General features: G+C 41.2%; 1 protein-coding gene across 4 annotated transcripts; it reads right to left on the bottom strand.

The window, feature by feature from the left end:
- Positions 1 to 17903: 17903 nt before the first annotated feature.
- On the bottom strand, positions 17904 to 37293 carry LHX8 (LIM homeobox 8). 4 transcript variants are annotated; one of them, XM_075936257.2, is made up of 11 exons: positions 37210 to 37289; positions 36607 to 36756; positions 36253 to 36516; positions 34651 to 34725; positions 34410 to 34571; positions 29223 to 29344; positions 27179 to 27399; positions 26597 to 26700; positions 20860 to 20955; positions 19741 to 19924; positions 17904 to 18288 (listed from the first exon to the last, which is right to left on the bottom strand). In XM_075936257.2, the coding sequence occupies exons 3-11, from the start codon at positions 36331 to 36333 to the stop codon at positions 18212 to 18214; spliced, it is 1122 nt and encodes a 373-aa protein (XP_075792372.1). In that variant the 5' UTR covers positions 36334 to 36516; positions 36607 to 36756; positions 37210 to 37289; the 3' UTR covers positions 17904 to 18211. The 4 variants fall into 4 exon arrangements, with proteins under 4 accessions (XP_075792372.1, XP_075792373.1, XP_089636590.1 ...); XM_075936260.2 differs by lacking the exon at positions 17904 to 18288 and adding an exon at positions 23041 to 23099 and having other exon boundaries at positions 19788 to 19924; positions 37210 to 37293; XM_075936258.2 differs by lacking the exon at positions 34651 to 34725 and having other exon boundaries at positions 37210 to 37287.
- Between the last annotated feature and the right edge of the window lie 34796 nt (positions 37294 to 72089).

The following is a 72089-nucleotide window of genomic DNA, read 5'->3' as shown; positions in this document are numbered from 1 at the left end:
TCTACGCCTCTGCAGATGGCTTGGGGAGGGAAAGGAAGAGATTGCATTATACAGCGCAGTATAAAACAGTTTCTGGTTGCCATCATTTTCTACACATCTGCCCAAGTCAATTTCCTGTCTTGGATCAATTTTCATTTCAAGAACTCCCAAATTCTCATTTCTGCTGGTTTGGCTGGGCTTTGCAGGTGATCTCTTTCAATTTTGATGCCTGAATGAGTCCCAGTTTTTACCATTTGGAAATTAATCGAAGTATTCTCAGGGGAATGGCTGATGTATAATTTGCTCCAAATGATAACCTCAAAATTCTGACTCCTCCCTTCAGTCATTTGTTGTTTTTATTTATTTGTTTGTATATACTTTATATGGCTCCAATTCCTTAAGACAGTTTTTGAGTAAGCACTTCAGTAGAATTTTAACTATGAAGCCCACAGATGTTCTGTGTTGTGAAATCCTTTATGGTACTCATTAATACTATATTATAATGGTTAAAATGTTTTATTTAATGGTTCTTCTGGTATTGAGTTTACAGATGTAGAAGTCCGTTTTGAAAACTTTAAACAAAACTTTAAAACATCTCTACTTGGATGTTTCATTTACTCTTTCTTAAAGTAATGACAAGCTATAATGATAAGTGTATAACTTCACACGTTTAAACAGAGATTAATTTCATGGACTGTATTTTTGAGCATTTCAGTTTTGAAAGGTGATTTCCCAATAGATTTACAGTAGGGTTTCAGAGTTCAAGACAGATAAATTATTTTATATTTTGTAATACTTCTAATCCTGAAAGATCCAAATTAACTTTATAAAGTATCATTGACAAGAAAATGTTAGCACAGTATACTATACAATTGTATATAGTGTATCAAAATAAAATGTATGTCCCTGAAGTCATACCATGGGCATTTTCTTTAAAAAATCAGTATTTCCACTAACAATGATCTAAAAGAAAAGAAACAGATGACGTACTAATCAAGTGCATGGTCAGTAGAAAATCTGGAAAACTCACCAGTGTTTTACCAATGTAAAACCTGATGTTTTATGGAAACAAAGTCAAAGACTGGAAAGGAATTATTTTTATTCTGCACTAGATATGAGCACACAATTTATACTGAATAAAAAACTGCCCTTGGCTTCTCCTGAGTCTTCAAGAGAGAGGCCTTTGAGATTGTCCTGCAAACATTCAGCTCCTAGGGAGGAGATGAGGACACTCAAGGCCTCACAGAATTAATCTCTGTTTTAGGATCTGGTGATTCCAGTAAATGTTCATAAAAGCCCAGTCTTCATTAGAGAGGGATTGTAAATAGTTCCTGAGAAGTGCTAATGGGATATAATCATATGTTGTAAGCCAGTAATTTGTGAAAGTTTTGATACAAAATGTTACTGTAAAATGGATTTAAGTGCCAGAGATTGCAGGAATGATAGCTACCTTTACCTTGTCATCTTCTTTCACCAGTAACAGAGAGGGAGCTGGAGGAGAAAGAAACTATGTGCTTCCAAAGAAGACACCTCACAGCCTCTGGTGAGTGTACCTCAAACATATTTTTGGAGTCACTCAACTTTTGCATTAAATTTATAACACAGACATGCAGTGTGTATGTTCCACTGTATATGGAAGAATGTTTTCAAGACAATGGAAGCCTAGCCTAAAATATTGAACTTAGTTTCCCCCCTTCCTTTCCTTTATAATTGTTTAAATAACAAAAAAAATTGTTTTTGAACTCTGAAAAACTTGAGTTAACTTGGTGACTCAAAATTAGCAAGTGTAAAAATAGTTTTGGAAGGTTCTATCCATCCTGAAAGGTTTAACTAAAACGTGTGGCAGAGAAAGCAGTAGTATTTATTTATAACTAGTTATACTTACGCACCCTATCTTTAAAATTCCTGGTACCATATTTCTGGCATTTCTACTTATTGCTTCTGAATGTACAGATTGCATGGCTGCTAGCAGCTCTTACGCACAGCAAAGGAAATCTTGCATGCTGTTTGAATTACACTTCTAATGATATTTTTAAGTTAATAGTTTTCTTGGCTGACCTACTAACTTGTATTAAATCTCAAAGCAGTTTCTTGTGCAGTTTTAATATAACAACTTTCTTAAAAGCAATGGCTTAATTTAAACCAGGAAAAAAATCATCACTTTTTTTACATACTGGTGTATTGTTACTTGTTCTAAGCTGATTGTATTTTGGTAACAGGGTTTGTCTGGAGGAGGGTAAGAGGCTCTTTCCCATGGGGACAACTTGGGAAATAATATTGGTGTGGCTTGTGATGGCAGCTGTTTATCATTGTTTGAGGGTTGAAGCTAGTTCCTGTTGAGATGTTGTGGGAGGGCATTAAAAAAAACCCTTAGGCCACAATGTTCAGAACAGTTATAGCTGACACATGATAATATATATACCAAACAGGGAGAAAATGTTGGAGTGCGGTGGGGAGAAGTCAGTGGGGGAGTTCTACAAGTGAGCAATAAGCAGATCTTATGCAGAAGAAGAATTTAAGTCAGCCTAGAAAGGCCACCCGATAGGGCGCATGGTGGAGTCAGTCTTCTGGGTTCTTTCCCCCTGCTCTTTTGCTGTGCATTTGTTTTGGGGGAAGGTCACTTAACCTCTCTGTTTTCTCAGTTTCTCTCCCTGTTACATACAATGTCAACACTTCTGGCAACTTTCTTGCAATATTTGAAGATTTTTTTAAGGCCCCAAGTGTTGGAATCAAGTGAGTGCATGAGAATCTCAGCTTTCATTTAAAAAAAACAAACATAGTCTAGCTCCTAAAGCCAGGCTCTGTAGTTCAGAGTTTAGTGTGTTGGCCTTATAAACCAGGGGGCTGTGAGTTTGAATCTCACTGGGGCCTCAGAGAGAGTTTCTGGATGTTCCTATTGTCTCCCATGTGTGAGGTGTTTGCCTTGTTCGTGTAGTGCTTATCACATTTACCTAATGTGCAAAAAGTCTCTGCTTTGAAACCAAGCAGAAACAGTGCTGCATTCTTGGTTAGGCATTGAAATACATTGCTTAGGGAGGTTGTGGAATCTCCATCAATCACGATTTTTAAAGCAAGATAGAAAAACAACTGTCAAGGATGATCTACATGGTGCTTGGTCCTCTGGTGAATACAGGGGACTAGACTTCATGGCCTTTCAAGGACACTTCTAGTTCTAGTATTTTATGAGTCATGGCTTCAGAAAAAAAGCTTAAACATGAAGGCAAATGCACTTTTGAGATTTAGAAACCAGATGGCAGATAAAAAATAATTTTAAAAGTGTCATACTGCTTAAGCCAGTTCTGTGATTTTCATGGCCTTTGTGAGGTCAGTAATACCAAAAATGGGTGTCATGGGGCTACCCTCCTTTGAGCTACAGGCATAAAGCCCTGTAGCAGTGCTAAGTATTATTATTAATACAGTGCCATCAGCATGCCAGGTGCTTTGCAGTGCCAGAGAAACACTGAGAGCACCACATCACTGGCCCTCGTGAAGCTTCAGTCTAAGCATCTGATCCTGGTTAACGCAATGCGAACAGGACTCATAGCAAAAGGTACAAATCCACACAGCATGGATTGCCAAATAGGGAAGAGCGGAGTTGTTTACAATCACAACACACCTGAGCCCCATGCACAATGATAGCAAAATGTTCCTCATTCACTAATGCTGACAGATACCTGCTCCACATGTAGCTTTTGCAATGGTGTGACTGTTGGGATATGACTTTTTATCAGTGTAGCTATACTGGTTCAATACCTACTATGGACACAATTATATTGGTATAAATAGGCTTTATGCTCGTGTGTAGGTGATTCCTCTTCCTCCGTGGGTCTAAACTACAAACATATTTTATACTGGTATCATTGTGACTATAGCATAGGTTGTACCACTTGAACTGCCTGTTACGAACATCTGCACATATGAATGCTCACCTGCAGCCTCAGGGGAGCAAGCCTGAAGTGCAGATGGCAGCAAGCGGCATAAGCGCAGGCTGGAGGATCGCGGCCAGCCTCAGCTCCCATTCTCCCCTGTGCAGGCTCTGAGTTGGTTCTGGTCACCCCCATCCCGTGGGCTCTGCACCTATTTCACACCCATCAGAAGGCAGCGAGTGGTGCGAGTGCAGGCTGGAGGACTAAGCATTGCTTCTCTACAGCTGCTAGCTGTGTGGCTGCTCCCTGCAGTCTGCCAGCCCACGCTTGCACCACTCACCACCTCCTGGCGCAGAGCCTACGGTCAGGGGGAATGAGGGACGGGGTTGGCCACAGGAACCAACACAAAACCAAGGGCTGTGTCTAGACTGGCAAGTTTTTCCGCAAAATCAGCTGCTTTTGCGGAAAAACTTTCCAGCTGTCTACACTGGCCCCTTGAATTTCCACAAGAACACTGACTTCCTACTGTAAGAAATCAGTGCTTATTGCGGAAATACTATGCTGCTCCCGTTCGGGCAAAAGCCCTCTTGCGCAAATCATTTGCGCAAGAGGGCCAGTGCAGACAGCACAGTACTGTTTTGCGCAAAAAAGCCCCGATGGCTAAAATGGCGATCGGGGCTTTTTTGCGCAAAAGCGCATCTAGATTGGCACGGATGCTTTTCCGCAAAAAGTGCTTTTGCGGAAAAGCGTCCATGCCTCTCTAGATGCGCTTTTCCGCAAATGCTTTTAACGGAAAACTTTTCTGTTAAAAGCATTTGTGGAAAATCATGCCAGTGTAGACGTAGCCTATGTGTAGGAGGGGATGCAGGAGCTGGTGCAGAGCCTGGCGGGAAAGTAGGGGGTTTGGGGGCAGCAGAGCAGGGCAGCTGGTGGATGCCCAGAAGTCCCCTTCGGAATCTCCACCTACCTCCTCATCCTGCTGTAATTAAACCTGCTTTTCCTCAAGCATCAGCATTCAATGTTAAATAAAAATTATTTTTAGACAATTTATTGTTTTATGCTTTGTTTAATTATTAGTGTTGTAACTATTAACTAGTATTACTTAGCTTCACTTCTACAGGTTGAACCTCTCTAGTCTGGCACTCTCTGCTCTGGCAACATCCATGGTCCAGTATTATTTGAGTTAGCTGGATGTCCACTTATCATGGGTCTGGCCAAATCTCCTGCGGTACCATAAAGTTTGTTTATAGCCACCAATCCTGGTTCTCAGTGTTCTGTGCTGTTATTTAGCTCTAATTTACCCCTAAGAGCCCAGAAAACACTGGAAGTGTTGGCAATGCTGCTACACAATATTGACCTCCCATGGTCCAGCAAATTCTCTCATTTGGCACTGGTCAGGGCCTGCGGGTGCCGGTCTAGAGAGGTTCCACCTGTACTATTTTTCATTGCAAATATATAGTATTTCAGCTACATTATGGGTTAAATAGGCTTTTGTGAGCTAGCCTGGGAACCTAACCTAACCGTTAGTTTTTATGGGAAAATGTGTTCCAAATTCCAAACAATTAACTTGCAAACGAACTTTTGGAACACAATGCATTCGTAAGTTGTGGACTTCCTATACTGACATAGTTAATGCCAATACAGCTTTTGTGTGTACTCAGGTCCTCAGCAAAACATTCTTCCTGGGGTATAAAAGGGATTCCCCCCTGGAGTGGATCAGTGAGTAAAGTGAAAGCCTGGGCTCAGGAGTCTCTTTCCCCAGAACAGAAGTGCATTGTATTTGCCAAAACATTTTGCATATCCTCTTAATGCAAAAGAGACAGGTCTGGAGCATTTAGTGTCTCAACACCAGGACCAACAAAGAGGTTCATGGCTCTGATTCACATTCCTGAACCACTTTGATAGTTCAACAACACAGTGAGTTTCTACTTGACTATAGGGAAATAGCACTGTGGATCAGAGGGTCTATTTTTGTGTTTTATTGTTTCTATATGAGCTTTGTTCAAGTTTAGATCTCTAAGTGGACTTTCACTTTGTCAGAATTCCCTCTAGGCAGTTTCCATTGTAATAAAGTTTGTTACATTAAAAATAAAGTTAAAGAGTTGTTAAGTTTTGATGACAGTCCATTCCTGCACCCCGCCCTTAGCGACTGTGGCCGAGAACTCTGCTTGTATGCCATAATGGCCTTTGCTTGAACTGTACTCATGTTCCATGCTTGAGTTTGAGTACATTTTCATTAAAACTGGATGGTGCTTTCCTGAAGCCTGCAAAAGTTAGGACTTGCAGGTGAGGAAGACAATTTACAGTTAACCCAGATAACACTGTGCTGATGTTGGTTGGATGGATAAGTTTCTGGAAGGCAGTGCAAAAATTTTGCCTTCCCCTTTATTGTGGGTCTGTCTTTCCTGTGTAAAGCAGGTTCACAGTTTATGGATATTTCTGATCGGTGCTTACTGAAATAAACTGGAAGTGTGCCCAGTGACTGGAAGTGTCTTTCATATTAATAGTTTCTGCATTTATTAGTTTGTCAGATATGGATCTTATCAGGGTGATGCAGACTGAATTGCTGTAACATGGACCTCATGGGACTGCACCCGAAGGCTTCATGATAAAGAAAGCAGTGGCTCAAAAAGTGTTAGCAAGGTTAGCCATAGGGCACACATTGCTTAAATGCTCTAGCTCCCTGTCTATTTCCACTTGCCATTTAAATCTCAATTATTTTTTTAATTTGCAAAGTCTGCATGATTTATGGTCTAGCAGCCTGCCTTAGTTCTGTGCACCACCACCCTGATGAGAGTAAGCAGAGGTGCCTGCCTTTAAACATCTCATAGAGTATAGTGGGGTTTTCTCAGAAGGCAATCTGCCCATGAAATCCAATTTACCAACCTCAGAAGCCAGAGTTTAATCTTCAGTTTCTAACCAATGCAAAGCCTCACTGTTCACTCAAATTTCTGCCTGAAATGTGGTAGATGGTTTGTAACTATAATTTTTAAAATAATAGCTAGATATGTTTATCTAACCTTTACTCTTATTTAATGTCAGAAAATAGCTGTAAGTGTAAGGTGTATTCTCAGGGCACCCCGTTATAAGCAGTGCACTGTGGGAGCACAGCTCCAGTTGGAGGTTTCTGGGTAAATAAAATTAGAGGTTTTTCATTTTCATTTTTTTAAATTAAATCTATCATTTTCTTCTACCTGAATCCTTGATTTCCTTGTTTCATCCCATTCCTGTAGGAACAAGCTCCACTTGGGGGAAGGAAATGAAGCCAGCAGTTCAGCAGAAGGGCTCTTCCCAGTGTGTTTCATCTGCTGACTCCTCTGGGAAGAGATCCATGCCCAGGGTTGAGGCCCATAAACTGTCCTACAGTGATTAGGAGCAGGGCCAGAAAGTAGCTAATGGGACTTGTGGACTATTGCTTCGATGTTTGGGGCATGGAAAGTGGAGTACTGGCATGGGAGAGGCGCTGAATGGGAACAGGAATCTACCAAAGGAACATGCTATGAGGGAGAGAAGTCGACATTGACTGTCTTACATTAATGACATTTATCATAGAAATATAGGAATTGAAGGGACGTTAAGAGGTCATCTGGTCCTGCCCCCTGCATAGAGGCAGGACCAAGTATACATAGATATTCCTTGCGGCTATGTCGACACTCGCAGCTTCTTGCGTCAGAAGTATGCAAATGAGGCTAAGCATGGAATATTGTTGCGCCTCATTTGCATACCTAATGAGCCATCATTTTTGCAAGAGGTTCTTGTGCCAGAAGGAGCTGTCTACCCTGCCCCTTCTTGCGCAAGAAAACCCCTCTTGCACAATGCCATTATGCCAATTATTTTCAGGAATAACGGCATTGTGCAGGAGGGGTTTGCTTGCGCAAGAAGGGGCAGTGTATTCCACGCTTAGCCTCATTTGCATACTTCTGACCTAAGAAGCCGTGAGTGTAGTCATAGGCCTACAAGTGTTTATACAACCTGGTCTTAAAAACCTCCAGTGACAGGGACTTCATATGCCCCCTTGGGAACCAATTCCAGTATTTAACTATCCTTAGTTTTTCCTAATATATAATGTAAATTTTCTTTGGTGAAGATTAAGCTGATTACTTTTCATTCTACTGTCAGTAGGGCTGGAAAATATGTCAAAGGGAAGCAGCATTTCTCTTGCCAGTACAGGTTGTACTTCCCTTAACCAGGACTCTCTGGTTCCGCAACATCTATGGTCCAGCAAGACCACAGTTGTTCCTGCACTACAGAGTCCAGGTATGGGGGGTGGGGTGGGCGGCGCAGTTAGGGAGATCTGGCCCCAGCAGCAGGGCAGTAGCTGGAGACCAGCAGCAGCCCCAGCTGTGCAGCTCCAACCCTGGCAGCTGCCAGGGGGCTCCAGCCCCAGCAACAGTGGGGCCAGCAGGAACTGGAGAGCTCCAGTCCAGGGAGCGATGGCTGGGCAGGCAGTAGCAGGGATGGGGTGGATGGGGTCAGAGGTTTAGCACGTGCTGGGAGGGGAGGGACCTCCCCTGGTGCAGCAAATCCCCTTGTTCAGGACCAGCCAGGTCCCAAGGGTGCTGGACAAGGGAGGTCTAGCCTGTATTTTCCTCTAGCCCAGTGGTTCTCAACCATGGGCCATATGGCTCCCAAGGGGCCACGCCTTACCTCTAGGGGGCCACATGGAAAAAAACGGAACATTAGGTAAATTATGTACCTTTTTTCCCAACTAACAGCGGCTCTGAGGGGAACCACAGAGGTAAACGAAGCTCAGAAGGGGGCCATGAGCAAAAAAACGGTTGAGAAACACTGCTTAGCCTGTTGCCCAGAAGCTAACTGCAGCCTGCATATTTCCCCTTTCTCCAGTCTTTAAAGCGAGCTCTAGTCCCATCAGGCTCCCCACTGCTGAACATGGGCTATAGTAGCCACTGGTTTGCAACCATCTGTTCCTTCTAGCATCAGGGAAAGGCAGACTTGCATTTAACGAATGGCAATCAAGAGAGACAGTTCTAGGGAATAATAATAGCTGGAGAGAGTAGTGCTTGCTGGGAAGGATTCAGCAGCAAGGGAGCTTGTGCAAGATGCATGGTTTCTTGGGGGGGATTCTATGTTGAATGAAACCCCACTTTTAAAGTAGGCTGAGTCTGGGATTGTGGCATTTAGGAAAACAGCCAGTGGAGGCGGAATTGCAGCTTTATTTCTGCACAAACTGATTAAAACAGCAAAGAGGATTTTCAAAAGAAAGTTTCCTCTAGATTTATAAGGTAAAAAACAATTGTTTGCAAGCACTATGGTTGGTAAAGAGTTAGAGGGCCTTCATATGGATAGGTAACGGATGAGTTATTTAAGATAGATACAACTCTAAGTATTTTGGGGTCAGCATGCACTATAATTGTTAAAAGAAGTTTTATTTTAGTGAAGTGGTTTGTTGTATATTTAAATAGTGAAGAGCAGGAATTATCTAGCTTTCCTGGAATTCAAAGATAAATTTGAAGAGCCAAAATACAAGGAACAGAGCCTGGACAGATACCTAGACTCAGCAACACCAGAGTTCTAAAGCAGCTGATTGATTGCCTAGGATGAGCACCACTAATAGCCCATCCCAAGTTATACATGTATTTCCAATAAGGGATTAGGTATCATCAATTCTTATATCAAAACCAGGAAGGTAAACTAAGAGCTTGTGTTCATGGAGACTTAGTGCACAGGAAACCAGATTATAAGTCTATAGTGCACCAGCTTGCCACACACTAACGATGCACGGACCCTGCTATCAGGCACTGAAAGTTCCACGGTCTGCTTTGAAATACTGCTTTGTTGCTTATGGATCAAAAACACCAGGTGAAAATTATCACCTTCACTCAGGAAAGGTGTAGTGAGACTGTCATTTTGTTGATTACCTCTACCAAGCAAAATCCTGTACAGTTACAGTGATAAGCTTTTAACCTACATTTTTGACCTCTGCAAGCCTGAATACCAAACCACTCTGGTTGGTTTAAATTAATCAGCTAACTGTGCAAAGTTAATCATTGCCCAGAGGAAATCTGGATGCAGATGCTTTATCCAGAATACCTTCATATGGAGAAACGACAGAATGCAGAGTGGAGATGAGCAAAGAGGATGTTAATGATGTCCTATAGTTCTTGGATGTCTACGGAGATGCAAAGTATTTGAGTTAGGTTACTTCGTGGGCATGACGTGTCATAAGTCCTATTCCATGAGATGACATTTTGGCAGCCCAAAACCAAATCCCTGGGCCACAAGCCTAATAACCAAGGGTACATCTACACTGCACAGCTATTGTGGGATACCAGAGGTATCCTGAAATAGCTACCCTGCATCTGCGCAAGCCGCTCATTATTTTGAAATAACAAGCACACTATTTTCACATCCTGGTAACCCTTGTTCCACAATAAGTGCGTTATTTTGAAATTCGGCACTGTGCAGATGTGCCAAATTTCAAATTAGGATCAAAAGAAGATATGCAATTTGTGTAGCACTAATTGCGTATGTTATGTCAAGTTTACAGTGCTGTGTAGATGCACCCCAAAAGAACACAGGTAAATGTGGTGAGTTCTCAGCCCTGATGGATGGATGGCAGCTGTTGCATTTGGACAGACTACTTCCTCAGAAAGCCAAGTCAAGAAATCAACTGGTATTGCCTGGAAAATCCCCAAAGCAAATATTTTAAGAACTACGTGAACAGATGGGACATCTAGGTCCTATTTGGAAGAAAGAATTAATGTACTACTTAAAAGGAAAGGGGATAATGCAAGTCTATGAAGTAAAAGCAGATGATGGAAACATGTTAGTTTTTAATTTCAGTTTTACTTTTGTGTGACTTCTTCCCCTTCAATGTAATGCCATCTGCTAAACCACCATAGGAGAAATACACAGATCAGAACAAAGTAAGGCAGCAAGATCAAAATGAAGACAGGATGTCAGCCTCTAAGTGTAGTTGATTTTCACTCCCACTCTCAGAATCATTGGAGTCTGTGTCTAGACTGCATCCCTTTTCCGTAAAAGGGATGCAAATCAGACACATCGCAATTGCAAATGAAGCGGGGATTTAAATCTCTCCTGCTTCAGTAGCATAAAAATGGCTGCCGCTTTTTTCCGGCTCAGAGCTTTGCCGGAAAAAAGCGCCAGTCTAGATGGGGATCTTTCGGAAAATAAAGCCTTTTCCGAAAGATCCCTTATTCCTTATTTTAAGAGAAATAAGGGATCTTTCGGAAAAGGCTTTATTTTCCGAAAGATCCCCATCTAGACTGGCGCTTTTTTTGGGCAAAGCTCTGAGCTGGAAAAAAGTGGCAGCCATGTTTATGCAAATGAAGCGGGGGGGGATTTAAATCCCCGCTTCATTTGCAATTGCAATGTGTCTAATTTGCATCCCTTTTACGGAAAAGGGATGCAGTCTAGACACAGCCTGATAGTATTTGAGCCCAAGTCTGCACTGGCGAGTTATTTCAAAATAACTCCCTTTATTTTGAAACAACAAGGGGAGCATCCACACTTCCAAGCCTCTTATTTCAACATAATGGGCTGGTTATTTCAAAATAACTCCTGCTTTCCAGGAGGAATAACACTCATTTTGTAATAGTTATTTTAAAACAAAGCGTGGACACTCCACTGCAGCTATTTCGAAATAACTACTCCCCAAACTAATTACTCCCCCCTGCTTCCTGGAGCTCTACGTCAGGGTAGCACGTCCACATAAAAGCCTGCCTTGGGGGCTTCCCTGTAGTGTGGCCGCACTGTTATGAAATAGTTATTTCAGGCGTATTGTTTCAAAATAATTTTCTAGTGTAGACATGCCCTGAGAAATAAAGATGTTGATCCTATCCATGGAAACTGATGTGACGCATCAGCGATTGCAAAGATGCAATTACTAAAATGAGATCATGAAACCTGAAACTAGAAGTGCACAAGCAAAGAAAAACACATTTACACTCAAGTTTGTCCTAGAAAAAACAGCACCCTAAAGACACTGACATTACTATCTAGGGATGCTAATGGATCACTGTCTTAGTCCAATTATCAGTCTGGTAAATGTGCCATAGGGTTAGTCTCACATTTTCAAATTCCATCCCAGGTCCTATTTCTGTACCTTATGTATTCTACCCACTATGGATGTAATAGTGGTAAATGAAGTGATATTGACTTATGGTGAGGCTATTGCTTTATAACGTTGTATAGTTCTATATAAATGTTATGCTTGTTTAGATTTTTTAACAACAGATCATCCTATGCTCTATGCCTTGGAGTTTTAAGGCAAATAAGAGTTGTTATATAAAACTTTGGAATTTAAACTGATCAGAACTGCCTCTCTTGCTGGCTATTGGAACACTATTGCCACAAAAAATCTTGCTTAATGTGAAATAATCTAAAGAGATGCAGAAATTATCATTGTCAGTGCCAGAACCCATGAAAGATGAGAAATAGATTCACCTGTGAACACTTGTTAGAGCTTTGTGGAACCCATGGACTACTTCTAGTAAATCAGATGGATGAACTGAATGTTCTGTTGAATTAATGGTTATGTTAGGCCAACTTTACATTTATCAGTGTGTAGTGAAGCTTTCATGAGGAATGACAGCTGTCTCTTCCTTTAAGGATTAGAGGCCTAAAAGGGCACTTTGGGAAGCAGGCTGTAGTTGTAGTTTGGTGGGTGATCCAAGATTCAGCAGCAGGTGGGGGCGGGAGGAAATGTGCAAGCTGTTTGGTATGGATTTTATTTTAAGTCTAAATAAAACTCTAGTTTTAAAACCATCCTTGGTCTGGGAGTGTAACAGTTTGCCTAAATCAAGACCAAGTGTGGAATAAAGTAACGATCATCCCCCATGAGGGTGATTAAATAATGTGATAAGCCCAAAAGGCATAGACTAATGCATAATAGGATGAGAATGAATATAGGCTCAATATTAGTATAAGCTTGTTTCTGAGGAAAAAAAAAATAAAAAAGGACTGTAAAATAATCTCCCAAGAGAAGTGGCAGAGAGTTGAAGGCTCAGTGCATTACTCATTTCACACATTTTGTCTATTTTTGTGTTATAGAGTAGGGATCATTCCTACAGACAGGAACTAATGTAACGTAGTTTCCATATCATCAGTCTAAAAATGTATTTTCCCCTATGTTTGATTGTGATGCTATGGCATGTTTGCACTGCAGTGATTTGAATCAGGCTTACTGGAAATCTAGTGACAGAAAAAACAATCTATAAGTTGTTGTCAAGAAACAGGCAGTCTTATCACAAATCTAGTCCTCCATAGTTTGGTGATATAAAATGCCATGTTATCTGAGTAATGTAATATCTGTGTTAGATATACTTTGTCTGGCACCCTGCTCCCCAGCTTTCAGAAATAAGAGAGAACTTCGCCCAGCAAAGGCACAGATTGTCAAGTAAACTATTGATGGAAGCACAGAGATACCCGCTTAATTCCTCTTGTCTAGAACTACTTTGGAACAGATTAAGATGACATGTACTATACCCTCTGTATACGCTTAGTTGCAGCCTGTTGCAGAATGTGTCACACCTGGCTCAATTTCACTATAAAAGGTAGCATTATAGTTAAAACAATGTCTACTAGGGCAACCCTTAAAGCAAGGTAGGAGGCTGAAGAGGCAAATAAAATTATCAGAGACCGAGACTCTGTTCGCAGGAAAGTAGGCGTTAAATACATATGTATTTTATTTAGAACTTCAGTCCTGAACTATATCCACTTTACCACTGCAACCCAAGGCCCCTCATCTGCAGGTAGAAATGCCAGTTGGGAAAGTATTGCCTAATGTTGGGGACACTCACTCTAGAGAGTTGGTGAAAACAAAACATCTGACCCTGTTAAGGGGCAGAGAGCTGCCATGCTATCGAAGTGCCAACTTTACTCATTGCAAGATTATGCTCTTTTTCTTCCTTTACTAAAGAGAGAAGAAAGTCTAAAGCAGCAAAAATATAAACCTGCAGTCTAGTGTGAATCAGTTTAAACAAGTTTACACATTCTCACCGAGGAACCCCTCTCACACACACTAGTATGATATATTAGCCTCACCCACTGCAAATCTTTTTCTGTCACTAGAGGTCACTATTTGAGGGGAAAGACTCAATATGCACAACTCAGTCAAGAATTTGACAAATGGAATAACCCATTTTGGTTGGTCTTTCCTGTTTATACAGACCACTTTAAGATAAGTAGGGCCATGGTTCTTTTTTTTAAGAAACTGAAAGGTTTTTTTAATTGAATTAGTGATTTGATTTGTTCTACAGCTTTGAGATTTTTGAAAGATTAAATTAACAAAATACTGTTTATGAAAAGTATATTGTGCTTTATTTCAGCTTCTTTTAGAATTTCTAGAGCAGCCAAGACAAACTATTCAAGGGTTAAATATTTAAGATGAATAAAGCCTAGAGTGACAAAAATTGCAAAGGACCATAGGTCAAAATTAGCTAATACATCACAATGGAGACAGCTGTGCAAGAAGTTAAGTTAAAAATTGGAAAAGGTTAGATTACTTAAAACCCACTTTCAACTTTCTCTCCCCTTTCCTATATCTGTAATTTGGTTTAAGATTGCAAGATCTTCAGAGCAGGGCTTAACTCTTTCCCACTTATGTGTATGGTGACTAGAAAAACATTGGATGGTCAGACCTTGATGCTGCATCATGGAACTATACAGAAACAGGAGTAAGGCCTATGTGTTAATTATTGGTGTAGAGGATTGACAAAAACAGCCTAAGTACTTGTGCAAAAGAATTAAAAGCCTGAACCTTTGAAGCAGCATAACTCCTTTTAACATTAAAAACTGGTATGTTGGTTACTATAGCCTTATGGCTCCTAGTTTTATATCATGCACAGCTTTGATAGATAAGATAGTGGTTTAAGGTGGGTCAAAGACAAGATGATAGAGAGAAATTAGGCAAAGGAAGGGTAGAAGTGTCTCTAAGATGTTTCAATTTTGAAAGTTTTCAAGAGACAAGCATGTGGGCTTTGTGTATGTATGGGTACTTTTTACACATAAGTAGAATATACACAGCCAAGCCACAGTTTTGCTAGCACTTTAAGTTCCTCAATCGCACAATTGCATATATTCAGTTGACCAAAGTTACAGATGGACTGTAGTTTAATCCATCTAATGTGTAGTAACAGTAAAATGTGGATATGCCTTAAGTGTGCAAATGCAATTTAATTTTTTAAATGCTGCTAACTTATGATCAAGTAACACTCTTTCAGACAGTCTCAAGACTAGGGGACATTTCAGATTGATAGCAAAGCTCAGGCTGGCTCTTGTCTGCAATTTGGAATGCAGAGTAGTTGCAATAGAAAACTAATACAGTGTTCACCTCATTCACTGATTATTTCTGCTGTAGTAATAGAGCTCCCTGACACTTCCGCAAGGGTTCTAGTTTACTGCATTTTGCTAACTGCACCAGCCCTGGTCTCTCATAATGGGGAGTGGAGGTGATGGTTGTGGTTAAAGGGCTGAAATGTTATGACTGGTAAAGTAGAAACAACATAGGAATAAATTTTAATTGGTCTTAAAACATCGTCCACCTCTGAAATCCTCTTGGTGTTCCTATTGCACTGAAGAAGCCCCAAAATGAGAGCGACTCCAGAAGTCATAATGCAGCCCAGGCTCTAGTTTCTGTAATATCTCAATTGAAGCAGGAAGCATAACAGGAGCTCAGAGAAAAAAGCTTAAGAAAAAGCGTTTTCTAATGTGGCCCTGTTGAGCACACATTGGTGTTTCTCCTCGCTCCACCTCAAAAGCTACACTACCAGCATGAGTTTGAATAGGGTGTTACACATGTCATTATGCAGCTAACCAAATGGCCACAGTTTACCTTTTTGTTAAGTTGTTGTGCAAAGTTGCCAGAGTGCTGCCTTCTGTTGAAGTTTCTTGGGTTACTATTTTGCCATCCTGCTGTCCTCCACTGTTGTGTGCTTGGGCTGCAGTCTCTTCCCATGGAAAAGTTTGATGAGTATTATTGTCCTTCCAATAGCAGGGGGAGATTTTTCGAGAATGAGGAGAGTAGAGCAGTAAGAACATCTGAACGCTACTGACTGCAAAGCACAGGCATCCTTTCAGAGAAGCAAGCACTTCATGGTCCAGCCCAGAGTGAGAGCTTGAACTGTGAGGAGAGCTCTCCTCCATTTCTCTCTTTTTACACCTCTCAGCAATTTCACCAGACAAAAGATGGTGAAACAAACTTAATGGCAGAATAGGCTGCAGAATTTGCATGCTCAAGGGAAGGCCTGCGGGAGGTAGTGGCTGCAAAGCCTGAAGACTTGCTAAAACTGCTAACATCCACTCCATTGTTTATCTAGCCTCACATATAGACAATTACACCAACAATAGCAGCAGTAGGCAGTACTTTTTTGTGATGGTACTGCCCGGTACATAGTACTGGCACCTCCAGATGCAGTACCGTCAGCTCCAGTCAGAGCTCAACAACTTTTCCCTTGGAGTACTGACACCTTTTTTTTTCCTTTTAACACAAAACAAAGCACTAGCAGTAGCATATATGAATTCCTCCTGCTTATAGCCCTTTGACTTAGCTGTGAGCTTCAGTGAGCTAGTGACCACTGAAGTATACACCAGGAGCTGCTTCAGCAATATTCTCCCCCTAAACCATATTATAGAGCCTATGCTGTTTCTCATTTACAGTGGAGTCCGGATTAACCGACACCCGGTAATCCAACACTCCACTTTATCCAATCCTGAAGCACCCTGTCACTCTCTAGGAGAAGCTGCTGCCGGGACACTTCCAGGCAGGAGCAGCAGCAGCAGCTTCTCCCAGAAAGCAAGGGTACAGCTGATGTTGCTCCTGCCTGGAAGCGTCCTGGCAGGAGCAGCAGTAGCTGCTCCTAGAGAGCAACGGAACAGCTGATGCTGCTTTGTGGGGACTTTGTCCCTGGCAGGAGCGGCATCAGCTGTTCCATTGCTCTCTACGGTAGAGTCTGTATCATCCGGCATATTCGGTAATCCGACCATGTGTCATTCCCGTTTAGGTTGGATGATAGGGACTCTACTGTATTTCACACATGGGTTATGAGAAGTTTATGAACCAGTCTTCATACCCTACCCAAAAAATAGGGTTGCCAGGTGTCCAGCATTGACCTGGACAGTCTGGTATTTTCACCTCTTGTCCAGTAAAAAAAATTCAGAAAATACTGGACACCTAAAATGTCCGGTATTTTCTGATTTTTTTTCCCCAGCCAGGAGGTGAAAATACCAGACTGTCCAGGTCTACACCAGACACCTGGCAACCCTACACACACACACAGCAACTGGGCCTAGTCCCCTCAACCCTCGCTTACCTGGTTTTGCAGGGTGCTGTCTGGCCTGGAGCAGGGAGACAAGATGGCTGCCGGCGGAACCCAGCCTTTGCTTAGCTCTCAAGGTCCTTTTTTTGTTTTTGCTCAACAACTTTGGTCTCCCCTTTCCCTCCCCACTCCCCCCCCCCCCCCCCCGCCCGCCCCCAATAGAATTTTTTTCCTGGTGTTTGTGGGAGGAGGAGGGTGTTCGGTATTTTTGGTTAAACCATCTGGAAACCCTACCAAAAAGGTTTGCCTAGAATTTTTCTCCTCCACACATAATATACTGGGTTGTATTGTATTCTGCAATACAAAAATGCAGTTTCATTTTGTAGAGTATATTTGAAATATTTCAAAACAATTTAAGGTTATCAAAGGATTTTTACATTATTTAATATTGCTGCATAATCCTGGGGAAGGCTGAAGTTTCCTGCATTATTTAGGTCTAATGTGCCTAGGTGTACAAAGGGCCTGGTCTTAAAAATGAAGATTAAAACTATGCTGCCCATTACAATTACTCATAGTTCAACCATAAACACAATAACGTGTTTGTTTAGCATGCTGCAACAGAGGGTTTATTCAGCTCATTTTGAAAATATTTGCAAATGAAATTTATTTTGCCAACTCACAGACATAAGCTTTAAAGTATAGGCTGTATATAAACTCAAATACAGGTAATACTTTTTATAACAATAACTTACAGATACAAACTAATGATAAACTACAATTTCACAAAGAATTGTAAACATTTTGCACAATTTCAGTCCTTTCTTTTAGGCAAAGTGCTCTTGATGACAAATAAATTAACAAATACATAACTAGAGTAGACTACTTCCAGACAATACAAAAAAGGTGTTTAATAAGTCTTGTAAACAACATATAGTTATTTATGCAGAATCCATAAAAGTGTCTTGCAGGCCAACTATACTTACATACTTGGGCAGCAAAATGGTCTTGAAAATGCTTTGGGTGTTAAATAAAAAATTAACATTAATATCTTTTCAACGATATTTTAATACACAATAAATGACTCTTAAGAGTACATCCTTAATAGCTTTTATCCCTGAAAGAAAGGAATTAGGTGTGACTTATTGGCAGTTGTGTCATGGAATGGGGTAGCAAGGGCTGCAGTCCAAGAGCTGTAGGTGAATGAGCTACAAAAATAAAAAAGATTAATTGGTCAACTGCATTGAAAGCAGACAACATTGCAAGCTAGTAAAAAACCCTATATAAGGATGGCTGGGACACAAGTGATCTGTACTAATTTCACCAGCTTTGTCAAGAGCTCTTCTCTAGCTCACTGGTTCTCAATCTTTCCAAAATACTGTACCCTTTCATGAGCCTGATGTGTCTCCCATACATACACCAGGTTTCATCTTCCTTAAAAGCTACTTATTTAGAAAAAAATCAGACAAAAATTCGAAAGTGTCACAGCGCGCCTTTAACTGAAGATGTGCTAACTCTCTCATTTCTACCATAGTTATAATTTTATTTACCTTTCAGTATGATATTTGAACCTATTTCACTTACAAGCATTGTCTGAAGCCAAACCTTTGCTGCCTGGGGCTGAACATGTAACGTAGATTTGCAGGGCCAGGACAGTTACCCTGGTGTCACCTGAGAATGCTAACCCTGCACTTGCAACCCCCTAAACCCATCCCATGGTCTCTCCATGGGCTGCAACCCCTCACCTTGAAAACACTTATCTGGTGAGTACCGATTAGTACTCCCAAGGGTGCATGTATCATTGGTGAGAGCCACTGCTCTAGTGCAGTTACAGGATCCTAGCCAGTAAATGGCATTACAGTTGTTTCCAGCTTCTTCATTCTGGGTCACAAGCTGTTAATGTCATTTCCATCCATGCCCTATTCATGCATTTTATCCTGCAGCTCAGGAAGAAAGCAGACTGACCCTATCTGTGCACAAATGCAGCCAATATCAGGAAATTTGGTTACATTACAATTGTTCCCTAACTTAACTATAAACATGGTTCAAATATGTGTTGACTTGGGTGTGGTGTTGAAACAGCTGAAATCCAAACTACACTACAAACTGGAACTAGATTTTAGGATGGCTTACAGGCATCTGTGTAGTAGTCAGATTCTTCTGCATGTGGAGAGAGCCTTAGTCTGCAATGAAGTTGCCAAGTGTGCCACTAATTTCTAGTACTCTCTCCAAGTCTTCAAATACAAACCCCAAACTAAACTGAAAATAGGATGTCTAAAAATCCTGATTTGGAAAATAAAATGTTTAAAGCAAACACTTTTAAATTTAATATCAACTACAAATGAGCAATAATTCTATTGTAAAATAAACAGCAAAAAAAATCAAGAGGGTTTAATCAAGAGGGCATCACCAGCATTATGTAGAAAGTACCCAGTGCTGATCTTTATATCCAAATCTCAGCTATGCTAATACAACAAAAGCAACTGCTATAGCACTAGGTAACAGGTGTTAAAAGATGTTAGAGTCCTGGAAGTGAGAATTGATAGACAGATTTCTTTAGTATATAGTATATTATTATTTGTTACCTGATCAATCTTCTTGCTTCAGCTAAAGAAAGCATTGGCATTTTGTAGTTAGATCTGAAGAGTTACTGTACCTACCATCCATGTAACTATGTAGAGCAGTTAACATTGTCCCATCTTGGGGTACATATGCTGAGTATGCCATTTCTTCTAACATTGGTGGAGACAGCCGAGAGGGCTGAACTGCTGTGACAGGAGCAGTGGATGAATGATTAGGACTAACATGTTTCTTATGGCGTGCTCTACAGTTTTGAAACCACACCTGAAAAGGAAGAAAATGTCAATCATGTTGGTTGATTGGATTTAATTTTGACAGTTGATTTAATAAAAATCCTTAAGTTTATAAAAAAATGGTCTGGTAGCACTTTATAGACTAACACAACATGTAGATGTTAGTTTTTTAGTTTTTTAGATCAGATGTTTAGAACATTCTAAAAAACTCCGGTCATCTGAAGTGGGCTGTGCCCACGAAAGCTCATGATACCATCTACATGTTTTGTTAGTCTATAAAGTGCTACTAGACCACTTTTTTTTCCTATACAGACTAACTCTGCTACCCCTGAAGTTCTTTAAGTTTGTAGTTCAGCTGAAGCTGAATTCAGCATCAAGACCACAGAGCACATGGAACCGTGACTAGATCACCATTACATTGCTGACAAGAACGCTAAAATATCCTTAATAGGCCAGGTTGGGTTTTTAAAGAGTAATTTAGCCTTTTTTTTAAAAAAAGTTGTAACCCTTTGGCTGCCTTCTATAACCTCTGCCTATTCTTATAGAAATAGTGTGTGAGGTTTTGGCTCAGGACCCATTTCTAGGTAGATATGATGTCCTTTAAATCTTAGTTCATGTTAGAGCTGCTGCAATACAGTGCACAGAGTAAATGCAATTAAATCTTGCTGAAAAATTAAATCAGTAAGTTCCATTTTTGTCTAGTAAATGTTGTTTCAACAATGTTTTCATTGAAGAGAATTTTAATAAGACTCATTTAGGTATCTACATAATGTAATCTCCCAAAGTACGTAATGAAAAAAATGTATATTATCTAAAAATATGGATCTAAACAATCTCTTTGAAGGTTTTGATCTGAAATTATGTTTAAAATGACCAGGTTAGATTTCTTTCCAACTGAGAAATTAGCAATTTTTCTTCTTCCAGTATTAACTCAGACTTAGTGTTTGTGAAATAGAATACAATCACCTGTATCACACGCCTGCTCAAGCCGGTTCTTTCTGCCAATTTTTGGAGTGTTTGTGCATCTGGATTGTTGTCTTGAGCAAACTGTGCTTGCATAACCTGAAAAGGTAAGAGATTGGTTTTTTTTTTAAATGTTAAGTGTTGTAAGTGCTGGCAAAGCAGTTATTTATTACAGGTTTCTCTCAAGTTTATGGTCATATCCCATATCAATATAAGGGAATAAAATACCAAAGCATGTTGTCCCAGTTTATCTTTGTAAAATCAATATCTTCAGAGATAGCCCTTTGAGTAATAAAATGGCCACTTAGAATTTGGCCACTTAGAATTGGCAGACACGTTGTTCTTTGTTCTGGTTAGCACTAGTCAGTAGGGGAAAGTAGTACAGTTATGACTGTACTAGAGGTGGATTTTGGCAAAGAATTCACTGAAGAGTAATTTAAGTATTGTTGCTAGATAGACTGCCTAAACTGTAGGCCATTTAATACATAATATGGACACAGAATGAACTTTCAATGACTGACAGGTTCAAAAAGACCAATCAGTCAATATAGGTCATGTATTCTAAAGAGGATCCCTACTTAATCCTTTTGCTGCTTCCCTGAAATCTGTATATAATTTAGAAGTGCTGTGTTTGCCCCAAGTTTACCTTTAATCCATCTCAGAATGGCAAACAGGCTGCATATAACAGACCTCCTCTTGGCTCTCTCACTAACAACATCAGACATAGTTCAGCACGGGGTTATGGTGGTAAGGTGCAATATTTTGACAACTGAAAACCTGATTACTTGTCAGGTTTAAAAATAATGAAAGGCATCTTTGGTAAAAGATGATGTCACATTAACTTGTGTCTTGATTAAGTTCTAATTTTCCATAAGTTCCTTGTATAGCTTCAACTGGAAAAAAAATGTTCACTTCCTGTCCTAAACTGGCATTATTGAACAATTTCTGTATTTTGCCTTTGGAGAATGACTTCATGTGGGTAGCTGGCAAACTACATATGCTCAAACTATACAGTTTGTGAAGTACTTGGGAGTGTCTTCATTTGAAAGGTACTGTTATAAAGGACCACGTGAGAATAGAGAGAGCATTTTCCTTATCTAACAAAAAAACTGTATGGCCCTTTGCTGGTGGTTCTGTAGCCATGTTAAGGAAAATCTAAATTCGCTTACTTTTGGACTGTGGTGACTGATGATGCATTTGCCATGTATGTGTTTGCAAACTTTTTCATACTCTGGACCAAACATGGGATGGGTTTCCTAGACCACTTCCTCACATTTCAAGTTTCATAGACTAACCTCTTCTATTGATAACACTGCAGAATTCCAGGGGCAACTACAGCAATTGCTTCCAATGAGAATCATGGTACAAAAGAAGCCCACGAGGGATTTATCTTTTTTGGAGGTGGGTTAATTGTGCTCCCCCATTTTGATATTAATTTACTATCCCCTTTCCTGGGTTTGGTTGGCTGGAAACAGTGAGAAGAGTTCACACGCTGTTACGATCCTGCTCTCCATGGATGACAATTTGTAAAATGGTGTAAATGGGTGTGGTACTGCTAGATGACATTTTGTTTCCTATGTGGAAGGGACAGTTGCAAGTTAGATACAATGTAAACTAGAGGCTACTCTTCTTAGCTGTCCAGTTCACATAAGCAGCTCGTCGACATCTTGTGGAAGCGAATCCAAAGCAGAAATGGTTTAATCAAGATTTAGGACAGCCTTAGAAACAGAATCACCTCTTCACTAATACATAGCCCTCACGAATACCATCTTGACTTTATTCTCCAGTCAAACTCTTTAGATATAGATAACAATCCACTCCATTTGAGCCACATCAGCATTTAGATTTGTCAATGAGTTCGAGTATGGACAACAAGACTGCCCAGGGACTTTATCGATAAAGTGCTTTGTTTTATACATTATCTTTTAAATTGGTTGTGGAGCTAAATGATTTTTTCCATTGGATATTACCATGTATTAGTCAATTTTCAGATTCCCTATAACAATTCATCTATCCCTCTAGGGTTTCATAAAGTGAAACTATAAACCTGAATCTATTCCATAATTTGTCTTCCCCCATTTACAGAGCTAATATTTTACATCAGTATCTAATCTTCTAGTTTGTCTTAAATAGAAGCCCATTCTATCACTCAGTTTTATATGGAAAAAAATGATAGTTTCTTACTTGTTAATTGGGTTCTCCATGTCCCAATATGCCAGCCCATATTGTGGGTATAAGTCCTCCTACCAGCAGATGGAAAGAGGAAAAAAGTAAAGCTCTTGTGAAGTCAAAGTTTGTAAAGTGCTTTGAATAACAGAGCACTACATAAGAGTCAATTACTAAGTTATAAAGGCAGTTAAGCTGGATGAACCTCTTCAGACTTCCTGAGCATCAAAAAAAAAAAAAAAAAAAAAATCTATTCTGTTCATATTAAAGCTCCATAAAAAAGTTAAAGGGGGAAATTAGTCCCACTGTCACCAACACAAGAGTGACAGGGTGAGATGCCTAGGCTGATCAAGAATACTACCTCTGAATGTTCTGCCTATTGAGTGTGAATTTGAAAAGCACCTTCTAGTTCTCAAACAGGTGTGTGGTGGGTACCAGAGAAGAACAGATGGATGGATTACAACATGTATAAGCCTCAACTTCCATAAATGCATCTCAAGAAGCTTCGCACATCAGGTCTCTTTAAAGACACAAAAAGCTACGTGATACACATCCACATAGTCACTTTACATATTTCTCCAAGAGAAACATTCTCCATTCCCTCAACCTCCACTTGTCAAATTATTCTGAGTAGGAGCCAAGGCTATCTATACCTGCCAGCATATGCTGCTTCAATGCAGTTTTAAAAATCAAAGGTAGTGATTATTAGAAGCTGTTCTTGGTGCATTCATGAAGGATCTGACTTTCTAATTTAGAGTTTTCTTTCAATTTAAATAGAAAAAAAGCCTTCATATACGTGATATAAAGAAAATACTGCATGTGTTATTTCATGGCTCCAGAGAAAAGCTTTCTGACCCACAAGGAAAAACAAAGAAGAGCCACAATTTGAGCCCTAGATCAAAATATTGTAACTAAGAAAGAGATGCCAATTTGAAAATAAGTAACTCCAGAAATCAAGGACAGTGTTAAATTTAGAAAATGTAATCTTCTAAAAGGCTCTGCCTAGCAAGGTTAAGTATAAAAGTATGCTCAAATTGAACTGGACAGCAAAAATAATTCATTCCTAAATCTAATGGGCCCAGAAACCTGAAGAACATTCTTCTCAATCATCCTGAGAAACTAGGATACCGTCCGTTTAACCCGAGAGGGGGCTTAAATGTTTCATTTGCGGCAATTCCAGAGGAGCACTGATTAGCACAATTTCTGTTCCCTTGGTGGGTTCTGGCTCCAGCTCAGCTTTGGATTTCAGAATCACAGAACTATGGATAGCAGCAAGGGAAAGGAAATTTCTCTTTGCCTAGAACAAGAGTCCTCAAGTACAAGATACTTCTTTGTGCCCTCCTCCCCTGAATTGCTGATATACACATATTGCACTTCTGTTTAAAGTATCTTCGCCTATTCCTTCCCTTTGATTTGCAGCAGAAATGGCAAACTGGGTTTCCGACAGTGAACTAAGAGACCAATCTCCACCTAGAGCCAGTAGCCACATTACTACGTTATGGCTGAAGTGCTTCGTGCACATTACTTCCACCCTGTTGGGCCACTATAGAGACAACTCTTAATGAATACTCTTTTTATATCTGCTAAGGAAGGACGATAGGCTGACCAGACATTGCTCAGATTGAGGCAGCAGAGAAGTCAAATTTAAGAGTGGCTGCATGTAAAAGCTTGCAGAGTACACTCTAGCGGGCTATTTCTTTAGAGAGTCCAACACCAATAAGAACACACTAGACCATAAAAATAAAGCATTGGTTAAGGAACTAAATAGTATCTTCAGTTTTATAGCTTGAGTCTGCAAAAGAAATATTTTGCTGACTTGAGTACCAGGCATGACTAAGACACAAATTCCTGAGATTGAAAAAAAGTCTCAATCATTTGCCTCAATTTGTCACCCAGACAAGACTGAATCCTACTCTCTTGCCAGACACACACATATGCTGCTGATTCTACCTGCAGCAATCCATCCTTCAGGTCAGGGAGGACAGAATGTTCCTCCTCCCAGAGAGCCACAATAAGGACTACTATTGTGTCTTGGTGATTCTGGTATTCACTACAGAGGACAGGGCCCTACACGGTCAGTGCCAACCAGAGTGAAAAATGGAAAACTGTGTTACACCATTAAATGGGGATGTGCACAAATATGAAATGGGACACAAAAAGAGATGCCACCTTCATAATCTGCAGGAGCTGGAATCTGTATCTATTCCTTCTGTTGCCCCTTTAATGATGGGGCTGACACTGGTCATAGATTTTATCTTGAGAAGGCTAAAAATCAGATTCTTCCTCCAAGGTCAAATGATCTGAATTATTCCATGACTGAAAAACTATTTCTTTTCATGGGGGATAGTGCCCAGTGAGCAACTTCACATCAGAGACAAGGTCCAAGGCTGCAAATCTTACTAGGTCATAGCCAAGGGAGTTGACAATGTAAGAGGAAGCCCTAGTGACATAGGAGATTCAGCCAGCCAGACCCCTTTAGCGCAGACTTGACCTCACAAGAGTTTTGATTCATCACTCCCACAACACACAGTCTCCCATGTGTTCATCATAAGCAGTATATCCACTGACTGAGCTGGTATAGAGGGATGTTGGAAAGCGTTTCATACCATATAGTATGTCCAAACCAAAGGAGCAAATTGTGGTAGTAATAGTCTCATGCTGCTTAATTTTCAAATACACTCCTTCAGAGTTTAGCTTTGTCTGTACCCCACCATCTCTATGAAAAAAATGTTTTTGCCCTGAAACAAGTAGAGGTGAGTACTGAAACAAAGATCCGAGAAAATAAGCCAACATCTCACCCTTAAATATAGAGGAGAATGTGCTTTAATAGAGTCGAAATCTGAATGTTTTGGAACAGAGGAGGAGGAGGAGAAGGAAGGAATCATCATTTAACAGTCTTCATTAATACTTGTTTGATAGGTCATTCACATATTTACGATCTTCATAGTTAAGCATAACACAGAGAGATTAGTCCTTCCTCCATGAAAGACAAATTCCAAAAGAAAGTAGTTCAGTTATTCCACCTCTCTCACCATATAAAATAAGGGTTAATTTTACTGGAGCCAACCTGTGAGTTCCTATTTACTATGTTCACATCAGAGTACTTTCCAGTTTTGAGGACACAGTCATGATGGTGATTAAAAAGCTGATTGGGGTGGAATAATGAAATCAAACTTCACCACACTGGTATCCTGAGAAATCATATGAAGTACATTTCCCTTTGTATTTTTTTTTTATAATACATAGCTCTGAAGATATTTTTTCTTTCATTATTCATAGGGATGTCTGTTTGATTAAATGGATTTCATCAAGCAGTCCTAATAGATCAACATTTTGGCTTCCACTTTGCAGAATTCCTAACTGCCCTGAGGGAAAGAAAAAGCTAGCAGAGTAACTATTTCATATTAAACTACTAAAGCTAACAAATTATTCCAGAAACATGTTTTGTCTTAATCATTTGTTAAATAAATAGTTTAGAACACCAGAAAATAGATCATATATAACATACATACGACTAAAATCTTCATGCAATTCTAAACTGTCAGTTTTCAGTGCTCACAATGCTGCTTCTAACCTGGAGTTGATCCGCTGTGAAGCTGGTCCGAGCTCTTTTTGCTGGTTTTGGATGATTGACATCTTGTTCTGTAAGTAATGCTCCTTCCACACTAATCCCATTCCCTGATATGGAAAAGAAAATCTATATATTGATGATTCAGAGTAATATTAGTCATGAGTCTCACTATTCTGAAATAGATTTTTAATGTTTATTGGCTGGGTATTATGGAATAGTACATTGGGCCCTGATTTATTCAATATTACTTTGGTATTAATTTGGAGTCATTTCACTGATATCCAGATTTCACTGAAATAAGGGAGAGCAAGATTTGGTCAAGCATTACGTTTGCAAAGTTGCAGACCAACTGGATAAGCTAGACATGTTTTACTTTTCAGAAATATAGAAAGGGAGTTGAACATATGAGAGTAAGTGTAAACATATTGTGTAGTTTGAACATTACTTGAGTTAAATACATGTGCCTCTTGCTTAATAAAGCTAGATACATTTTTTATATAAAGGGTGATGAAATAAAAGCAGCAAATCTAGTTAAAGCTAAATGACAGTCAAACTAGGAATTTAATAACAAAAGCACCATATTACCATTTTCAACTTCTCTTTTTAGATTGTCCAACATGCAATCATAATGTACTCTACAAAGGACTTTCTCTTCAACCAAAGCAAACTCCTCTCCAGTGGAAAGCTGCCTTTTGCAGGAAAAGCAGGCAAAACATGCTAGGTGATACACATTTCCCTTGGCCCTTCGGACCCAGTCAGTAGAATGGATGTGCCTACCACAACGAGAACAACGGGTTCCATACCGCCTGCAACAAAGAAAAGAAAACAAAAGACTGTCAAAAGAAGCTAGTCATCTAAAACATGACTATCAAGCTAGCAATATTAGTGACAATTTGATGGGGAAACAGTCCATGAGATTCATGGTAAGTGCACTCACAATCAGCATTGTTTAGATGACTGTAGAATTTGTGTTTTTCTGGAGAAATTTTTAAAAAGTTTCTATCGGGTTGTTGTTAAAATAGGGCTACAGCCCTATTACAAGTTTGACACTTTCCTTAAGGCAGAGGGCAAAATGTAATTCACAGTCAACTATTATTCAGTTCTAGGACCTCCCAGTTATTCAAACATATTTCATATTGCCTAAATTATTTGGGTTGACTTAATTCTATTATAGTTCTTCAAATTCTAACTGAAATTTAAAATAGAAAATATATCTATAGGGGAAAAATTAAATTCCAGGGAATAACTAGAGGGAAAGTACAGCATCTAGTTTTGTTATCTTTAGAAGAACTTCAAGTATCAAACATATCTAGATTACAGAGATAATATATTTTCCCATCAGAATCTGACTATTTTAAAGAGGAAGATGACTACAATATATCTATTATAAACATGGATCCTTATTTTTTAGAATCATGTGACATCTCTTCCAAAATGAATGCTTAAACTTCAGCTCCAAGAAATCTAAACTAGTCTAGTTTATCAAAAGGACTAAGCACTCATCAGTATATTTTGAATTACTATTCAGTTTAAATTAATCTTTCAATATTAAAGCTGTCATCAGATGAATGTTTACTTCATGGTTGAATATTCCCTACCTGCTTTTGACTTGAGGTGAAATCTTAGCTGCACTGAAGTCAATGGCAAAGCGCCCGTTGACTAAAAAAGGTATCAGAACTTCACTCCAGATCTTGTCAAGTGCAAATTCCTCTCAATTCCCTTTGAAGCCAGTACAAGTTTTCCCTATCTCACAGGACCATACCTTAATCTGGCAGTGAATGACACACTTGCAAAATCACCTGCTTGCAATAATTACAATGTGCTGATTTACAACATGCTGCTTACAAGTTGCATGGAGATTTTTTTAAATTATATTTTACTGTTTAGTAAGACTTTTCTGTAGCGCCCTACGGGTCATTGCTTGTGTTATAAGGAATTATATCCACTTTTGTTTGGACTAGAACATCACAGTTCTACTTTGTAGTATTGATCCAGCACTATTGAAAGAAAGTATTAATCTGACGATTTTACAGTCTATATTGTAGCAGGGGCCTTTGCTTCTATTGTGGATTTAATTGCCTCATGGGCCTCAACAGTAATAGAGAGGTAGCTGTGTTAGTCTGATCTTGCTAAAACAAAAGGAAAAACTATGTAGCACTTTAAAGACTAACAAGATGGTTTAATAGGTGATGAGCTTTCGTGGGCCAGACCCACTTCCTCAGATCATATTCTGGAAGAGAATTAGCATGACCATAGATACCAAAGGAATACAATGAAAAAAGTGAACACATTATTAAACTGACAAATCAGATTTATTACAGAAGGTGGAGTGAGGGAGAGGGAGGGAGGGAATAGCCTCAATGAGGGATATTTTGCATAAATGCTGTAGTTATATACAACATGGCACATTATATAAATGTAATTAATATATTACAAACTATTATGATGTATTTATTTAAACTGCTCAAGGTCTCCCCAATACCTTCTAAAGAAAATTGAGACACTGGGACATAGTGACTACTGAAAATTGTGAAGATGAAAGACAACCTAAATACCAGTCTGAGTGTATGTCTAGGTGTTACTCACTTGTCACCTCAAAAAAAATGAACTGACGAGTTTTATGTTATACCTGAAATAATCAAGCTTGCAGAAGATATCTTTATCTTTGATGTAGCAACTAGTATGTCTTCCTAGAGACGTTCTGCAAACACTGCATGAGAGACAGCGTACATGCCAGCAGAGATCATTTACCTATGAAAGGGAGAAGACAACAGTCTGGTAGTATTTTTAATTCATGTCAATAGCAAGGCAAAAGTCCATATTTTGCCATATGCATCACAGATTATCAGAATATACCATACACAAAAGGGTTTTTTTAAGGCAACACAGTAGGATTTTATAAATTACTGTTCCAAATTTCATCCAAGTGTAGTTCTTAATTGACTTAAAGTTAGAAATCCTCAGTACAAGCGTCTGTGGTTTTGTGTTTAAGGCAGGATAATGGGAAGTAGGGGATCTGGGTTCTGTTCTTGGCGCCAACACTGACTTCTTGCGCCTAGTTCTGCTCTCACACTTTATTGAGTAATAAAGCAGAATTTGGCCTCAAGTGACTGTGGAAGTCATCTGACCTCTGTTTCCCTATCTGCAAAAAGATCTGCTTAACAGAAAGCGCTAAATTCAATTGATATGAAAAGAGCTTTGAGATTTAAGTACCTGGAATGTTGCCACAAATTACGTCTTAACTTTGTTTTACCAATTGTGTCTACACTCTTATAATTAGTTATGGGCTGCAACTGTCAAAGCAATTTAGGTCTTAAATCCCCCAGCTTTGAAATATCAACCATTGTTTCAGATGCAAAAATCTATAATGCTGTTTCACTTAGGTCTGGTCTACACCTAAAACTTAGGTTGACGTACTCAGTAAAAAGTTTCATGTGCTGTGTGATGTGGTTAAGTTGACCTTTCTCCTACCCTATCCCTCACCTGCCCCACAGCTGAGTTGACTGAAGAATTCTACAGTGATAGAATAACCCCTTTTGTTGCTGTAGCAAGCATACACACTATAGTGCTGCTGCAGCACCTGTGTGTAGACATAACCCACTATTCACTTTCTCTGATTAAGGGTATCAGCAGTTCTCAAAAGTTGTGCAATTTTAAAAATCAATAGTCTATGTAGTGTTTTCTCCATAAGAGCTGTCCATCTATAATATCAGTACTGTCCATTTCAATTATTTGATAAAATGCAGAACAGTTTTTTTTTTTTTAATATTGGTCTAATTTTTCCTGGCAAATATTAAATGAATCTGGCCAGGAACCAAATACTGAATATGATCAAGTAAAAACATTATGGATCATCCAACATTTTAATGAAAGTGGAAACCAAGCCAACTAGTTCAGAAATAACGAGTAGTCATGTAGCACCTTAGAGACCAATATATATAACATGAACTGTTGTGGGCAAAACCTACTTCTGCAGATGAACTGGAAGCTGGATATGAAGAAGTAGGTTTTGCCTATGAAAGCTCATGATACTATGAATATTTTGTTAGTCCCTAAGGTGCTACGGGACTACTCGTTTTTAAAGTTACAGACTAACATGTTTACTCCTGAGACTTTTTGAACATTTCTGAACTAATCTTAGATACCTTATACCATGAGATCTTCAAAATCTGTGTACTGCATGCAGGAGAACAGCAGATTTAATATCAGTGGTATTGTGTCTTTAGTCAAATATCAGAATAATGCCATAGGAGCCATAGTTTACTTATAACAATAACTTTCAAAATATATGTATGCATATGAAGGCTGTTTTGAGGAGAAATAAACTTCTGCCTTAGTATATTAAAATTTAATGTTGCCTGAATATTGTCTCCCTCAATATAATCATGTTGGCAGCAGTCGTTATTAAAACAGAGACAAAACAAATGGACAGATCAGCACATCACAGTGTACTGCTGATCTATACCTCTGAATATCCTTGTCAATGGTAAGAAACTGCCTTGTTGATAATAGTTGTCAGCAATTGATCCTCACAAGTCATGTTGAAAATGGCTATATTGCTAGTGGAGGCGGGACAAAAGCATTTGGACTGAACCAAATCTCAGTAGCTCTAGTCTAGGAAGAGAGGCTGTGGTATCATAATTTTCTAAGTATTTCCCACTATTGCCAAGAGTGTTTTTTGCATCACTAGTGTTAGCAAACCCTAGTGTCGATGAGCTTCTGGTGTTAAAGCCCCGTCAAATGAAATGGCTCAGAACCATTTTAATTGGAATGATGCTTAAAATGCCAGCAATGGCCCATTTATTATAGGGTCCTTAATGCTGCTAGCATCCTCCTGTAGAAAAAAGGCATGACACACACTTTATACTGGGGACATTTAATATTGTTCCATCTACACTCTTATTTAATCACATACTGAACATTGGCTTAAGTGACCCAGTGGTGACAATCACCATCAACCATGTCTCAAATTCTTAGTGTAGCTAGGAATAGAAAGAGTCAGATATCTGAGTAGCATGAGCACAAGATATTTATATTATTTAAACCATCTCTTGCTTAAGTGGTACAGACTTCATACTTGCATCTGTATTCCAGCTTATACCTAAATTACAAATTCTGTAGTTTTCAGGGAGGAAAAACTGATCAGTGTTTAAGTGATTTATGCAGACCATGATAAATAGTCACTTGGATTCAGAGTTAGTAAACATGGATTCTAATCCCAATCCCACCATACTCTAGTCATTTGAGAACACTGACTATTACCAAGAAAGTCTCAAGAAGAAGGGAGATCTCCTAGAAGGAAAGGCAACGTTAAAATCTTTTCCAGCTACTTTCCTGTCTATCTAACCCATCCTTGAATACTAAAATAGCGTAAATATACGTCTCTTACCTTTACCCCTCCAATCCTCAAGACAATATTTGAATCGAAAAGGAAAACAGAAAAGTATGGAGAAAGGGAAGTAATTGAAAATGCCTTTAGTACTGCTACCTGTTCTGACAGTATAGTAAGAGTGTTAGGTAAGTCATTTATTTATGAAGCCAAGTGATTAAGTGACTTTAAAAATAATCAGAGGCAAAGTGTCTAGCCTCATGATGGTGGGAAAAAGCTGGAAAGCCTGATCGGAATGCACCCAGAAGCTGCTACCCCAGCAAAGGCTCTAATCCAGACAGTAAATGAAAAACTAATAACTTTATTTTAAAAAACTTGTGTTTTTTCATATTAGCATCTGGATTTTTTTAATGTCTGACACTTGATTTTTCAACACTTGAGATTGCACTGGAGCAATATTACCAATGTAGCACCTTCTCTCACTGCAAAAGCTAGTAAGCCATCCACATCAGGGATAACTTATTTCTATAGCTGGCGAACTGTTCTGAAGACCAAAGTGTGTGAAATGTCTCATTAGCTACTTACAATGCAACTGTCATTACACAGAACAGGAAAAAAGAAACTGTCCATTGCCTGAGCAACTTACCAGTTTATTTTTAAATAAAGTGTTTCCTGAGGCAACAATTCCCAAAATGCTTACTTCTAAAACTCTCTCAAACTAGCATCAGCTGTTTGCCTTTCAACTAAAGCCCCCACTTCCTGTGAACACTTACTCATGTGCTTGAATTTACACATGGGAGTAGTCCCATTGGCCGCAATGAAACTGCTCTCTCATGTAATGGTAAAGAGCATGTACATCAGCAAGATCAGGGACAAAGATAGGAAAATAAAGCATCTGCCAGTATTTTTGGAAGTGGATGAAGAAGAACTGTATAGACTGTAGCAAGGATGAGACAAATTTCATTATGGAGAATTAAGTCATCCACAATGCAGACAGACTATACAGAACTTCTATATCTGTGCAGTTCCTCGATCCAATTCACTCCGGCTTCAGGGCCCACTGTGAGCAGCTAACACATTTTTAAGACTTTTCAAACCTGTTTATACTGTGTACTCCCACACTTTTAATAAATACTTTTACTAAACACCCTTTGTTCTAGACAAAGCCTAAGTTGTGGGCAGAGATCACTGATAGTGTGCTATTTTAGTTTATGAACATGCAGGTTAAACTATGAAGTTCAGACCATTGGTTTTCTCTTGAACAAATGATATTCAAACTCAGGTTAGGTCTGGTGATTTGTACCACATTTCCCACGTCATTCATCACTACACAGCACACAAATATTAAATAAGAGACTACTGTACTTTACATAACCCAGTGGCACTATTAAGGAACAAAACTGTGAATTAAGCATTCTGGCTTATGGAGAGACTGTTCTTTGCTAGATACTGTAAGTTCTCAATACCAAAATAATATAAATCTCTAACTGCTACTGATTATTCAGACTGAAATAAAAGAGTACAATTAATATTTTTCCGGATAGTTTTTAAGAAAGTAACCAAACTGGTCACAGAATTTCTAATATTAGCAGCCATATGCTTGTGATGTATTAGTTTCTATAGAATTTCAGAACTTGATCTGAATTCAACAATGCCAGTTGCTCATTCAATGAAATTGTGCTCATTTAAAATATACTACAAAAAGATATTTCTTCCTAAAGAATTAACGTTTCTTTTTTTGTAGGACAGAAAGGGTAACTCAGGGATGTAAATGGGAGTTTTACCAGTAACCTTCAGTGGGGCTAACATTTCACCTGACCCAGGTATTGTTTTGCAAAAAGGTTTTAGAAAGATGCAGTCTGAAATGGCCAACAAATGAAATTATGAAAAAAGGAACAGAATGGGTTTTAACTTGGTGGTGGCAGTAAAAACAGACACACACTATTTCAAATGTAACTGTAGACAGCTAGTAAAAATATTGTTTTCCAGAGGGGGACACTTGAAGGTGAAACAAAGATTCTGGTTGTTTTCGGGTGTATCTTATGAGAAACAAAAGTGCTGAACTGGTTGAAGTTATTTTACTAGAAGTAAAAAAGTCGAGTCTCTTCCGAGCCAAATGCCAAGCTTGACTTCAAATGGAAAAGGCCGGATCCTTGCCGCTAAGGACCCCTATAGATCTGCATCCCAGAGCGGGAGGGAACGAAGCAACCCCCAAGACCCGTTTGCAGGCAAGGCGGGGCGCTCTCCCCAGTTCCAGCTCCTCAACCCTGGGACCGGGCCTGAAGCGCGGGCAGCCCGCGGCCAACGAAGAACCCCCTGATCCGAGCCCGCCACTCTGAGGCCAGGGACCCGGTGGTTTGGACACAACCCGGGTCTCTCTCCCTGGCGGCCAGCCAGGCCCCCGGGCCAGCGCTGCGCGCGGCAGCCGGCGCTAATGAGCTGACGGGACGGGATTCAAGAGGGCAGCGCCGGGCCGCGCGCACTCACCTTGAGTAGGTACTTGTCCACGATCTCCAGGCCGCAGCTGCTGCACAGGCACTTGCTGGGGGCGCAGCCGGGGGCCGAGGCCATGGACCGGGGCGAGGAGGAGGGGGACAGCGGCGCAGAGGAAGGGCAGGAGTCCTCGTCCCCTGCCGCCTCGGGGCTCACCTGGGGGGAGAAGAGCGAGGGGCCTGTTAGCGCGCTGGGACCGTTCCTCACCCCCCACTGCCCCGAGCACCCCACTTACCAGGTCCCCTTCCCCGGCGCCTTGCCGCCGCCTGCCCCCCGCTCTCCCGCACTCCTCGGCCATGAGCCCCGGGAACTGCAGGGCAAACGGGAGAGCTGAGTGCGCCGCAAGCCCCCACCCCCGCCTCCTCCCCAGGCTGGGGGCTGATGAGGCCACCTGGAGCCGGAGGCGATGCCTGGGGGCTTCTATGGGGGGCGGTGGCAGCTCCGGCCTGACCCCACCGCGAGTGCGCCCCCGGTGCCCTAGGAGCGCGCCTGACCCCCGGGCTGGGGGCAGAAGGTTAATACCCTCCCCCCTTCTCCTCCTCCAGCCGGCCTTGAGGAGGGAGGGGGGCTCGTTACTCTAATAACTGCAATTAAAAGGGCAAGGCTGCGCCGTGCCGAGCGGCCCCCGCGCTGGAGAACCCCAAAGGGAAAGAGCTTTAATGGGACACTTGAAGGCTAATTACCGCAGCCTGGTGTTTGTTCCAGTGACGCTTTGAATGAAAACGCTTCGGAGTCAAGGCAGCCAGCGGCTCCTTGGTAAACTTGCTGCAATTAGAGCCGCGAGCGCCTTACACTCGTTGCTTTAAGGTGTAAATTGCCACTTACACGCTCAATAAGAGACAACAGTTGAGCTCCAGAGGATTATTTTTAAGCGGCGCAGAAAGCAAGTCGAATAATGGAAAATATCCAGCTGAATTTAATTTGGTGCCATTAAAAAAAATCGCACCTTTGTTCAATCGCGGGTCAACATTTTTTTAAAGCAATCCAAGCGCGAGTGCTGTTCCGCACACGCTCCCAGCTCTACGTACGCCTTGCTTTTCGGATAGCGAGTGTAGCTGTTTTTGTCTACACACCCCACAACCACTTCCTAGTTTTCAAAGCTTCCTGAAGTTATACGAAAGCCAGCGCAGGAGAAAAATCTATTGTTGGTTCCTTAAAAGGAAAAGTACAAAACAGGCTTTGTATATGAACCTAGTACACATCTACAGCGCATCTGATGCAATAGTGCTTAAATTCCCCAAGGATTAATATTCATTGCGCGTGATATTTTCCACTCAAAGCTATTTGTACAGAACCACTCTGGATTTTTTTTTTTTAATTTTGATTGCCCTAAAAATACGGGATTCGCTTTACTTGGTCAGAAAATAACCGCGCGCTCCTGAATACTTTAAATATTCCTATGCAAATTAACATAGCCACAACATAGCCTCTCTCTCATCGGTGAAAGGTCTCTATTTTCTAGGTACACATTTACCAAGCTAGGTTTATTTTCATATTAGCATCTTTAGTGAGTTCAATTCGGAGCTCTACTTGTATCAGTTTACGGCTTTAAAGTTAAAATTATCGGGCTGATTGGACTGTCCCTTTATTCAGATTAATTTAAAGGCCTTAGTGTGTCTCAAAGCTAAACAATTTCCTCCCTCCTCCCCGAGGCCTCTTCCTTTCCGGCGGGACGCTTTAGCTATCAAAACATGCTTCGCGAATTATAATCCACTGCCAGGTCTAACACTCGAAAAATTATGGAGCTCATAGTTTGGAAATATGCGCCTGCATCCCTGAGAAACCGCCAATTGGCGCTCCCTGCAGCGCTTCTGGGTTTTGCCTAGGATCCGCTCACCTTCTCCGTGGAAATACCAAGCGCAGGGATGTCCTTGTCTTCCAGTTTACACACAAACATCTGATCGCTCTTCCAATACATGGCACTGCTGGGACCTGTTATCACATACCAACTCCAGAAAGGGCAGCGCTTCCAACGATAGATAAAACACAAAAGCACCTTTAAAGGGTGGGGTGGGGGAAAAAAAGCTCCAAGGCCCGTCTGTTGCCCCTACTTGCAAGGGTGTTCTTAAGATCCTGTTCCCAACTTCACTGATGTGAGGCCCTTCAGAAAAAAAAGTTTTGTTTTCAAGTGGGTGGAACCTTGCAAAGAAAAAAAAAAACCCGCAGCCTTTTGCTGGCTTTCTAGCCTCACCTCCTTGTGTAAAACCCGCCTTCTGTACATGTTGAGATCTTTATCGTTACAAGCAAACTTGCTCCAGTTTTTTGCTCTTAAAAGAACAGGCACCGCTAACCCTTCTAAAGAGCTTTGTCTTCATCGTTTGCCATAGCTTCTCCCCCAAACCTAAACAAAGATTCAGGTTACATTTCTTTCTGTGTAGTTAAAGACGACAAACATTAGGGAAAGCAAGAGTATGTGTGAAATGTATGTTTTATCTATTCTACTGAAATCCGAAGCCCGAGTGTGTTTGTTTCGCCCAGAGAAACGCTGCAGATTCTAAAACCACCTAGCTCGTTTTTGTTCTTACCCAAATCTCCCAAGTTCCTCTGAATAAAACCTTTTCCATTAAGATAAAAAAGGAACATCTGAGCAACCTAAAGCTCAAGCTGTAGCTTTGAAATTAAACATAAAAGAATAAAATATGTTGCTAATTAGCGTCCGTATCTTTTATCGCCAACTGGACAGAGACTGTCATGAGTTGGCTGTCCACTGGCTTGAAAAATTAGAGAGAATACCAACAAGGAAATAATTCTGTGTAGGTTGTTTGTGCATTTTTCTTATGATTCTAGAACCAACCCATTCCCCGTAGAATTTCACCAAACAAAACAGCACCGCTGCGTTCCGAACCCTTTCATTAGAATAAAGCAACAACTTCTGCAACTTCCAGGTGAAGAGGTAAATACTGTGTCAGCTTCTGCGTAGGTATTTAACTAAATCATATCCATGTGGCTTTAATTAAAGTTCTATTTATTTTTCCATTCCACTCTCCCCCTTTTTGCTTTAGATCTGTCTAAAGGTAAAAGTATAGATGCAAGGCATTTTTGTCAGCGCTGTGGTAAAACAGGCGGCAAGTGGTTTGGTTTAGCTGTTTAAACGCTTGGAAATAATGCAAGTTTCTCTGATAATAGGGTGACTCTTGTTTTCAAGAGATCCTGCGAAGAGATAAACCTCGTAAACATTTAATGCACAACTGAAGCTTTCTAAAAATATTATCCAGAGGACAGACCGATATTACGAAATCTTAAATACTTGAATAACTTTCACACCGGTAGATAGTTTCCACTGAGTTCAGAAAATCACTGTCTACTGTTTCACGGGCAAAGGGGTGTTTGCATAGATTGGGCCCTAGGATATTTCTTCTTGGGGGGGAAAAATCGACCCTAAAAGCGAGTGCACCGTAGTTAGAAAGAGTTTAGCTTTCAATCTAATCCTAATATCCTTGCTGGCTATTGGCACAGTAAACTCGGAAAGGCAGCAGTATTTGTTCTTATTATGACTAGGTTTATGACAGTGAGGATGATAGAACGCCAAGCCACCCGAAATGTCTTAACTCAAAGAAGTGGAAGACGGGGGGCTAGGGTTTCACACAGCTGTATTTTTAAACGTTTCGCCTGATGCCCTGTCCAGACAATCATCCTGAAGTGTCGTTAGCAGATTCACTGCAATTTCGGATGGAGAAGGAAGAAACTTCTGCTGGCAAAATAAAATCGAGCGGGGAGCACAAACCCTATTGAAGCACTCCGGGAAAGGTTGGTTTTTCATTTCCCTAACTTGCGACATATGGAATTAAAGAAGGGGGATTTCACATCGTGTTTCCCGTCAATTACAATAAGCAATTATTTTAATTTCACAATATATCAATGTTTAGATTTGTGTTTACTAATTTTGAAGGGTACAATTCATTCTGGGGGATTTCCAAAATACCAACTCCCTTTGGAAAATGCCTCCCAGTTTGGGACAAGAGGTTGGGTTAATCGTTTATGTACACAGTGTAAAACAGACATCGGTGTTATATGTGACCTTTGCTTTTCAGATGACTTGTGGGCATCTTTGCCATCGGAATGGTGTTGTGAGCTCACTTTTAGCTGGCGTTCACGCGCTGCGGATTCGGCCAGTGATCTCCCTGATGTGACATTTACTTTCACGTTAGGACAGCAGTGACCCAACAGAAATCTTAAACAAGTCATATCAGTGGCAGTTCGTTTTTCCCAGGAAGTTCAGTTTCCCAAAACATTTGACTTCAGCTCCCCTCTGATTCTATAGGTTTTAGGCTCTGTAAGCGAATCTATTTCTTCCGTGGCCTTCTGGTCTACCTATTGCTTCTGAACCAGTGCCCTAAGGCTTAGGTCTAAGATTAAAGAGATGGAAATTCCTCTACCCTAGCTGGAAAGAAGATTTCAATCAAGCCGCGCGTGGAAGCACAACACGTGTGAGAATTCTCCGAGTATAACTTTAAGCTGGAAAAAACCCCACCTGGGTTGTGTGGAACAAATGGATCTGCACCCCTATGATGCATAAAGCTGGTTCAGGAAGCGCTGCCTTTAGGATAGCTTCTCACGTGTGCATGGAGGTGATCTGCTCCCTTCCATCCCAGTTGCCCTAAATTCAGTAATAGGTGCCTTACTTCCGTGGGAAGATAAACTCGTGCTCCTCTGTCCCTAGGCTCTGCCGAATTAAGGACTGTGCAGAGGGTGCTCTGGGCAGAGTCACTCCGCTGCTCGGCATTGATGGAGAACCTGGGAGCAGCGGGCACGAAAAGCCGGAGCCCATCCTGCCAGAAACAGGCAGGCACAAAATAATTGTACAGTGCTGAGCAGTAACGTGTAATCGCCTAATAATGTATGTGCCACCTTGACATTCTTAGCGAAAGCATCAAACTGATATTTTCCCCCTTGGCTTTCACCGCAGGGACCTTTATAAACCCCCTTCATCAGTGGGATGAAATTAAGCCTGCATTGATGGTAGTCCCTTGAAACTCGATATTTAAAGGCAATAAGTCTGAATTAGCAAATTATAATTGAAGTAGTGAGGTCTCACTAAGTTGGCTAGGCAGCATTTTACATTTGCTCCTCACAGGGAATAACCACATGTTTGGGTCCTGAAAAGAACTTAACCTGAAGGTGTAAGCAATTATTGAGCTGATCCTAGCATGCCAGGACCACCCCTCCTTCCTTCCTTCCTTCTTTCTCCCCCTCCCCCAGTTGTTGCAAACTGCTGTGTGGCATTAGACTTTCTAATCTGTTCTAAATGTTTCGGTACAAACTAGCTCGAAAAAGATATGGGGGGGGGGGAGCGAAATGTCATGTGTAGATCAGCCATTCGGCGATATTAGCGTGTCTGATGGAATGTTGCTTCAACTCAAGTCCCCTTCTGTATTTGAAGTGCGTGGAGTGAGCTCTGTGTTTACTTGACTGGGGTCCTTTCTTCACTCTCTGAGCGAATTAGTCTGGTATGTTCTTGTGGCACCTGACTGGGAACGGGATGTTAGCTTGTTCTAAAATAACGATATAGATATTTTTTAAAGAAAAATAGCAGAAATCGGAGACAACACAATACATTGCTAATTTCTTCTGCGCGTTTGAGTAATCTTTCTATTTGATAGCAACGTATCTCTACAACAAAATAGATTTCCTTGTATTTTTCGTTGTCCTCCACGGATTTTTTTTAAATGTCAACAGTCCTGAATATCAATAGCATTTAACTTTAGAAATACCCAAATCATTCAGGTCTGACTTCCTCTGCATAGGACCTAATAATCGCCGTTCCTTATCAGCTGTTCCACCCAACCTCCTCCCCTTTGTTTCTTTTCATTAATGCGCTAATGTCACCTTTTGGGATCTATTGCAATGGCTTGAAATTGCGAAAATAAAAAGACCTATAGGAAATGTCTTCGCTACATCTCATTCTGGTTCTGGAATGCAGACCCGAAGGCTTCCAATAACTTAATGTTTTAAATCAGTTGCAGTAGAAGTTCTTATTGAGTGGAGAGACTGGTTCAAGAGGGATCTCGTCCTCGTGGTGTGTCAGGTAGTTCAGAGCACTGTAAAACATTTTGTACTATATCAAAAGACGCACCCCATGAAGATAATATATAATACGTTGTTGCTAAACAGAAACTTCTTTATCTAGTACGCGGTATTGGGGACAGAAAAACACGGTCACATTGGTTTGCCTTTCAAAACTGGAATGCGTTTTATTTATTCTGAATTAATTTAAAGCCCACACAACTATTTAAAGAAGACTAAAGAGAAGAGAACATGTTAAACTCAGTATAGTTTCTTTCGCCAGAGAGAGCGTGGGAAGCTTTGTCACACCCTGGAGCGTCTTAAGTTATATCGACCTAGGCTGTAGTGCAGACCTGCCAGGTTTTAGAATGTAGGAGGAGTTCCAAAGGAGGGCTCTCAACATGTTCTTAGCTGATTTTGTTATTTTGTTAGAAAAGTAGTTCTGAGTTGTATCTATAATTGTTTTGTTCTCTGTCACGTCTTCGCAGAGCAGAAACACATTTGCAAGCTCTGCACGTGTACCCCATGTGATATTTCAATTCGTGAGCAAAGGCATTGACCTTAGCTCGCGGTATGCAGAGACAATGGAACACACGATTCAGCGGACATTGGGGCAATAGGGGGCATTTTTTTTGTCACCCAGATACGTAAAAAGAAAACAGCCCTGTAACTCTTGCAAATGTCTGTCAGGTAACCGAGAGCGGTTATATGGATCGTTGCTATCCCTCAAAAGAGTTTAACGTTTCTGCTGAGCTCAGTGCTCCGGGGAAAGAGGCGAGGAATGCTGTAAAATGGGGAGGGCGGAGATGAGGAGTGCATGAATATCTGTCCCGTTGGACTCCTCCCTTGGTTCATCTCAGTCTTTCTTTCAGCCGATCCGCATTCTCTTCACTTGCATCGCTTAGTAACGCGAGCCCGGATGTTTCTAGCGAACACATGCAACAACGCTTTTTGAGCTGTTAAGAATTTGTAGATGGCAGAGTTTCCGCGTTTACCTTGTTGTTTCCTACCTCTAGGAACATAAGCGGTGTCCACCACACTCATTAGAGAACTATGAATCCGATGCCAGTGTATCAGTTCTATATTATGTTGAACGTAAAAATACAGCGTAGCTAGAAGGGATACCTAGCAAACTCTGGGCACAATTTATAAAAGGCTGATTGTCAATAGCAATTGTTGATCGATATTTAATATTGTCCGGGAAAGAGAGAGAACTGGGTATTGGACGGAGAGCGACAATGCTTCATTGACAACCCAGGTGATTGCATTGTTTGCATTTTAACTCCTGTGAGTCTACGGAAAACGTAAAATCGGAATAGTTCAGAGGCGGAGAGAGGGCGAAACGCCTCCCTAGAAGAGCGAGAGAGAGAAACGGTGTGTGTTATAGTTACCTCCCTTGAATTGAGAGTGGGGAAAGAAGTCCGTCGGATAGAGAGAAATTGTTAGTTTTTTAATACCACCGACTCTTCAGAAATAATGCAAGGAAGCGTGTGGGTGGAAGTGATAATGAATTGCACATAGGAGATAAAATACAACATAAAGAAAATACTTTTTTTTTACCAGACGCATAATTGTTAAGTGCTAGCATACCGAACAACTTCCCGGAATTCTAAAAAATGAACATGTTTAAAATTTAAAACAGTGAAACTATTTTACAACAGCTAATAGGGTTACAATTCATTTTCCTATAATATTAAACATGTGAAAATGGTGCCTTTTGGAAACTGAAATGACATTACAATGTACTTGTGAAAAGCACCGGGTAAAGTAGCGCCGTGGTATGCGTCAAAAGAATGGGAAGAGAAGGACTGTAGTGAATAGACGTGACTCAGTAGGTTGCTACTGTACAGAAAGGAAAGGCACTCCTGATTAGAAACGAACAACTGATTCTCTTGCTATTTTAGACTCTAATATATCTTGTGTGGTCTTTGTGATATTTGATGGTGCCCTGCATAGGCTGTCTTCTTGGAGAGGTTTTTTTTTTTTAAATCAATGCGAGCGTTTGTTTGTTCTGTTGCTAATTAAACCTTTGTTAAAAATCCCTGCATTTTAACTCTTAGTGGGCTCTAATTCTGTAATCACACAGTCTCGCATCCAGACAGGGATGGAGTGAAGGATCAGAAAACAAGGCAGAATAATTATCCACTTGCTGGAATTTCATATGGATTTTAAATTAGGGGGAATAATGTGGACTGCATCATGAATTATGCATTGACCTAATTTAAGGGCAGAAGTATTTCTGGTATATTTCTGTCTTGAGTCTTGTTGAAAGGAAATTATTTTTGTGCAAGGCCAAGTGTATGTCTCTTCTTTCCAAGGGAAAGTCACCTTCTCTAATGGCCCGGAGATGTTACCTGCAGCACCTTTGTATCACAGCATTCCCCTCTGCGCCATTGGCTTGTTCTGTAGCCTTTAGATTCACTTCTTTCTGCTTCAGTTTGCCCACCAGCGAAAGGGAGACTAAGTTACCAGTCTATAAAAAGCATTTCGGGAGCTTTCTGTGCAGAAGGTGAGGTTTCCTGACGGTGACATTTCCATCGAGTTGTAGCCTTCCCCAAGGGCAGCGTTTACAGGCATCTGGACTGTATTGAGCTAAATCCTGGCCATGCTGTCAGAGGGAGGCCTGCAAAACTTGTCCCTAACTTCAGAATGATCCCCAACTCTCACTATGCCCCTCTACACCCTTTCCCCCAGTTCTGCACCTTAGCCCTTTAGAAAAGGTGTCTGCCCCGCGATGTTTCTGAGACAAACACTTGCCACTTTCTCCCACCTTTAACATCAGCATTTCTGCATCAAAAGCTATAGATGGCACACATCCAGCCCACTTAATTAGCCACATTAACGTGGGCCCTACAACTCATAGGTGGTTCTTCTGCTATTTATAGCTCTTGGCTTTCACTCCAATTCACCTGACGAAGAGACCTTTACCCAGGAAAGCTCATGATTCTCTGTATTTTGGTTAGTCTCTGATCAGGCTTTCGAAAGAGGGACGTAGTTTACGCATAAGGTGCCACAGGCTGTTGTAGAGGAGTTAACCTGGTGAAAAGCATGAGCAGCGTCCACCTTACGAATTGCCTTCCCGCTCCTCTGCAAGCAGGGAGGTTGGGGACAGCAACTACCCCTGCTCACCATGAAACCTAGTCGCCGCCATACCGCCAACGCGTTACACGTGATGGAGATTTTATTTAGCTGCCAGGTGCTTTTTTTTCTAACCCGCGTAGTACTTTCTTCTCTGGCATGAACTCCCTCAAGCCCACCGGCTGTTCAGGGGGCAGGCGCAGCCGATGGGTCTGTTAACTGATCTTCCCGGTCTCGCTCCTCGCCATGAGCTCTCATCATACAGTGATTGGCGACGCGGGCAGGCGGTCCGCCAGGTGGTTGCAGTAACTGCATGATGGACTGTCTGCTCCTTTGTCAAATGCTCTCAGCTGCGCTGGACAGTTTTCCCGGGATGGCTGATACAACTGGGGCCCAGCTCTCAGCCACCCGCCCTTCTTTATCGATCTCTCTTTAGAGGGGAGAGGCGGGGCAGAGGCCCAAGCACAGGTTCCTCTGAACTGGCCCCTCTTGGTCCTGTGATAACACAGGGTCACTTCCTCCTGCAGCTATCTGGCAGAAGAAGTCGAAAGCCACCCTCCAGCAAGCTTCCCTCTTTCCCTCCCCCACACTCCACTTGGCCATAGCTGGGAGTCTGTCATGCTCTCAAGTGCTCTGTGCTGGTTTAACAAGCCCCTTGCTTTACCAGCAAATTTATTTCCCAGGGATGAGCAATTAATTCACAGTCAGCAATTGATCTGATGAAATTAGACTCTGCTCTTGTAGGATAGCCGGGCAGAGGCTGAGACTTTCTCTGATTTACGTTCTAATGGGTTTTGGGAACATGTGGCTGAGGGGATCATAGGACATTGGGATCATGTCCAACCTAAAACTCCCTGCGAAGATGGTTAAGACTGGGATAAATTGCATAAGGAGGCATTGGAGATGTTTAGAAGCAGGTTTGATAAATGTCTATCCTCTGATGGGGATACGTAGGTGATGTGTGGCCCTGCCATGCGGACAGGGGACTGGATTTGATAACCTCTGGAGGTCCTTTCAAGTTCTAGTATTCTATGATTCTCAGTTCTGGTTGTGTTTATGTGAGATTGGTCAGGGAAGGCACAGCGTGGTGTATCTATCCTCGGGTTAGATGAGCAAACAATTCGTTGCACAGCCAGTACTGATATTGGCTTTGTAATGTGGTTTCCTCCAGCCTTTGCACCACCAGCGTGGATGGCTCCAGTATTCAGAGCCGGAGGTGTGAACTGGAAGTACTTTAGAAGTCTGAATGGACAGCTGAAGTTTTAAAGCAAAATTAGTATTCTTTCATACTACATCTTTGGGCTTGTATGGAGAAGCGGCTACCACAGCAAATATGTGCGTGCGAAGAGCAAATGTTGCATCCATTAACTCCATTAACCGAGGAGAGAAGTTTGCCCCCACAAAAAAAGCGTGTTCTGTTTATGTCCTCAGATGCCATGTTGTAGTGAAATTCATTTGGATCAGGTACTTGAAAGGGAGTAATTTACAGGCCGAGTCGAACTATGACTTTAATGGAGGAGCATTTCTCCCACCACTTATTAGATTATATAAAAGAAGGATAAACTATCGCTGGTTGTTTCGGGTTTTAAAAAACCGCCTATCTGCTTACTCTTCATATGGAAGGAAGCCTTTATAATAATCTCTTCAGCATGCGCTCACGTTTTGTTTAATAACAACAAGCAGTCTCTAAGGTGGCACCGGACTAACAACTGTTTTGTTTATTTTTGTCGGTCTCTAACACAGGACTGCTCCTTGCTTTTAAGTTACAGACTAACATGACTACCAACCCCCTCCCCAGATTTTGTTTAATGGAAGAATAAAATTTCACAACCAAGGGAGCTCTGCTGTGGGGTTGTGTCATGACAGTGTAATCCATTGTATTCCAAACAGGGGCATCGCCTTGCACAAGTTAACCAACGTGAACAGAAGGGTGCGTGGGTGGGTCTGCCGCGAGGGCCCGAGGGTGCCTCTCAGAACCACTCCAGCCACCGGGAAACCTCATCCTGTGGGGCTCTGTAAGTTTCCCCTGAGGTCTCGTATCGATTCCCTTAATTCCCTTCACCTCTGTTTATGTGACGAATAAACACTGCTCTCTGGACGGAGCCCGCTGCTGACAAATGGAAATATTTCCTGGGGGAGGGGAACTGGAATTCTTACTGCAATCACCGAGGTTTCCAGCCCTCTAATCCCAGCCCAGGGGAACCCTCGAGAGCTGTGTCTGTACCTTTCCCCTCCTTCAGTGTAGCTCAGGGCTGCGTTTGTGCCCGGGCGCAGGGTGAGAGGTTCTTGGCTAATAAACACTCATAGAAAAACGTTAGTTCCCCGGGACCGATTTAAACCCTCTTTTTATCTGATGGTTCTCCCCTGCCCTGCTGCTTCCTATTGCCTGGCAACGCGGCGGGACTCTGAGAGGAGGGTTTGCCCGGAGGATCGGACCCTTTAACTCTCAGGCCGTGGTAGAGCAGGATAATTACCTGCGCCTGAGAGCGCCCGCGAGCGGGGGAGCAGCCAGGTGTCCCAGCGGCAGCCTGTGCGCTCGGAGATGCGGGTTCTTGCTGTGCCTTGCCAGGAAGGGCAGGGGCAGGGGCAGGGGCAGGGGCAGGGGGCGATGTTTGTTTGAACAAACGGCCAGGCTCCGATGTGCCCTGGGCCCAGCAAGCCACGCGAACCCTACCCAGGAATTTCGATGTGGGGTGTGGATGTGCTTTTTTTTAATGTGCACCGCAAGGGTGTGAATGCACCTTCCCTCCCCCCCCTAGGGCCCCCAAGTACTTGGGGGAAAATCAGCCCCAGCCTTCCCCAGGCCAGCCAGAGCATGGGGGAGCGAGGCTCTGGCAGCGCTGCTCCTGCCTCCTCCTTGCCGGCCCGAGCATGCTTAGTTGGAGGGCCACGGAGAAGCTTTCGCACCCTTCGGCCCCCGCATAGGGGCCTGCACATGGCGGGGAGCTGATGCTCCGGGCCAGACTAGGCGCGAGAGTTTCCCCTGATTCTCAAGGCTGAGTTCCCTCGGCGGCCCCGGCCAGGGTCCCCGACGTGTCTCCTGCTCCGAGCCACTCGCCTCGCTGCAGACGCTGCCCCCCGCGTTCATCAGCTTCCGCGCAGAGGGATGGAAGCGGCGCCCTCTGTGCCTGCGGAAGGAGGGTGAAGCACAGACCCTGCTCTCTTTGGATCTCACCCGCAAACCTCCCTGGCCTATCTCTAGATTGAAATCCTGGTCCCAGAGACATGAAATCAAGGGGGGCAGTTGAAGTTCAAGGACTTCCCAGCCCCGCTGGTCCAATGTGGCTGGGCACATCGTCTAGTTCCAAACCCCCTTTGTATTTCCCGGCCAGAATTGAAACCTTGACCGTGTCAGGGACTCGCACAATCGGGAGAAAGTCCTGATCCAGGCACAGTTCCTGGAGGTCGATTATTGCTAGTAAAACCAAGTCGCTTTCACGGGATTGTATACTATTTAGATCTGATGGGGAGTGATCCGTAGCGCTGCAGCCCCTGTTGTCAGTTTCCTTACATATCCTGCCAGTTGTATCCAACAGCATTTACCATTAGCTTGGTAGCGGCATGTGTGTGAGACTTTTAACCAGAGGATGCAAACTAGAGCAACTCTGTTAAGCTGCTCCGGAGAAATGATTTCAGTGAAACAGGGACGAGAAGTAAATAACACCAAAGACGTAGAAAGAAAGGGGGGGGGGGGGGGGAAGTCACAGAAATTAGAATTTAAAAAATGTAAACAATGGAGCTATCGGAATGAAAATTGAGATGGACACAAATTAACTATAAATGTAGCAAAAGTAGTAATATAAATAGATTTTTCTTGCTCTGATTTTATGGTTGATTACATTTTTTAGTTTTTTAAACAATTCTACAGCTCTGCAAATAAAGTATGATTTCAGAATATTTTGTCCTAAATTCCCCTAGCCACATGGCAGTGATTATAATTTAATATTTTCACTTGGCTCAATGTAGCAAGGAAAAAGTACGTTATTATGAGCACTGTCTTGAGACGTACTGCTTTTTTGGTGTGTGTGGGGAATCAAACATACAATTTCACTCAATGTGTTTGTGATGTATTTAAATGCAATGGTTTTACTTGCAGTTAGAGTATCCTTCATGGGTGGGCTTTTTATCACCAATGCTAAAATATACCATGACAGGGAAATTCGGTATTGGTACAATTCATTTAATCGTACAATTCGATATTTTCTCAGGTAGCAGTGTTAGAATATTTCCATGCCATGCATTTGTAATGACACAAAGGGACTGTAATAACAGCATAAGAAAATATTTGTAAGTGTCTATGTAGGATTGTATAGGTTATTCTGTCTTTAATGTGCACACTTAGAACGTATACAGCTATTTCACCATGATGACAACTTGACTGAATTATACCCGAGCAAGAAAAGTAATTATAGAATAACGGGCTTCATATTTACAGCAAGTTATACAAGAAAAAACATCTTTGTTTTGACCACCCCCTTAGCTCCTTAATCGCAATGTTCACATGCCAAAATGCGTCTGGTAAAATCTCAGTAGCATTTCATATACAAGGGAATACATTTGTTCAGTCTTGCTCCTTCTTTCTCTTTTCCAACCCCAACCCTTTTGGCAAGTGAGAACCTTTTAAAATGTACATCCTACAGTTTATTGTTTCTGTTGTTACTTTGGTCACTTTGAGCACATGTGTTTCTGATATCTCTTCTGCGTTCAGCAAACTCTGTTGTGTTAGAAAGATTTTTATACTCATGTGTCTCAGAAAAAAATCTTGCCAACACTATACGATGCCCAGTTGAACGTTAGCCAAACACCTTCACTTTTTAAAGTCTCTTTCCTCCACCCATCGTACCAGAATCTGTACAATAAACTGTAATGAAATATGTTTACTCTCTCTGACAGACCTCGGCAACGCATTTATACAAGTCGCTAGCAATTACACTGAGTGCTTGCTGGCAGGAAACAATATTAAAATAATAAAGATGTCTCAAGAAAAATATTTGGAGACAGGCCTATTAAAGTGAAACTTAATAATCACTCAAATAAACAACCACCGTGGCTTTAAAAAAATCTGCTCAGTGACAGAGGCAGCAGAAGTGAAGGTGAGGACAATTTCGCAGCGCTCTGAGACACAGCTGGGCCAAATCTCGCCTTAGCTGATGTCCAAGGGAACTTCTGCCTAAAAATCTAGGGCGCACTAAGAACTCAGCGTTTTAAACCCCAGTCCCCAGGCGCGGGACTTGCTGTGCTGTGCTAGCGGGCAGGACTGGGCCGGAATGCGGAGCACGCAGCCTAACAAAGTCGCTGCGCTTTCCGAGCAGGTAGAGGGGCAGCGGGTGCGCGCCGAGGCTGGGCGCTGCTGGGTTCAGTAATAAGCTGAGGGCAGAGGGAACCAGGCACGCACAGTGGAAAGCCCAGCCAGGCTCTTCCGGCTCCTGGCCAGGCGCTCGCGAGCGCGGGCTGCTGGTTTGCTGCAGAGCAGGGTGAATGTGGCAGCTTCCCAGCAGGGGTCAGATGCGGGGGGGCGGCCGCTCTGGCTTAGCCCGGGTTCCACTTAGCGGGCGCGTGAGCTCCACCTTCTTGCCAGCGGCCAAGCGGCCAGAGGGCGGGCACATCGTTTCAGCGCCCCCTGGGCTGCAGCCGGCGCGGCTGGGGCTGCAGCGCACGGGGACAGCATGTGAGCGCGGGCGGGGCTGGACTGCGCTGCTCCTGCCGCGCGCACCTGGCCCGGTGCAGCAGCCGGCAAGCAGCGGTGCCTGTTCCCCGCACAGTGTGTTCGGGTTTACACCGCCAGGGGTGCTCGAAACCGCTTCCCCCGCGCCGGGCTCTGTCGTGGGGTGGGGGATCCCCAGCGCAAATGTGTGTCGGCCTGAAATAAGCCCCGGGAAATTCCCCAGGCTGGGTAGGTGAACTGCCCTGCCTGCACAGAGCCGCCTTATGGTCCCTGCCTTGCCTCAGGAATAGCTGAAATAACTGACCTGAGGTAGCCATGCCGGCAGTACCCGGGTCTGCCGTACGTGGGCCGCACTAGGCCCTTGCTCCGATAGCCCCCGCCCCTCCTGTGCTTCCCCCCATGGTTTGGGATGAGCTGAGCCTTTGGTATGGACACAAACATGTCCAATCGCAGCTGTCACAGGCTCCCCGCCCTTGCAGAGCCAACAGGCCCTTGGCACAGTGCGGGGGACAGAGCTCTGATTTTCATATTCTGGGAATTGCTGTAGAGAAGCGGGTGGTTTGTAGCCTGTGGGTATTACTCAGGGTGCCATATGAGGCTGCAGGGCATGGAAATCTGGACTCTCGTCCATTCCCCCTCTCCCCTCCACCAATCTCCATACGAATTTTTGGAGTTCTGCCTGGACAGCCTTGACATAAAACGCTCATGCCCAGGTTCCTTAGCAACTAAGGTAAGTGGTGGTTCTGGATATGGAGCCTCAGACCTGTCAGGATTTAAAGTTAACAGGGCAAATTAGCAACTAAGCCAGGAGGCTGCCCACTGTTGGGGCTGATTGATAATAGCTTATTGTTAGATCTCATCAATTGCTATGTGTTTCTTTCAGTTAACATGTCAGTTGTATGAAGAAGACACAATAAATGTGTATACATTTACATGTGAGTGTGTGTGTGTGTGTGTGTATATATATATATATATATATATATAATATATATATATATATATATATATATATATATAGGGGTTAGCTAGTAGAGTAGGCTTTAATGAAGAAATCTGGGGCTGTGATGATATAGCCATGGGGATAATTGCAGTAATCATTTCACACACACACTAATGGTACTCTTGTCTCTCATCATTACACAGGTTGGTGGAGAATGTCCTAGAGACTTCCTACAGTGCTGGCCAATAGCGTTTCCTTATACTCTCCCATCTGTCTGTGTCTGTCTTTTGTCTTACACTTAGACTGTAAGGTCTTTGGGGAGCAGGGACTGTGTTTTGTTCTATGTTTGTAGGGTACCTAGCACAATGGTGTCCTGGTCTATGATTGGGCTAAATAGTAACAAAACTGTTTACCACCAGAGCACTCCTTGTGAAAAATACTGCCAGTCTTCATCACGGAAGGGAAGAGAAGCACCCACAGAAGATGGTAGGGGAACAAGGAGGGATCAAAGAAAAAGTAAGAGAACACAGAGCCCCAGGAAGAGAGATAGATGTGAAGGGGGGTGGGGAGAATGAGTTAAAGTTATACTTAATTAACCATGTTAGTACTTCTTTGTAGGTGTCTCAGCAGGTGTTCCTCTAGTGTTGGAACTAGAGGTGCAGGGCCTTGAAGTAGTAATAACAACCACATACATGGTTTCCACTTTCAGGACCCTTCCACGTAAAAATTATTCCAGCATCCTTGTATGTCAGGCAATATATGATATTGAACTCTGTCACTCTCCCTTGTGAACTATTACAATTACTGTACGCATACCTTACAAAAACTAGTTGAAAGTTGGTGGCAATAGCCAAGGTTAAATGTAACCAGCTGTAGAGAGGACTATATCTAGCCTACGCTTAGAATTTTAAGGGAAAGTCAAAACTATAGACAAGAAACTAAGTCACCATCACTTACCAGCTTATCTCTCTCTGCATGAACTGACTTGCAGAGTATTGTAGCTTTTTCTGTCTGTCACAGGACCCTCTTTCATTTGCCTCATGCTTCTCAATGCCAAATCAAATGCAGCTTTGGGCAGATGCATGAATCTACCTGTTTTAATGAAACAATACTTCCCTTCCCCACACCTGAGCAAGTATTTTTCCAGAGAATATAATATTTATTGTTGGGGGTTAGATTGTGTTTGCCTTAATCATGCAAGTAAGCCAACAGCTTTTATTGGGATGGTTGGAATGAGTGGGTTCATTCTGGTCTCTATTTCCCATAATCAGTGGTTAGGCATGTTTTCAGGAACATTATGTGCTGAACACACCCTGACACCTTTGAGATGTGATTGTCCTTGTGAGATATTTCAGACATTTTTTTTCAAAGCTAGTAATGATTTTGGGAACTTCAGTTTTTGGATACCTGACATAAGAGGCCTACAACAAGCCTGGTCTTGAGAAAGTGCTGAGATAACCGACCCTCACAAATCAGGCCCATACAAGGTGTGTGAAATTGGCCGTCTTAAACCTGAGGCACTCACAATCACTAGTCACTCTTGGCTGTGATGTAGACCTTTGCAATACTTCCTCAATTCCTCTGATTATTACTCTACCTGCGTAATGAAGATACAAACAGATATTTACTTAGAATATTTATTACTACTTAATACAAACCCTGCTCTGGAATTTTCTGACAATGTCAGATGTGAAGGGCTAGTTTATTGAAGCATATTAAAGGGCAGATTAATTTCATCTCTAGGAATAAGTGGTCAGAGCTCTTTCCCCAGCTAATTTCCTGCTCTAAATGCCAACATAACTTCCTTTAGCTGTTTATTAAAGGGACCCTACACCCATTAAGCAGAAGTTTTTAACCAATCACACTGTCTAGAAATTATTGGTTCTAATGATGAATTAGATGGATTTTTGGGAAGGAAGGCCGGGAAAAAGATCTCTACTGTTCCCATTGAGTTATATTAGGTCTACAGTAGAACCTCAGAGTTGTAAACAGCAGAGTTACAAACTGACCAGTAAACCAAGCGGCTCATTTGGAATCAGAAAAAAACAAAAACAAAAAAATCTCCAAAATCCAAATACAGAATAGTATCGTGTTTAAACATAAACAACTAAAGAAAGGAAAGCAGAATTTTTATTCTGCATAGTAGTTTCAACTCTGTATTAAGTCAATGCTCAGCTGTAAACTTTTGAAAGAACATCATATTGTTTTGTGCAGAGTTATGAACATTTCAGATTTATGAAAAGTCTGTATTATTGAGATATCTGTAACTCTGAGGTTCTACTGTGAAAGTGGCTCAGAACTTCAAGGAGCAAAAGATTCCATACTCTGATGCCTGTGGCTTGCAAGCAACCATTAAAATCTACATATGTATAAATAAATAGGAAGATATATTGGAAAGAGTTTATTCCTCTCTGAGTATTTTATATTTAAGGATGCTTTGTATTAAATACAAAATATAATACTTAAAAATGCTCAGACTTCAGGTAGGTGCCTAATTCAGAATTTTGAGTGAATTTATAGGAGAATAAAAGGATTTCATTGTTCTCATTACAGGTTTACTATGTAAATGATGAAAATTGTGCCTGATATATATGGTTCTATAAGGAGGATGAAGCACTTACATAATGTTTTTTTTCTAATTCATGCACCTAATTACTTCATGCACTTAGTCTGTAGTTTTATATGTTGAAAAGATTTCTAATATTCCTGGGAGGGCAGCTCCCTTTGGCTGCCTGTCTGTATCTAGCAATTGTTGAAGGAGTTAAGTGTTTTACAGTTTTATTTTTTACAATGACTTTAAGAATATTACGTATAAGAAGAGCCCATTGTTCAGGATTTAATTTACACTGAACATGACTTCTAAGTCTTGGACGGACTGTGGCTTTGTACAAAAGCAATACATTGAAATACCTTAATTATCACTGTCCTAAGTGGGGACCCAGTCCTGCTTCTTTGATGCCCAGCCCTCAACTTTCAAAGTGCAACAAGGAATATTTAAAATGGAGTTTACATTTAAAAAAATTAAAATTGTATTTAAAATGTGGAGAGAATTACAATTTTAAATCTACAATTCTTACTGCATACATGGGGGCTGATTCTACAGAGACTTTTGCTTGTGAATAGCTTTACCTGTGTGAGTTGATTTCCACTCCCCTAAGCAAAGTTACTTGAGCTTAAGTCTTTCAGCATTGGGTTGTTAGAATGATCTGATGCATTGCTTTCAGTAGAACTTCCATGTGTTGCCATGCAATCTCTAGTATATGTCTACACTGCAACACTATTTTGAAATAACTAGCACTATTCTGAAATAACTTAGTCCGCGTCTACACAGCATGCAGGTATTTCAAAATAGTGTAAAAATACTGTCAAGCTGGAGGACCTCTTACTCTGTCTCCTGTAACCCTCATTGTATGAGGAGTAAGTGAAGTTGGAGGAAGTGTGTCCTATTTTGAAATAAGTGCTGTGTAGACGCTCCCTATTCAAAATACGCTATTTTGAAATAAGATATGCAATTGACGTAGCTCAATTTGCATAGCTTATTTCTAGTTAAGTCCTGCAGTGTAGATGCACCCTCTTGTTTTTAGTACTTAAACCTGGGACAGGAAGTAGTTTAGAGCCATTCTCTTTGGGGTAGAATTTAAACTGTGAGCCCTCGTGAAATATGTGGCATTTTACCTGGACTTTAAATGAAACCTTTTTTTTTGTTGCTTCAACTCAGCATTACAATGGGGAGAATAGAATAACACAGGAAACCACCAAGGTTTTTAAAGGTGAGTGTTTGTTTTAACTTTTGTAAATAAACATCCTAAAAACCAGTCAGTTCAAGCTAGTACTGGAACAAAGCTTTTATACAAGGCTGAACTTTTCTGCCTTTCTGTTCCTTAGTACCATGCCTGGGCTGGAGAAGAATTGTTTATGTAGCTTACAAGGAGAGCAGGAATAGGAATGGGATGAAAAGAAACCTTGTCTGAATTTTAAGGAGAGGTCATCTGACAGTGAGCTCTTATCACACCCTGGAAGAGGCTCCTAGGAACAGGGATGAAAGATATCACTTGGGACACTTTGAAAAGGACAAAACCATTAGTAAATATACTGGGGGAGAGGGAGGAAGGAGGAGAACAACTAGCTGTTCTGGAGGGGGCAAGCAAGATATGACTTTGGGCTCCCCTCTCCTCTCACTGCTCACTTCTTGAGCATAACTTATAACATTAATTATTTTGCCCCATCTTCTCAGTGTATTAAAGAGTGATTAAATACATTTGCATAGTTTTAATTGCACATAGTATTTCACAAGGGGTGAAAGTAATTTTAAGTTTCTTAGAGATACAGCTCTATCTCACCCCCCTGGGGGTGCTTATGGCAGGGGATTGTGCGTGTGTGTGCGTGTGCGCAAAACAACAGTACCTTTATGAAATTTAAGTTTGGGGTAGAATGTGGGTGGCTCAAGGCAGAGGGATGTGGGGGATGTAGGAATCAGGGCAGTGAGCTAAGAGCGGGGAGTCAGGGCAGGGGAGCATAGGGGGTGCAGGAATAAGCACTGGAGGTGGGAGGGCAGGACAGGGAGGATATGTGGGGGGGTGTTCAGGAATCAGTGCAGGAAGCTGGGGACGTAGGGATGAGTGCGGGAGGGGGGCAAGGGCACCATTTTGGGAGGGTGAGGGGCTGTTCTTCCTATTCCCCTGATGCTCAGGGAACGAGAAGAAGTGGACAGCTTGTATGAAGACTCCTCTGTCCCTACCCTGGCAGCCAGGAGCAAGAAAAGGCTCATTGCTGTGCACTTTCTCCTCACTCCCTGACAGTGAAAGGAAGAAGAGCAGCAGAGTTCTGGCTACCCATAGTTGCAGTCCCCCTCACCCCCTTGTTATAGGTGTGTGCAGTCTAGGGGCTGGGGCAGCCCCATACCGTGTGTGTGTGTGTGTGTGTGTGTGTGTGCACGCGTGTGAGTGCACACCCACCACTAGCCACTCTTATCTGCCTGGCTGTCTGCTTCTTAGCAAGGCAGCCTGCAGGAGAGTCCCAGGAACCTAGTTGGAAGCAGCTACAGCCGAGAACCCCAGTCCACTGGCTTCTCTGGATTGAGCCCCACTATGGCAGTGAGCCCGCATGTCTTGCATGCCCCCTAGTTGCAACTCTGGGGGGAAGTCATACTCTCCTTTAGGGCCAATCTAGCGCCCATTGAATATAGAAGAAAATTTCTCAATGATCCCAAAGGATATGGGAACGGGCATTTACACATTATTAACTTCCATTTCCAATTTTAAGACAAAACTATCACACTTACTTTGGGAGCCTGGATTTTTGATTAGACAGAATCATAGTGGGTTCAGAAATGGAAGATACATGTATCCTTTCTTAGTTGCATTCCATCTGGTGTATTGGCAGCTTTGTGCTAGCTTTTTTTCAAGCTGCTCAAACAAATGAATGTACACCAAGCTCTTGCATAGGAGTATATATGATAAGCTGTTTTGTCTCAATGTCAGTGTATTATGGGATGTGTAGGCCTTATTGCAGAGCTAAATCATTTCAGAGGCATGAGAAAAAGTGGAACATATGGAACCCATTCACTGATGGAAGCTATGAAAAGTACTATTCCTCTATGAAACCTATGAGTACATATTGCATTTAGGAAGAATGGATTCTGACCAGACAAGCTATTACTCCAAAAGACCTACAAGGGAGTCATTATCACTAAGGGATTATTTCCATAATGAACAAATAAAGTAAGTTTGGAATGACAATTACTGCTGCAAATGCATACATGTGCAGTGGCCATCTCACCATAGCTATACTTATGGGAGGCACAAGTTTGACAACCATGCCTCCAAAAGGGGGCAGCCAACCTGGTCCATGGCATTTTCTCTTGTAGGGGATGCAAGAAGATTGAGGGAAGCACTGGGGTCAATATGACTATCAAACTGACAAATGGGCTGGCTTATTAAAAGGGATGGGTTTGTAAGTGTCGGCAGTAAGAAACCCCCCTCCCTCTCCTCTTATCTATACTCTTTATCAAGGGCCATTTGAGGAAATGCAGGTGGGCACAATGCCCTGTTGTACATGCCTGTGTAATCTCACCTGTTTGCCTTCCTAGTATATGGATGTAATCATCAAACGATCATGTATGTTATGTGGAATTAGTCTGAATGTCTTTCTTCCCTTGTAACATGCCCATAACATTTAGGCCAGTAACTGATGGGGAGGTGATCCTGAAGCATGGATCCAAAGCACTGAAGCAGGGGTCTTCTCTGCCTGCCAGTATTGGGTGGGGAAATACCGATTAAACATCACTTTGGACTGATGGAGGCTGAAAGTGAAGGGTTCTCTTGCTCTGAATGAGAATGGGCAGCTTTTCTGGTGCTGGTGTCCTGGTTGTACAACGGTCTTTCATTCACATTTACACACACTTCGTTGTACTGCAACAAGCGCCAACGCTTTCCTCTTTCAAATCGCAGCCAAAACCATGTGTTCTGTGGAGCTTCTCACTGTAAGCTATAATTCATTATATTAAATAACCACAGCAGCAGCAAAAACTCAGTCGACACCAACCCCCCCATCTGTACTACACTGACACATGTGTACATCAAGTGCTATTAGTTTTTTTTATTGCTTGTCTCTCTTGAGACCATGCTTATACATTGCAGGTGCATCACAAGTGAATAATACACACTATCCCTGAATTAATTGGCAGTTTAAGAGGATTTCCCTGCAGAATTATGAATACCCTATAAGAGGGAGCAGTCAGGATAGGTGAAAAAAGAACGATTTTTTTTACAGCTGTCAGAACATCTTTCCCCCAGGCTAGTGTGTCTTCATGTGCAGTGTAGTAAAGCTATGGCTTTCATACAGTAACCATTTCAAGTGAGTAATGAGTCAGTGTTATTCATACATTCCTCTGATAGCTGTTGAGTGAGTGTTGTTGCCTCCATTGCAAGCAATAAGAGTGGTGGGCCCAAAGCTGAGTTGTAAGAAAAACTTATTTATCTAGAATGATGTTTAGATTCCTAATCATGATTTACAAGAAAGGATTTAAGATTCACCAAATAATACTGTGTTGCTATATATATATATATATAATTTCCATCTGTTATATATATAAATAAAGCAGGAGTCATGAATTGTAATATGAGGCACACAACTTTAACAATAGTCAAGGCTGAAAAAAGTGTATTTTACAACCTCAACCTGGAGTTATTCTTAGGGGTCATTTTAAGAAAATAAGCTAATAATGTATCATAAGCCCTGCTTTGGCTATAGTTTCAAATCCATAAAATCTCAAAATTCCTATTGAGTTAAATAGGAGCTTGAGTCAACCTTTTCTAACACTGCCTATTGGTGGATGTATTATGTACAGAAGTTATGACTACCTTAAACTATGTGCAACTGAAAATCAGAGAAAGTTTGTGTATGTCTACACTAGCCCCCTAGTTCGATCTAGGGAGGCTAATGAGGGTGACCGAAATTGCAAATGAAGCGTAGGATTTAAATATCCCGCACTTCATTAGCATGTTCCTGGCCAGTCACCATTTTAGAAATTGACTAGCCTGAAGAAACTGCCCGAGTCTATATGTGGCAGTAAAACAGGATTCTGAATTAAAGCCCTAAATCGAATTAGCTGGTAAACCTCATTGCAGGCAGACACGGGCAGTTACTTCGGGCTAGTCAATTTCTAAAATGGTGACCGGCCGGGAACATGCTGATGAAGCACAGAATATTTAAATCCCGTGCTTCATTTGCAATTTTGGTCACCCTCATTAGCCTCCCTAGATCGAACTAGGGGGCTAGTGTAGACATACTGTTAGAGAAAGAGAGGTTGGGTGTACTTCCATTAGTTTCATTTGGCAATTGGATCTCATCTTGCCTGCACCCACTGCCAGACAGTACGGTGCAGTTAATTAAAATTAGGCAGTTTTACCAAAAACTGTGTCTTTTAATTGAAACTAATTTCATTGACAAAAAATGTATTTGTCATTTTCAACAGCTACTGTATTACAAGAGCCATTCTTTTTGATACACTCACTAATAAACAATCATATGCCATTTAAAGAAAGATAAAGATCAAGTGTTTACTAGTTCGGATTTAAGTTAATCTTTGAAGCTATAAGGTGGAAAGTTCTTGTTGTAGTTTTACAGAACTTTTTTAGTCTGATCCTCCTTTCTTTGAAATCCAGGTTAAAACTCATATTCACATAACTTCAGGATGTGAATCTGTCCATTCACATGCCTCCTTTCTGTTGCTGTTGTTGCTGAAGATAGGTACTGACCAAGACCATACACAAGTACATGGATATGATTGAAAAATATTTGATACTATCAAATAAGACACAGGATAAGTGATATCTAAAATATATTCTGAGTAGTCAAAACCATACTTCTTACTATTCACACTCTAAACTCCACACTCAAAGCACTCATTTTAGGGAAGGCTTTGAAAAGTTAATGGATCCTGTTTAAGAGGTACTGAATAGTATCTTCCTCTGAAATTAGGACACTGAAGGAAAAAGTTATTTTAAGATTGTGTGTGCAATTTACAAAACTAATAAACTGTCTCAGGAACAGATTTACAAAATGCATTTGAGCCATTTAATTAATCATATATTCTGCATTTGATCCTGCATCATAAAGGTTTTGCTGTTGATTCCCATGATAGCAGGATTGTGCCTTTTATAAGAGATTAACAATCTGTAACATGCCTCTGAAATTTAACTTAGACCTGGATCAGCCTCAAATTAGGTCTCATCCTGCTCACACTGAAGACAAAGAGCCTATTGATTTTCAGTGGGAAAAGGACTGAGCCCATTTCCATTAGCATGGAATGTTATCCAAACGACAAGTTCTCGCCTTAGTTTCCAGTGACTCTAATTGTTGTTCCTGTCACTTGACTCTCATTTGAGTTTCAGTGGGCTGGAGGTCTAGCTCATTATCCAGTGCCATGACCATGAATGGAAAATGTGTTCTTCTGCTTTTAAAAGTCTTTATGATGGGATATTGAAGAGCCCTCAGTGCTGGCTGGACTCTGCTTCCATTGCAGTCAAATGGAGCTATACCATTCAGTGGGAACAAAGTTAGGCTAACATTGAATGAGTGCTTTTGAAAATCCCACCCAACGTCTACATCTCATCCTTGCGTACATGCTTGATTTTTGTCATAGAAACTTTGTGGAAAAGTCTCTCTTTTTTAGTTTTTAGGCTAGCCAGAATTGGAGTGACTACCTTTCATTCCCTGCTACTGCAACACCAAGTGCCTGTATGCTGGTTTTCTGGCAAATACATACGTAAGGTATCAGTAAGTCAGCATAGGATTCCTGTAATGGTTGCTTTCACATAAAGAAATGGAATACATGCTTGTATGATATAGTTCTATATTTATGCTGTTTTTACAGCATGCACATATATTTGTTTTACTTGGCCAGAGAGAATTTAGCTTCTAGGATAGTTTGACACTTTTTGACTTATTCTGTAGACAGCAGGCCAGTTTTTAGTTAAAATGTTTCTCTTGAATTACAACGTTTTAATTGATTGCATTTTATATTGGCTTATATTTAATTTAATATTAAATGTATTTTCCAAGCAAAATACTTTAAGCAAGTAGTTCAATCCATATAATTTACATTTTCAGATGCTGTTCAAAATCTGATTGCACAGTTCACAATGACATCTCAAAATGTACATGTTATAAGATTTTATAAGCTGTCCCTGTTTATGAGTTACATCCTGGAGTTTTTGGTCAGTAAGAATCCCTATTGATGTCAGTGGGGATTTTGACTGAATAATAGCTGCAGGATTCAGTCCTTTCTGTGCAGATTTTTAAGAGTTTCTATTGGAAACACATTCACATGCCAATGAAATACAGATGCATTTCTTTTTTTCCTGTTATTGAATGTTTAGGTGCATATGTTAGAATATGTTACAGAAAATCCTATAAGATGTATTAATGATATAAAGTACAGCTGTGTGAGAACTAGACTCTTCACTGTGGGAGTCTCATAATTTTGAAATTTCTTCTATTACAGAATGTAAACAAAAAATTAAAATTGTCCTTACATTGAAATTTTGAAATTTATTTCAGGTCAATTGAAATGTTTTGATCTGATTTCCTTATTATATTATATTAGCAGAATTCAATTTATATTTTTATAATCTTAGTAGGTAATATAGATGTTTAAAATAAACATTTATTTGTATTGATTTACATTTTCACAGTTTTGGGAAACTATATGGAAGAGCCAAAAATGCTGGAGGTGGGACAATAATTATTTAATAATAGTATATATGGAGATTCACAAAGTTAAATCTTTTTAACAAGTTAAACATAAATGTCAACATCAGATGTCAAAATATTAAAAGCAAATTCTACTCTCAAGCTGTTTTTCTTTCTTTGCCTATCTGCAAATTTTGATGATAATAAATGGAAATATTTGTCATTGCTTTGTTTGTGTATGGTGAAATTTATATTTCTTAATTCTTGCTCATAAGAACCTCATCCTTCCAAGCCTAATTATAAAATAAATAACAATGAAAGTCATTTTAAAATGGAAAGTCAAAACCGTTCATGTTGCAAAGTGTGAAATTGAATGTTTCAAAATATTTTCTTTTGATTTTCATTTTGGAATTAATTTTCATCAATAGCAACATGTTTTTGTGAATGTTTTCATTTTTGATGAATTAGCATTTGCTGACAGAAACATGTTGCATTGGAAGATTTCCAACCAGCTGTAGTATCAAGACTTAGAAGGCTTTTTATCTTTCAAACGTGAAATCCACATGTTTATCATATGTGCACTTGTGGGTATTCCCAAGCACAGTGTGTAAACTCCCACCATGTTTAAGTACAGGGCTAGGTTATGTGTGAACACACAAATGGGGATCTGCCTGCCTAAATATTGGCATGTATCTCTTTGAAAGGGCTTACATTTAGAAGAGAATATCTTGAAGGTCAGCAGATAAACATGGAAAGGTTGTGGCTTAATCTCATTTCAATTGTATAGTTTAAACAATTATTTTATATTAAGAACATACAAAATATCGAGGGTGTTAGAATCTGTCCCCATTGAAGTCAATGAGAGATGAGTTGGCCAAGATTTCACTCCACTATTAGGCATTTTCCTCAAGCTCCATATCAAACTATAAAAACACATTAAGTTCAGAAGGGGGCAGTAGATTGGAAGTCAAGGTATAGTTCTGTTCATACTTCTACCAGACACCAGTATGGCTTTGGACAAATTATTGAATCTAAAATCTGCACACCAGTGCAAACCTGTGATAACTTTATGGAATTACTCCAGCTTGACACTACTGTAAACCAGAGCAGAATTTGGTGCTATAACTCTAGGTGCCTCTGTTTTTCTATCTGTAAAATAATTCTTCCATTGGACAGATAAGTGTTGTGAGGCTTATTTCCTCTGTGTTTGTAAAGTGCTTGGAGTTTCTCAGATTTAAGACATGCTTGGTCCTGATCCAAAGTCTATTGAAATCAATGGAAAGGCTTTCTTTACCTTGGGTGAACTCTGAAACAGGCTTCCATGAAAGTGCAGTACATTATTTATTAAGTCACTCTCTTCAGCAAGATAGTGCAAATGACGTGATGTTTCTTGAATGCATCCAAGTAGAAGCCATACACCTTTCTTTTTTCTCTTGGAGTATTTTTTTGTTTTGTTTTGTTTTTCTTCTGTCTGGGGCATTGAGATGTTAGATTTTTAAGAGCTAAAATCTATCTAAAAGGGAACCTCCAAAAGGCATAAATCAGTGTGTCACAACATATTTTTTTCCCCTAAAACAAGCTCAATCCTATTGTCCTTCTTCCTGCAAAAACAGAACTCTCCATTTGGCATTTCCCTGAGACCTTAATGAGTTTAGTCTGTAGGATTTCCTTTTTTGGTGACATTATCAGAAGAAATTACCCTGTACCATTACCTATGGCCAATGAGGCCTGACAGGCCTCCTTTCTCTTTCCTCTCCCAGGCTGCACATGATTTTCTGAGACAGGAAAGTATCGTCTAGACGTGACCCTTTGAAGTTTTCTTTACCTCAATTGACCAGCTCACTGAAATTTCAGTGCTGTACTTCGCAGTCCAAAACACTCAGAGCTTGTTGTTGCTGCTGTGCTTATTATAACCATTTACTGTACTACTCTGCATTGAAGGAAACGCCAGGCTGGCTGTGGAATTTGCCTGGAATTCATTCCGCTTTAGCTCTGGGTGGCCCGGGGCCGCCTGTGGCCTTAGGCTGAAGTGGGAGGGTGTGGGACTGCAAACTGAGAAGACCCGAACTTATGGAGCTCAATAAGTGATGTAGTGGAATTATTTCTCAGGAGATGCTAACCTTCAAAGCAGTTGAAAGAAAGAAAAAAAGCATGTCCAGAAAGAATGGTCACTTAGATGGTTATAAAGTAACCTCTGAGCAAAGTGCCAGCTCAGGATTTTTGTGGGTATTTTCTCAGATTTCCTACCACCTTGACAGTGCTAGAATCTGGCTGTCAAAAATCAGGCCTTCACTTTCATTTCAATGTAACCTCCCACCTTAAAAACTATGTAAGATCACTCCTGACTCAGAAAGGGTGTTCTACTATATCTTAAAATTCCCACTGAAGCTATTTGGAATACACGAGTAAGACTAGCATTTTTAGATAAATAAAGCAAAACTCACTGCATTCCTATCACTCAAGCACGTGATTACAAACCAGAAACTCATGGTTTTGAGTCCTGGCTCTAATATCCATTCCTTCTGTGGCTCTGGGAAAGTTATTTTGTCATGTACTGACTTACATATGAATGAATGAAATGGTATTGTACATTAGTGCTTGGTCTACTGTGAGTAAGGGTATGGCTAGACTACAAGTTTTTGTCCGAAAAAAGTACACAAAATGCACTATGCATTTTGTGTATCTTTTTCCGATTCTTTTATTGGAAGAGGCTTTTCTGACATTTGACCCGTCTAGACTGGGTCAAATGTGAGAAAAAAACCCTCTGTTGGAAGCCCCCTTCATCCTCACAGAACAAGGAATACAGAGGCTTCTGAAAGAGCGTGTTTGCTCTTCTGCAAAAAAAAAAAAAAAAGGGGAAGAGCAAATGCATTCCCTGGACACAGAGTTTTTTCAGGATACTTCCTGTAAAAACCCCTGGGCTACGTCTACATTGGCATCCCTTTCCGGAAAAGGGATGCTAATGAGACGAGTCGGAATTGCAAATCCGCGGGGGATTTAAATATCCCCTGTGGCATTTGCATTTACATGGCTGCGGCTTTTTTCCAGCTTGGGGATAAGCCGGAGAAAAGCGCCAGTCTAGACGCGATTCTCTGGAAAATAAGCCCTTTTCCGGAGGATTTCTTATTTCTACTTGAAAGGATGGAGAATAAGAAAGTAGGAATAAGGAATTGAAAGTAGGAATAAGAAATCCTCCAGAAAAGGGCTTATTTTCCAGAGAATCACGTCTAGACTGGCGCTTTTCTCTGGCTTATCCCCAAGCTGGAAAAAAGCGGCAGCCATGTAAATGCAAATGCCGCGGGGGATATTTAAATCCCCCGCGGATTTGCAATTCCGACTCGTCTCATTAGCATCCCTTTTCCAGAAAGGGATGCCAATGTAGACGTAGCCCTGCAGTTTAGCTGTACCCTAAGGTAGTTCTACATCTCAGTTGGCAGTAGTTAGTGGTTTTAGAGCTGATGGATGAGGATTTTGATGTATCTACTAATGTGGCTGTTATGAAGACATGCTTGCATTGCAACTTCTGTACCTGAGTTCCCCATCTTTTAAGAAGAAATAATAACTTTTATCCCTTCATGGAGGCATTGAACCTTTAAAAGGATTTTAAGAAAGGAGCTATATAATTGCTCATTCTTTCTCCTATGAGTTCATGAAACTTAGAACTCCTGCTCTTTTGTGAACTGTTAGCATAAAGCAAAATAACATGTGACAGCCACTTCATTCTACTGTCTGGGGAGGCTGGCAGCCCTGAGGGGGAGTATATGAACTTCCACAAAGCAGTTTATTCTCAGGGTAGCCTGGACAGGCAAGTCTCTAACTTTTGTATGACTTGAAAGGCAACCAGTCTAAATGTAAACTGTTTCCAAACACCCACTAATTGGGTTGCAACCAATTGTTCTGTTGTCTTCCAATCAGACTTCATGAATGTTGAATCCAGTCCTTAGCACGTGAAGATGGAATCTGAAAACAGTTAAGTGAGCTTGACAGACTCTGCATTTTCTGTTGTATATATGACAGTTCAATCATTTATAAACTTTCCCACAAAATCAAACAACACTCTCTTTAGGGAGTGGTTTTCTAGCTATTCTGAAAAACATGTTATGTGGCATTTTGAGTATACAAAACTGGAGCCAAATAACACTTTAGTTAGTGAGTTTTTTCCTTTTCATAATTTTTTGTTTAAACATTTGCTCATCGCAGAAGATTTTAGAAGGGCATTACTTACAGGGTATTTTCTTTGTTTAGCTTTCTGCTGGCCTTATTTGTTGCTGGGCTATAGCCAGAGCCAGCCATTTTTCAGACTATGTTATGTGACTCAGAATGGTTTCAGGTTACATCCACTTTATCATTCTGTATCTCTCATAAAATTACTGCTTCAGAACTCTTAGCTTAGAAATTGTGCTAAGAAATACGAACTTTCCGCATGGAATCTTGGGCATTGCAAATGCCACAGTCTTGGATCGGATTGTCTATTTAGAAACAAAAAATCAGCATGTCTTTGTAAAACTTGATGTGTTGTCCCTTGCATGATAATTTTGGTCCACACACCTAGGAAACTCTAGTGAGTTCATCCAGGGAAAGGGTTCAGGGAGATGTCTGGATTCTATAGAGTTTGCTGCCTCTGATATTAGGCATTTGTGGTTTCATGGGAGACGTGTGTGACTGCAGGAAAAAGACACTTTACGCTGCTAACGGGGCTCTGAGGAGGTGCATCATCATTATTCATAGCCTTCTCCCTCTATATCTGCATCCTGCCCTCCCATTGCTCCCCATGAGGATTGGACTTTGAATAATATTTTAATACTGTTCTTAGCAGCATTATTAAATAATAATTTAATACTGTTCTTAGCAGCATCAACTTCTGCCGTTTTACATTTTTTCCTGACCCAAATTGCTGGATTGCTGGGGAACATGCCATGACTCTGTTCCCTTTCTGCCTGCTCAAAAGCACTGCCCCGGCTGAGCCACGTGGACTTAGCTTGAAGGGCTTTCCCCCAGCTTAACCACAGTGAAGGAGGATGCTATGGCCAGTGCTTGCTGATTGTTGCAGGCCATTTTGCCCTCTGTTTTTCATGGTATCTGTAAACAGAGATTCCTTCACTTCCTGCTCTCATTTGAGACCAGGGGACACACAAGAATAAATCTGTAATGGGAAAGATTCACTGTGGATTTGCACTGCTGTAGCTGGCCCTCATCTTGCATCTTTTCTGGGACTTCATTAACCCAGTTATCCAATTCACAGCTTTGAGAATTAGCATGAATTATTTTCTCCCACCAGGAAGACTCGGGATAAAGATTGATCTGGGTGTAATTTTCAATAACTTCAGTAATTTTATTGGGCCTCAAAGTGCTCTGTGGCTGGAGGAAATATTCTGTGTAAAACTCATAGCTTCATCTGGTAGTGATTTGTCATTTACCATGTTTTGGGCTTGCTGCCAGGTCAGCTGTTGCCAAATGAAAGGAAGGGAATAAAATGATTACCAAGAAAAGGCTTAGAAATATAGTGAATGAAATAAACTAAGAATAACTTAAAACTAAACTCAGAGATAATATAATCAGTCACAGAAACAATAGGGAGTGTGCAGCAAGGAAAATCATGTTCCCACTGGAGCAGACTTTTTCACATTCAGGATATTTGAATATTATCATTAAAATATATGAAATCAGTTGGACCACGTGGTCTTCCCCTCAGCTCTTGGAAAGCTAGCAGGTAAGCTCTCTAGGTGACTGCAACAGCGTATGCAGTTCACAGGCTATCTTCCTCTCTTGAGTCCAAGTGTCAGAGGTGAAAGTAAGCTGGTGCATCCTGGAGGGCAGCTCCTGCAAAAGCTGGCTGAGCTGTGGCAAAAGCCAGCAGGGAGCTCTTTAAAAAACTGGAAGGGACCTGGATTGCAATAGGACGGTACCTGCAAGACATTTTAAATTACTTTCACCGCTGCAAAGAGCATGGGCTACAGCTCAAGCCAAGGTTTCTATACCACAGTTTTATGGTCCTGCTGCCTGTGCCCTGTGAGCCTGAGTTAGTTAACATGGGCCAGCTGCGGGTATTTTAGTGTGGTGTAGGCATGCCTTTAGGCCTGGTCTACATTAGAAAATTAGGTTAGTATGAAAAATCCACACTCTGAGTGGCATAATTAAGCCAACCTAAGTCCCTGTATAGACAAGTGGTAGGTCAGTGGAAGAATTCTCTCATCAACATAGCTACCGTTTCTCAGGGAGGTGGATTACCTATGCCAATGAGAGACGCCATCCTGTTGGCATAAATACTGTCTACATTCAAGTGCTAGATCTGTGCCTATGTAGTAATTTAAGTGCAGACAGACCCTTATTCTGTCTGCCTTCTCCCAGCTAGTCAGTGGTACCTCATTAGCACATCATGTTCTTTGTAGGAACAAGTGATCTCTTCTCACTTTCCAAGCACGCTTCTATGCTAACCACAGCCAGGAACCAGGGTGCTCTAAGTGACCAGTGTGCTGGCTTTTCTGCACTAGTTAGGCCTCAGCTGGAGTACTGTGTCCAGTTCTGGGTGCCACATTTCAAGAAAGATGTGGAGAAATTGAAAAGGGTACAGAGAAGAACGACAAGAATGATTAAAGGTCTAGAGAACATGACCTATGAAGCCAGGCTTCATGAACTGGGCTTGTTTAATTTGGAAAAAAGAAGATTAAGGGGGGACATGATAGCGGTTTTCAAATATCTAAAAGGGTGTCACAAGGAGGAAGGAGAAAATTTGTTCCTCTTGGTTTCTGAGGACAGGACAAGGAGTAATGGGCTTAAAGTGCAGCAAGGGAGGTTTAGATTGGACATTAGGAAAAAATTCCTAACTGTCAGGGTGGTCAAATATTGGAATAAATTGCCAAGGGAGGTGGTGGAATCTCCCTCTCTGGAGATATTTAAGAACAGGTTAGATAGACATCTGTCAGGGACGGTGTAGACGGAGCTTGGTCCTGCCTTGAGGGCGGGGGGCTGGACTCGATGACCTCTCGAGGCCCCTTCCAGTCCTATGATTCTATGAAAAGGCTCTGTTTGTGGCTGCTAATGGCACTGACCACTTGGGACATAATTGCTGTGATGATTTTGTGAAGCTGTAATAGGTAACATATGTGTGACCCTCTGTGCCTCAAAATAGCACCCAGGAGCCTCCATAGTCACCACTGATATGATTATATGTTCTGTACAAAGTATGCTTTGTGAGGTATTCTTTGAGAAATCCTTATCTGTTGAACATTACTATCCTGTTGGAGCAACTAATGCCCAAGACAGACTGATATTAGGGCTCTCCCAGTGGGCCCATTCTGAAGCCCATAGATAATGGTGACCCAGTGCCTTCGTATTGACCTCCTGTCTCCATGATGGCTATCAGAACAAAACCAAGGCAGCATCTTCCCTTTCATTTCTGTCATGTACCTGGATCTCTCTTGCTCCAACTCTCCGACTTGTACTTAGAGGTTCCTGATTGGTCTGTTTATAACTATTGCCTGTGAATGAGGTGTGGTTAATGGAGCAGCAGCTAGTTACTAGGACTAGGTGAGTGTGGGTTGGGTATGTAGTTTTGCCATGTATTACAAGTTTTTACCAAGTTTTGTTTTCATACCTAGGAGGGTAAACTCACAACTTGCTTGCCCTTGTGGGAGGTTCTTGAAATGGGGCTAGATTAAACTGTTAGAAATTTAGACTATCCTTCAATAAGAATTTGTGACTCCCCATGCCTGGGGTCAGAAAATGTTCCCTAAATCTGTGAACTGATCAGACTTAGATGTCTTCAAGATGCTGGTAGACTTATGATGGTGTGGCCCCTTGCCTGATTGCAGCTCTAAGGGGTGCCGCACGGCTTCCGGCCCCGGGCAGCTGCCTGGCTAGCTCCCCCCCTTAATCCGGCCCTGAGGGCAGGTGTATACAGTTTCATAGTCTGAGTATAATTATGCTGACGACCGGACCCAAAGCTCAGTAGGGTCAGTGGAAAAACTCCCACTGACTACAGTGGGCTTTGGAAAAGGCCTCTTGTTAGTGTGAGGGGTCCAGTTTACACCATCTTGCATGTCCTCTCTGAGTTTGGCTCCTGTCTCTCATCTCTATGATCTCATTTGTCTGATCCTGCTCCTACAGTGCTTTTACCAGGTACCACCTCACTGTTTTTCTTCTCAGTCCCACTTTCTATTCTTTATCACCCCACTCCTCCTCTTTATCCATTTCTGTCACTATTGTTACTTTTCACCCCTGCCTTCACTTCCAAACCCATCCCTCCTCTACTCTCTTTAATATTCCTCCTGCTTTGAAATGCATATTGCCACTGCAGTTCTCTCCCCCTGCTGTGCTAAATTGACACTTGAGGAAGCAGAGCCTTCCATCAGTGCATATCACTGCTGATTTCTCCGTGTCTGAAAGGAGCGGTTGCCCTCTGAGGGACACTGTAGTTGAGGATAGACAGCCTCAGGACTGTTGCGGTGGTAGTGTACAACTGTATGATCTGGAAGGATTTTTTTGTCCTGACAGTTTTTCTTATTCATCATCAGTTTAAAGAGATTGAAGCGCTTACATGGAGTCAGCAGCAGGCTCTCTGTGGTATTAGCATACCAGGATATAATCTTGTTTTGATCAGGAAGGCAGTAAAGTGTTTACTCTTGATTAAAGATACAGGGAAGTTATCACTATCCTCCTTCCTGCATTTAGCAGGAAGATATCTTCAGGACGCCTCAATGAATAATTATTACCTAGACACCTTTAAAGCTGGTGAATGGGTGACTTGCAACATTATTTTTCAGGGGTGCTAGTGTAATGTGTTCTCTAGTGCGTTGAGAAGAAGGTTGAGTCTCAGAAACTACTGATTGTTAATCCCGGCTCTGGCACTGACTCCTGTTGTGATATTGTGCAGGGTAGTGTGAGGTCTAATTAGTTGATATCCGTATAGGTTTTGAAGATTAAAGGCTCCCTTTTAATGCTGAGTATCCGCACTATTTTATGAATAGAAACCAGTTTTCCATTTCTAGGAAAAAAAAATCCATCCCTGTTTCAAAACCGGTGTTTCCTCCAGCATGTTTTCTAGCCAGACATTCCAGGTGACTTGTGATTTCATGTCAGCTTGTTTCAGGAACGCATTGTGCCAAGTCATACAATACAACTGATGCATTGTGATGTGTCAAGTCTCGGCATAGCCCATCAGCTGGATGTTTTTCAAGAAGAGTCAATTCAAACAGTGTAGTTGGCAATTATTTGCCCCCTTAAGATTGACACATGTTGTGACATGAGCATATATTTAATGGATGGTCAGTGCAGAGATATGTCTGTGGGTCTGAAGGCATTGTCCAATAAAACAAATAGAGCTGAAAAAGGAGGAATCCAGGTTTATGCAGTCAAGGACATGAGATAATGTGAGCATTGCAAGGGCAAAATGCTTTATAATAGACTCCTAAGGAATTCACTACTCCCATCCCCCAAGAGTATGTTTTCCTAGAACCACTGCTCCCATCCCCCAAGAGTATGTTTTCCTAGAACTTGAAGGAAGAGAACTAAATCTACTATGTAAACATGAGTTATTTTCTATTATTGTCAATAGTCAGACTTATATAAGACAGACAGCATACTGTTCTAAAAAGGGAAGAATGTCCAAAATTGGATATGTTTTACAGCCTCCTGTGTTACTTATAGGAAAACTGTTATTTAATTTATTTAACCTGTGCTTGTCTAGGGTGCCCATCATATTGATATTAGGGTACTAACAAAATTCTATGCAGCAGAATTCTTTCTGAATGTTCGTATTCTTGGTTCCTCCATTGTTAAAGTCTCCCGCTCATTGTGTGCAAAAATTCTAAAGTCTAAGTCTGTCCCGGAACATAGATGTTGCTAGAAAAGCTGTCAGGTTCTCTTGAAAAACAGATACATTAGGAGACACTGTTAGTTTGTTATTCCTGAACTTTTGATAAGTGAATGAAGTGACCCTGTCAAAATGGAGCCCAGGAAAGATGGATTGCCATGTTACTAACTAGCTTTTGTTCGGATAAAGACTGTATCAACATTGGGTTTGTATTCCTTGTCTATATCAGTGAATTTATACACCTGCACAGAGATACCAGTTTCATTTCTCACCATGCAGTAGAGAGTAACAGAGAAACAGCCGTGTTAATCTGATCTTGGTAAAATAAAAAAACAAAAAACCACTTGTGTAGCACTTTAAAGACTAACAAGATGGTTTATTAGGTGATGAGCTTTCATGGGGCAGACCCACTTCTTCAGATCATATTCTGAAAGTGAATAGGCATGACCATTATGTAGCAGAGGGATACAATGAAAAAGTAAACAAAACATACAGTAACAAATCAGATACATAGCATAGAAGGTAGGGGCAAAGGGGGGAGGGAGTGACAAGGAAGGATGAAATTGCTTATTGTAAGTGTCAATTAAGTGGCTTATCTGGAGTTACTACGAATATCAAAAGGTGGGGATGAAACAAAAAAACAGGACTATGTAGCACTTTAAAGACTAACAAGATGGTTTAATAAGTGATGAGCTTTCGTGGGCCAGACCCACTTCCTCAGATCAAATAGTGGAAGAAAATTGTCACAGCCATATATATCAAAGGATACAATTTTAAAAAATGAACACATATGAAAAGGACAAATCAAATTTCAGAACAGAAAGGGATGGGGGGTGGGGTAGGTAAATGTCTGTCTTTGTAATGTGTAAGGTAATTATCTAAATCAAAGCCCATTCACAACATGTCAAATTTTAGCAAAAAAAGAAGTCTCTCTCTGTAATCTGGTGTTAAAGTCTCTTTGTAGTAAGACACATGTTGTTAGGTCTTGAAGGGAATGGCCAGTTTGATTAAAATGTAAGCTAACAGGTTTTTCTGTGTGGAGATGTCTGATTTGTGAGCATTAATTCTCTGGAGAAGTGACTGACCAGTTCGTCCATTATACATCGCAGATGGACATTGCTGGCACATGATGGCATATATCACATTGCTGGACGTATAGGAATACGAGCCCTTGATCATATAACTGACATGGTTAGGTTCAGCAATCGTGTCTCCAGAGTAAATATGTGGACAAAGCTGGCAATGGGGTTTATTGCAAGGGTAAGTTCCACGGTTAGTTTTAGTGTGGTATGCTCTGTGGTTGTCGGTAAGAATTTTCCTGAGGTTAGGTGGTTGTCTATAGGAGAGTATAGGTTTGTCACTCAGAGTCTTTCGGAGTGTAGCATCCTGTTCAAGTATAGGTTGTAGGTTATTGATAATGCTTTGGAGGGGTTTGAGTTGGGGGCTATTGGTGATGACCAGGGAACTTTCCCTTGCAACAAACCCTGTTGCCAGCTTTGTCCACATATTTAAGTGTTATCCAATAGGAAAGTCCACTCTCATGTATCAACAGTCAAAGAGAAAGCAAAATGCTTCTAGAATTCAAGACATTGCTGCTTAGTGTCCTAAGATCTAGGAAGCTCTAATACCACATTATTATGAGACTTCAAGAAAGGCTGTGGAAGTGCTTAATGTCAGTTTTAGGTCACTGCTGAACTGTTAATAAAAAATACATAGTTCTTTAGATTCACACTGATTATCTGTACTGAAGGTGTGGGCAATCTGGTTATAGTGGGGAAATAATTAGTTCTATCGTCTCATTTATTAAGGAAGATAAGATGTAACCTTGCTCTTTGGTATGCATGTTAAATTAGTACATGTTAAAGCTCAAAGAGACTATTACCATCATCTTACTGCAGCAAGGGAGGTTTAGGTTGGACATTAGGAAAAACTTCCTAACTGTCAGGGTAGTTAAACACTGGAATAAATTGCCTAGGGAGGTTG

Source organism: Pelodiscus sinensis, chromosome 9 (assembly GCF_052426305.1).
Source record: "Pelodiscus sinensis isolate ZL-2025 chromosome 9, ASM5242630v1, whole genome shotgun sequence".
NCBI classification, from domain to species: domain Eukaryota; kingdom Metazoa; phylum Chordata; order Testudines; family Trionychidae; genus Pelodiscus; species Pelodiscus sinensis.
This window is presented reverse-complemented; position numbering and strand designations above follow the sequence as displayed.

Coding starts and splice junctions, on each gene's coding strand:
- LHX8 (XM_075936257.2), bottom strand. CDS start 36,333: ATGTATTGGAAGAGCGATCAGATGTTTGTGTGTAAACTGGAAGACAAG. Junction 20,956..26,596: donor TCACAGCGGATCAACTCCAG/GTTAGAAGCAGC, acceptor TTACCTTTTCAG/GTTATGCAAGCACAGTTTGC. Junction 19,925..20,859: donor TGAGCAGGCGTGTGATACAG/GTGATTGTATTC, acceptor CTTCCTTTTCAG/GTGTGGTTTCAAAACTGTAG.